The sequence below is a fragment of the Schistocerca americana genome, chromosome 6, assembly GCF_021461395.2.
Source record: "Schistocerca americana isolate TAMUIC-IGC-003095 chromosome 6, iqSchAmer2.1, whole genome shotgun sequence".
Lineage (NCBI taxonomy): Eukaryota > Metazoa > Arthropoda > Insecta > Orthoptera > Acrididae > Schistocerca > Schistocerca americana.
The window spans coordinates 220,362,716-220,434,804 of record NC_060124.1 but is presented as its reverse complement, the minus strand read 5'-3'; positions in this window follow the sequence as shown (position 1 = coordinate 220,434,804).

Genomic DNA, 72,089 nt, shown 5'->3' with positions numbered 1-72,089 from the left:
CCATTGACAGAATTGCACTCGATGATTAAAGTCATCACCATGTAATTGCTGATGTAGCGGCACATGAAACGGGTGAAAGCGGTGACGATGCAGTATGCGCATGACACTACTTTGACTCAGTCCACCGGCTATCGCAATGTCCCGTGTACTCATGTGTGGGTTCATGGCAACAGCAGCTAACACACCAACTGCACCCGCTTCTCCTGTGACGGGCCTGTTACGGACCCGTTTGCGTGCTACGACCATACCTGTTGCATACAGTTGGCGGTAGATGTTTTGCAATGTGCGGCACGTTGGATGCTCTCTGTCCGGGTACCGTTCTGCATACACCCTGCAGGCTACAGCCGCATTTCGTCGACACTCGCCATAGATGAGTATCATCTACGCCTTTTCAGAGTTCGAATACAACATAGTCACAGTTCCTACAACACTACACTATCACAAAGGTCTGGTAACACGTTGTACTACAGTTGGTCTGCGTCTGGAGACGAATGCAGAATAACAATAGCAGCAAGCGCTACATGCAGACACTGCGACAGCTAGACCAAACCACAACAGTGCATTACAGCCACACTCGTAAACACGGTCGTCATCGTAAACATGTCCCTGCAGATGCTGCTCGCCGACCGTGGCCCGTGTTTGTTGCAACACGCAACTGAACGTCGGAGGTTTCAAGCGTCAACTTTAGGTTACAATATCTCCGGATGTAATTAACATTTTACAATGCAACAAACGGCAATGATTACGTATTTGTTTATATGTTCAGATGTGCTGACAAAACTAACGTGGTTCCATTAAAAAGAGGTAAGTTTGTGTTAAAAAACATACTTCCGTGCATTTTTGTATGGTTTGTATTAAACAATTACACTAGCCCCTCTCCTCACGTTCGGTCTGTGGAATCGGTTCGTCAGTATTTGATGTGGTTTACGAAATATATCCAGCGGTAACGTTAGGTGACTCACCCTGTATAGTGTCATCACTAGGAATGAGAACAATCTAAACAAGGACCTCACATCACTTACCTCGGTTCAAAAAAGGGAACCAATATTCAGGAACACGCATTTTCAGTAAACTACAGCAACCATTAAAAACTTGGTTTAAGAAAAAGCACAGTTTAAACATAGTTTGAATGACTTTTTGGTAGCAACTCCTACTCTATACATGAATATCTCATCAGGGACTGTCAGACCATCTTAGGTAAATGTGTCTGTTACAATTCAGTTTTGACAACAGTTGGCCAAAACAGTGAATATTAGATATTTTGTGTATGATAAGTGTATTGAAAAATCGTACTTGTGATTCTTTCTGACAGCGTATTAATTCTTTAAATATTTGTATTACTGTAATGTAATGACATATCTTTACAGTCTCCTGACAAATGGTCAGCGAAGTGAGTATTACGTTGAAATGTTCTACGTGTTTTATCTTAAGCTTTCTGTCAGGTTCCACACTCACGAGAATCATCTCAGGTTTGGATCTGAGGAAGGAAAGCTGAATTTAATCAAGTCAGAAACGATGAACAAGTTAGTGTCTACAACAACATAGCATCTCTGTACGAGTATGGCGACATAAGCGTTTACGTAAATAATCGGGTGAAAAGAGATGAGAGTGGAAGGAAGTACATGATTCCAACTGAGAAAAGAAATAAAATACACCAAAATTGCATACCTGTAGGAAATCGTAGGACATGCGAGACCACTACACACGAAACTGCTTTGCTGTTCATCTGCAAACGATTGAGCAGAACCTAGAAATGCACTTTCAAAGGTAACGTTGTTTCAGATGAACAATCGAAAGTAAATAAATAAAATGCATCTTGTACGGTTTTTAACCCTGAACTGGAAAGCCGACCATGAACTTTGAATGATATTTAACAGAAATAAATCGATGTCCACAGAAGATGATACATGTTCGGGTTAATAGAATAAGCTTCGGTCGACTTATCCTACAAAACCTGGTATGAGAACAGTATTCATCTTAATTTTGACACATTTTTAATAGCCTTTCGAAGTAATTGATGAATTGGAAATAAAGCAAGAGTTCAAGAAACCCTAGTCAGATATCTAATTTTACTTAAAAGACAATATTTTTATTACTACTGACTAATTAAAACAGTGTTAAAGATACGTTTAAAGCTTTTACAAAAGTTCCTGTTTCGCAATCCTCTGATCAAACAGAATCGTTTGATACCCATCACTCAAACATTCTTGCTCCTAATTTGCCGATTTCCTAGTGATATTCATTGTCTACGTCCTTAGCCCTTTCGTCACCTTTCAATCACATGTTATAAAGTTGGTTTGCCTGAGATCAGAACAGAAATATATTATGAAGCACTTACAGTTTCCCTGGCAGGACCAAATTGCCTATATAACTGACCAACAGCATAGCTTAAAACTGCAGAAAAATATATTTGAATAGTAGGACAGGTCGTAATTTTTTCATAGGCCTCGTTTGAAACTATGGTAATGACGACACAAGCCAGTAGAATAAAAGCTGTATCCATTGTTCGAGGTGGTCACTTTTGGGCAGTTTTGGTGGCAGCCTTGATACCATATTGTCGAGTGTAGTTAAAATATGCTTTAGCAAGAGACACATGTGCGAAAGTGTTCAAGATGGCAGTATACTGTTTTTTATAGTGCGAAAATAGCGACACTGAAGCTGGGAAACACTTCCATGCATCTATCTCGTCTTCATTCTTGTACACAATATTCGAAGTTTGTGATCGTCGTTTCGAAAATAATAGTAATAATAATAAAAACCTCACTCGATATCTGAAGCAGTGACCAAAGCTCAACTAGAAGATCAGTGTATCCAAATGGGTTATGGATTTAAGAACGACGCCGTTAATGGGGTCTCGAATTAATGTAACAGCCCCTCGTGCTCTGTTAGTGGGATATTGTTTGCCCACATCAGTGGCATGGTCGGGTATCGAGCTCTGATCCTAACTTCGTGCCTGCTCATTTTGGAAATGGACCATTCCAAGATCATAAACAGTAATTCCGAATCCCTCTCTTTTCCAGCTGCAGTATGCCAGCATCGAGTCAGGGCCTGCGATATGCTGTCCACTGTTTGTCAGATGACTTCTGCTTTCGAGATTGCATCCGGCCTGATTTGCTGGATATAGTCGCTGTGAGTTTCCAACCTCTTGTACGCTTTTATGACGATGGGAGCCCTTACCACCGGCTAACTGGGGCAAAACTGATGATGCTTGACGCACTATCACAATATCACTGTACTCGGGAGGTCGCTGGCTGCCACTACGTCCTACTCGCACCTGTGAGCTAACACTGGCGACCATGGCCTTCCTCTGATGGAAAGGCCGTTCTGTAATTCTGCACCACCATCGCCATCCCACGCAGAGCTGCTAGGAGCTAACTGGGGCACCCCCAAAGAGGTCCTCGAGTGTGGTCACAAGTGTCGTCGAGTTGATGGGCGTCGACACCGCACAGAAGCAATGCCTGCTGCCAGCGGGTTCGGGCTACCCTATACGACCCAGCTCCCCTACTCACCAACAACTTCGACAACCTGCTGAGCACACACGGCAGTACTTTCCACTCTGGTGCTTCATCCACAGCCCAGTTCATTGCTAGCCCTGTGGAGACAGTTCAGTTGTAAACTGAAGCTAATAACTGTATAGTTCACTAACGTTGTCTTATTAGTGCCCATGGGTCCTGTCGGGCCCCCACCATCGTGCGACACACTTTGTAGTCCTGCATCCACAAGGGTCACTACTCACCAGTCTTTTTCTGCAATCGCAGGAAATCTCGTTCATAGATGTTCATGTCCGCCCCAATAGCTGAATGGTCGGCGTGACGGGCTGCCGTCCTAAGGGGGCTTGGTTCGGTTCTCGGCTGGGTCGGGGATTTTTTCCGCTCAGGGACTGGGTGTTGTGTTGTCTTCATCATCATTTCATCCCCATCTGGAGCACATGTCACCCAACGTGGTGTCGATTGTAACAATACCAGCACCAAGGCGGCCGGACCTGCCCCGTAAGTGGCCTCCCGGCGAATGAAGGCATACGCTCATTTCTGCATACGTTCATGATTACAATATGTGGGTCGTCATTCGACAAACCGTGAAACACAATCGGCACCACAAAATTACAACTGTCATGTGCAGCTACACGATATCTGTATGTAAAATGGCAATGATCTCTGTGTTTCACATTCATTTTCTTGGAGTGTTCGTTGTAGATGTGACAAATTTGTGTGGTCTGAAATGCCTCATCCCTTTCGACACCAATATACATCTTCTTGTTTCACAACAAATAATTTTTTATCTGCCAGTACTTAGATATACCTGTTCGGGAAACCATTCCATGCAATCTGCACCTAGATGCAGATGAAACTGGTGGCCACAAGCGTTCGACGTCTGCATAAATGACAAATGGTAACTTCATTTGTTCGTTATATCAATCTATTTATATGAACTGCTTTGAGAATGCCGGCCGCGGTGGCCGAGCGGTTCTAGGCGCTACAGTCTGGAACTGCGCGACCGCTATGGTGGCAGGTTCGAATCCTGCCTCGGGCATGGATGTGTGTGATGTCCTTAGGTTAGTTAGGATTAAGTAGATCTAATTCTAGGGGATTAATGACCTTAGAAGTTAAGTCCCATAGTGCTCAGAGCCATTAGGACCATTTGCTTTGAGAATGGGCTGTTGGGTGGTTTAAATCGCACACAGTCATCCATACATGCATCTAACTTTTCTTTGGAATGAAAAATAACGTAGCCAGATTTCATATACTTCGATCAGCAGTAGTACTACTACTTGCAAATTTCAGAAGTTTTCACGCAATAGAAATGACTACCATTCCACAGAATTATCGCACGACAGGAATAGAAGGGAGAACCGATAGAAGTACTCAATGTACCCTCCTCCACACACCGTCAGGTGGCTTGCGGAGTATGGATGTAGATGTAGATGCTTTGTGATACGTAGTCGTAGAAGCAGAAATTCATTCTTATCTTCCATGTCATCTACAGTGTTTTTTTTCAGATGTTTACATATTCCAGACCTTCAGTACTGGAAAAGCTTAATTTGTTTGCAAGTGGAACATGTTCAGAGACACGTTCTGCACGCAGATTAGCAGGACACAATGCTGCTGAAACAGACGATTTAAAACATGCATTGTCCTTGTATACTGATAAGGGTTGTTACTTTATGAGAAATGTCAGTTTCGTCAGCGACATTGGTCGCAATAACACTCTTTCTGAGTGTATGTATGAAGGACGTTCTCAGTATTCCAGAGATAATTGTTTGTTGAGTTTTCATTTTGTGTGAGAAAGGGATTCTGGTGTCACACGTGGTTGAAAGCAAAAGTGCGTATTGGCGTGGAGGTCAAATTTCGTAATGATGTTGCTGTAACTTGGAGTATGTTAAAGTAGGAAATTTGCTACATTCAGTAACTTTGCGAAAAGTGGGATGTCAAATTTAGGGAACCTTTCAAGCTTCGCTTCGTAAATTTTCGTAACTCGCTTTCTTTTACTATCGAGTAGTGTTTCTTAAACATCTCTTAAATGCACAAGAAATGTAGCACTCTTTACCGCGTTTCATATTTAAATACTTAATGTAAATCTTGTTTAAAGAACTGAAAGTTATTCCTAAGGATTAACTTTGTATATTTACTGTTTATTTACAGATTTCAAAATATTATTAATAACGAGGTTGAAACACTCCTCTTTAAACCCACCGTTATTGACTAGTGGATTATAGCCTGACAGTTTAGAACAGTTTGATAGTGTGCAACTGATAAAGGATGATTGGTTAACATCTGCACGGGAGTTGTTTTGTATCAAATTCAACAAAGCTAATTAGCACGTCAGGTAACAATAATCGGCACATACTTGTTAATGTTCTATATCTTTCGTCTAAACAGCACTAATGAGACCGTTACTACCTTCGTCTGACGAAGTAATAACGGTTAACTCATCACAGGTCGCATGTTAATGTCCTCACACGGTAATAATCTTCATGTGGCACTGAATGCACAATTCTCACTTCACTCCAAATCGTGGGTGTCCAGCACTGTTGTCCCGTAATCACAGTGCACAAATGAACACTTAAGCACATCAACAAATCACTCAATTAACGCCATTTTCTTATTAGTTGGAGGTGAGGCTCACGGCTTTGGGTGACACACACAGCCGTTAAACAACTGTATGCGCACTGCTCTCTTAGCAGCCAACTACTTACTTGCTCAGAGTCTCAACACTGACTACCTTCTGGCGCACCGGGCGCTCGACTATCGATAGTACCTACTGCGACCTGCGTGAGGCAAAGATATTTAGCGTCCATATCGTTCATGCAATCTAAAAGTTTCAAAACAGAATAATTCAGACTCGTACTGCAGCTCCCAAAATCCAACTGATAACTGTGCATTGGGCTGGAACTGAACATCGTTGCATTGCACATGGCAAGAGTTATTTAAAATATTTTGTTTCAGCCTGCAGCAGTGACACGCAGTTGCAACGCATAGTTCATTATCTGTTGTCGTACTAGTTACCCAAAGTGATTACATCCAGTGAAACAATAACTGGATTGACATACTCTCTGATATTATTTGGGCTAGAGGCTGTTTAAGTGCTTTGCACTGAAAATTTAAATAGTGGAATGACGTGCAAAGTTCACACAGCAATATTGTTATCACAATTGGGAGGTCAGATGTGTGTTGTTAATAACGACTGCATATAGTGTATGTAATAATGCCCATAGGTACTTTCAGTACAGAAGCTTCATAATCAGTACAGAGTAATGGTTAGATACAGGTAATATTGAGCATAACGTTACATCATATACACTGTCAGATTAATGTCTAAAGGGCTCACTTAGATATGAAACCATGAAACTCTTGAAAGTTTATACTTAGACATTCACACAGATAGAAAATTTAAAGTAAAAATCTTATACTTGTGTAATTTTTACTGCATGTAACACGGTTTTATTGCTAGTTTTGAATTCAGCAGCCAGATGACAGCTTGTCTTCTAATTGTATCTACAATGAAAGACTATTTACACATCTTTGCCTGTATATGTCATGTATTATTAAGAACAATTGTGTTTGCATCGTGCGTAGCATCGTAAGCAAGAAACATAATTTTATGTGCAACATAGTATAAATATTACTACCACTTCTTGACGCTTAACTGCACATGACAATACATTTTGTGGGAACTTTTTACTATTGATGGGTTATATATTCTGTGGAGAACATTACACTGAACATTTATTTTATGTGACGTTGACAGTACAGTGATATTCCATTCTTAATTGGGACGTATGACACTCTTTACGGAGAGTAATACAGTAGTAAATAGACAAAAACGTTTGAAGGTAGTTTAGTACTCATTGTAAATAGCTTAATGCAGTTTATTATGATAGAAGCACTTTTAATGTATAATTTTCTAAGGTGACATGTAGTATGTAGGATAGGGATCTGTCTTATAAACGTTTTTCTACTTCTAATGTATTAATTTTGTTATGTGATAATTCATAGTATCTAATAATCTCATAAGTTAATATTTTTACATTGTACTATCAATTTTTTCTTTTGGAAGAGGATTGTTTTTCCACGGTATACTGTTCTTGACTTGAGGTATTGTATAGTTAGCGATTTATGGTGAGTGCTTACACTAAATGTGCACTTACATGTGACTTATTGAAGTGCATGGTATTTCTCTTCTTGGTGTGCATAGAGTACATGTGCATTTTTCTTGCAGTCATACTGCTAGTAATTTTCTGAGCTTTTATTGATTCTCAGATCTGTTGTGGAGTAGTTGTGGTTTCAGTAGCTATTTGTGTACAGCGTATGTGTGCCAAAAATGTCACTGATAGTTAGTAGTCAAGAAATACTTGCTCCAAATGACGTTTTAGAGAAGAGGGGAAAGCTGCTTCTAACGAGTTATCAAATGTTCAAAAGAGGCCGTCTCAGATTATTGATTCAAGTAAGATAGATGTGATTATGACAGACAATACCAGAGCAGTCACAGATTGATACTTAAAGATGAACAAGGGAATACTATTGAATATTTTATATTTGAAAATAATTCGGTAGGAGTGAATTTTCATAACAGTCTAATTCAGTGGTTGAAGATTCAGGCAATGCATGTATGACATAAGAGCAAACTGAGGCAGTCGCTCCATCAATGTCACCACTGTGACCAATAAATCGTGATCCTTACAGGCATGGTCTGGGAAATTAATCCCCTTAGCGCCTTTTACAGCTTCGTTCCAGGTCCATAAAAACTGTATCTAGGAATATGAAGCTCGACTCATTCTCGAGAATACCGCCCCCACCTGTGTTGATACGTTTCCTAGCGCTCATGTCATATTATTGCTTACTCAAAAGTTTGCGTGTCCTATTACACTCCTGGAAATTCAAATAAGAACACCGTGAATTCATTGTCCCAGGAAGGGGAAACTTTATTGACACATTCCTGGGGTCAGATACATCACATGATCACACTGACAGAACCACAGGCACATAGACACAGGCAACAGAGCATGCACAATGTCGGCACTAGTACAGTGTATATCCACCTTTCGCAGCAATGCAGGCTGCTATTCTCCCATGGAGACGATCGTAGAGATGCTGGATGTAGTCCTGTGGAACGGCTTGCCGTGCCATTTCCACCTGGCGCCTCAGTTGGACCAGCGTTCGTGCTGGACGTGCAGACCGCGTGAGACGACGCTTCATCCAGTCCCAAACATGCTCAATGGGGGACAGATCCGGAGATCTTGCTGGCCAGGGTAGTTGACTTACACCTTCTAGAGCACGTTGGGTGGCACGGGATACATGCGGACGTGCATTGTCCTGTTGGAACAGCAAGTTCCCTTACCGGTCTAGGAATGGTAGAACGATGGGTTCGATGAGGGTTTGGATGTACCATGCACTATTCAGTGTCCCCTCGACGATCACCAGTGGTGTACGGCCAGTGTAGGAGATCGCTCCCCACACCATGATGCCAGGTGTTGGCCTTGTGTGCCTCCGTCGTATGCAGTCCTGATTGTGGCGCTCACCTGCACGGCGCCAAACACGCATACGACCATCACTGGCACCAAGGCAGAAGCGACTCTCATCGCTGATGACGACACGTCTCCATTCGTCCCTCCATTCACGCCTGTCACGACACCACTGGAGGCGGGCTCCACGATGTTGGGGCGTGAGCGGAAGACGGCCTAACTGTGTGCGGGACCGTAGCCCAGCTTCATGGAGGCGGTTGCGAATGGTCCTCGCCGATACCCCAGGAGCAACAGTGTCCCTAATTTTCTGGGAAGTGGCGGTGCGGTCCCCTACGGCACTGCGTAGGATCCTACGGTCTTGGCGTGCATCCGTGCGTCGCTGCGGTCCGGTCCCAGGTCGACGGGCACGTGCACCTTCCGCCGACCACTGGCGACAACATCGATGTACTGTGGAGACCTCACGCCCCACGTGTTGAGCAATTCGGCGGTACGTCCACCCGGCCTCCCGCATGCCCACTATACGCCCTCGCTCAAAGTCCGTCAACTGCACATACGGTTCACGTCCACGCTGTCGCGGCATGCTACCAGTGTTAAAGACTGCGATGGAGCTCCGTATGCCACGGCAAACTGGCTGACACTGACGGCGTCGGTGCACAAATGCTGCGCAGCTAGCGCCATTCGACGGCCAACACCGCGGTTCCTGGTGTGTCCGCTGTGCCGTGCGTGTGATCATTGCTTGTACAGCCCTCTCGCAGTGTCCGGAGCAAGTATGGTGGGTCTGACACACCGGTGTCAATGTGTTCTTTTTTCCATTTCCAGGAGTATATATAGCAAGGAATACCTAACTGCAAGAAACACCCGACCGTTGTGGTCTGATAAGAAGCCGAGCCATTTCACTAATGCCTTCCTCCCACGACGGAAGTCTTCTGACACGCTCTACAAGAAAAACGTTCGGTTCAATGCTTCTCCGTAATTCCTCAGAACCCACCTGCAGTTTCTTTAATATAACTGTTCATTGAGATCTACATTCTCCGATTTGTGTGCTCCAACTAGAAAACTGTAAACATCTCCTTTGACTAGTTCGGCAGGTTAAACTTCTTCAACGCGTTCTGTTTTACTGAATATGTACCAAGTCACCTACGTTGAAATTAAATTCACCATTTAATGCAATTGTATACTGTATTCAGACGCCTGTTATCATGGATATCAGTAGGTCTCTTCTTAATTGTGTGATGCTTCCACATTCGGTTTTTTATCCTCCTGTTCTACCACCCAAAAGTAGTAGCTTTCAAATGCGAGGACGCTGAATATAAGTTTATCCTGTGTCTTTTTCATTAACACTTTCAAATTCCTACTGCAAAATTCACGTCTATAGTCGGTTTGAAGGTTGTTGGGACAGCAGTTTGTACTAGTCTGCAGGAATGTCCGATAATCTCTAAAACCTCCTTCCACATATTAACCTTCACAGGTGGAGCACAAGCGAAATTTGAATATGTATGTATGCCCACTAGAGTGTACTTGAAAACTTTCATCGATCTTGAGTAGTATCACATATCTATGAGATCAATTAGATCAGCGTCCCATACATTATCCAATCCTCGTGTTACCACATGTCTCTGTGGGAATGTTGTGCATGCTGGCGTGTGAAGCATATGAGCAACCGTCTACATAATTACTCAATGATACTTCTGTCTTGAAGCTCTGATAAGATTAATGTGAATTCGTTCGTGTGACCTGTATTCAATGCAGCAGCTGATACTTTAGGTAATTGTAATTGGTCTATGATTTCACTCAGGTCAGTGTAATACATATATCCTCCCCTAGTGGTAGCTTACTCAGTCTGTCATGCTGAACTTCAGTCCTTTTACCTGCGCTGTATTCTTGTATTTGTCACTCTCTGAGGCTTTCATTCATCCTATGTGCGTTAGTGATGTGTAATATTTGACCATATACTTTTATTTCTTTTGGGGCATCCTTTTTGACGATGAAAATTTTTAGTATATTACCTCCAATAAAACTTTTTTTTTCAAATTCCTCAGACCCAACTCGTACTGCATTCTCAGTTACACGTATTGGGTGCTTACCTAATATATATAGTTTCGTCCTGATGATCCCGTATGGCGTGCCGAACTCAGCACTACCATAACAGACAATGAAGTCAGTAATAACATAAATTCCTTCATATTTTTCTTCTTCTTTTTTTCGGCGTCTACCCATTGTGCGTGACGTTCTTTTCAGATTGTCGGTTACTGGTTTAAACATTTCTAAGGGATGCTGATCTCGTTGCAGCTGCCCTAACGTAAACAATCGTAACTTCCATCGAATAGACTTAGGCTTAGTCGACGAAATGCTGCAGTGTCCTAAGCCGTTTTTGAGGTAGTATATATTGTATATACTTTGAGATTACTAGTGTTGATGGGAGTCAAGTGCCTTAGCTATCGCTTTGACACATCTACACATATCAGTCAATTTTGTGTTGACTTCATCAATGTTATCATTCACATATCGTTGACATTGCTGTATTCTACAATTTAACACCTCGTCATCTATAGCCCTCATCTCGATAAGACTTTTCAGTTCCATTAATTTGGCACTGCATGGCTCGATTTTTCTTTCAACGTACAGACACCTCTGTTTTGCATCATATGAAGCAGTGCAACTCTACCCATAGTCTGCAATATACTGATACAGTTACGTTTTAATATACCGCCTTTTGTTCTAAATCTCACGCATTTCGTCTATGTCGGCCATCATTATATTTCCTAGTTTCATCTTTAACCATAACGCCATACTTCGTGTTATTCCCGCATATGTTCACGAAGTAATTGAACGACATGTTATTTGCTACCTGTCATTGGTAAATATACTTCAGCTTTATGAAGTTTGCATTATCCCAGACTAACTGCTACTGGAGCCTCGAATCTGTCTGGATGGAATAATGTATATGGCGACCAAAGCAGATTTCATCCTTACTTTCCACTGACACTTCGTCAGATTTGAATACACTGTTCAGCTTTATTTTCTTCAGTCGGTGGAATATGACTGCTTTCACCGAATGGCTGGTATATTACTCCCTAATTACTGTGCAAAATACCATGCAATACCTGATATTTTAGCGGAAACAGGGTCTTTGAAAAAATATGTACATGCCCGAAGATGGACCCCTCGGGATGAGTTAACAGTGTTATAGCAAAAATCGTTTTCCCAAACCATGAAAGACCAATAATCAAAGCTCCTTTGTTATCGGGAGGTAGTAATTCATTTGTCTTATTCTTCCAGTTTCCATTATCATCAATGCACAACCATTCGCTTACTACAAGACTTTTGCGGGTAGGTATTACTTTGATGTCACTAAATCATGGGTTTTAAAATAGCACCGCTGTGAAGAATACCCGGTTCAGTGCCATACCGAAACAGACTCGTTTACATCCAGTGTAAAGCAACTGAACGGCGTTATGCTAACGTCAAGTGCCGTCTGCTGCAAGGACTTTCTCACGCCGGGAAGGAAAACATGCAATTTTACTTAAGCTTATTTGCCTTTTTTTCCTCTTCACTATCAGCGATAACTGCAGTACTACTTCACAGCAAGCAGTCTTGATATAAGTCTCACACCGTTACGATGTTACGTTTCTCTCAAAAGTGTGTGAACATTATCGATCGCTGTAAATATGTTTACAACGTGAAACTTCCTGGCAGATTAAAAGTGTGTGCCGGACAGAGACTCGAACTCGGGACCTATGCCTTTCATGGCCAAGTGCTCTACCAGGTTCACCGGAGAATTTCTGTGAATGCTAAAATATAAAATCTGAACGCTTTGGTCGATCTTAACGATCGACACTTCATATAGAAGTGCATCATTAAAATGACCAAGGTTGTAACTAAAAACTCTGTAGCTTAATTTGTTTAAATGACATATTAAATTTATATTATCGGTATTTACAGCTAAGCTGTGAGGACGGGGCGTCAGTTGTGCTGGGGTGATTCAGATGGTAGAGCACTCGCCCGCGAAAGGCAAAGGTCCCGAGATCGAGTCTCGGCCCGGCACACAGCATTAACCTGGCAGGGAGTTTCATATCAGCTCATACTCCGCTGCAGAGTGATAATTTCATTTTGTTTACAACCTCTTCTGCCATTATTATTATTATCTTTGGTACAGTTACCTATTCCTTTGCCCATGTGGTTAAGGGGGTAGGACGTGAAAGAGGCCGACTTGGAGCAGAAGAGGCACCACTGGACATTTTAATCTTCACTGTCTATGCTTCTACAAATAAATTCATAAAATTTTGCAAGCATGACCAGCAAGGATTCACACTCATAGCAGTGGAAGTTCAAAAACATAAGAAAACATTTTTTATTACACATGAAATTTCATTATTCCTTTCACTTACTATTGGCTGCATTTGTTGCTATAGGTGAACTTTTCTCCAAGTTAGAGATATTCTTCGATGAATTTTGCACAGCATACAAACCATACTTACAGCTGTATGAAACTCTAGAATTTTCTAATTCTATTAAAAACTTTGTAAAATATTGAGATAATTAACTATAAAATTTGCGTTTATTTAAGCATTAAGTTTAAAATGTAATAGCTCATTCATTTTTTCATATATTAAGTAAATTATAGAGTTTCATACACCTGTAAGTGTGGTTTGTGAGCTGTGCGAAAGTAATCGAAATATATCTCTTACTTATGCAGAAAAGTGTACCTATAGCAACAAATTCAGTCAATAGTATGTGAGAAAATGATGAAATTTCACATGTAAAAAAAATTACTTTATTATGTTTATGAATTTCCACTGCTATGCGTGTGAATCCTCAATCCTTCCTGGTCGTGCTAACAAAGCTTTATGAATTTATTTGTAAAAGTATAGGCAGTGGAAATTAAAATATCCTGCAGTGCCTCTCCTGCTCCAAGTTGGCCCCTTTGATGTCCTAACCCCCTCATGACATTGTATTGTAAGTAGCGTGTTGAGGTCACGGCTGGAGTGATGACGTGCTGAATATCACACAGCATGACTGATACGACCCTCAGAGTCAGAGGTGACGTGCTGTGCATCAAAAAAGTTTAAACTGAAAGTATGTCTGACATATTTATTTCCAATATTCCTTCTGATTGCTATTAGCACATGTACTTACCACGAAATTTTACATACTTATTTAAGATATAATTATTTATTGTTATATAACTGCCAACAATATCCTCATTACAATTTATATTAAACCACAACAGCAACGGGAATCAATAGGAATGTGCTTGAATCACATTGTTATCAACACTCCCATCACATTTTGCTGTGAGCAAAAAATCAGTAAATACCGTGATGAGAGAATGGCGTTCTTTCTATTCTACATCTACATCTACATCTACATTGATACTCCACAAGCCACCCAACGGTGTGTGGCAGAGGGCACTTTACGTGCCATTGTCATTACCTCCCTTTCCTGTTCCAGTCGCTTATGGTTCGCGGGAAGAACGACTGTCTGAAAGCCTCCGTGCGCGCTCTAATCTCTCTAATTTTACATTCGTGATCTCCTCGGGAGGTATAAGTAGGGGGAAGCAATATATTCGATACCTCATCCAGAAACGCACCCTCTCGAAACCCGGCGAGCAAGCTACACCGCGATGCAGAGCGCCTCTCTTGCAGAGTCTGCCACTTGAGTTTATTAAACATCTCCGTAACGCTATCACGGTTACCAAATAACCCTGTGACGAAACGCGCCGCTCTTCTTTTGATCTTCTCTATCTCCTCCGTCAACCCGATCTGGTACGGATCCCACACTGATGAGCAATACTCAAGTATAGGTCGAACGAGTGTTTTGTAGGCCACCTCCTTTGTTGATGGACTACATTTTCTAAGCACTCTCCCAATGAATCTCAACCTGCTACCCGCCTTACCAACAATTAATTTTATATGATCATTCCACTTCAAATCGTTCCGCACGCTTACTCCCAGATATTTTACAGAAGTAACTGCTACCAGTATTTGTTCCGCTATCATATAATCATACAATAAAGGATCCTTCTTTCTATGTATTCGCAATACATTACATTTGTCTATGTTAAGGGTCAGTTGCCACTCCCTGCACCAAGTGCCTATCCGCTGCAGATCTTCCTGCATTTCACCACAATTATCTAATGCTGCAACTTCTCTGTATACTACAGCATCATCCGCGAAAAGCCGCATGGAACTTCCGACACTATCTACTAAGTCATTTATATATATTGTGAAAAGCAATGGTCCCATAACACTCCCCTGTGGCACGCCAGAGGTTACTTTAACGTCTGTAGACGTCTCTCCATTGATAACAACATGCTGTGTTCTGTTTGCTAAAAACTCTTCAATCCAGCCACACAGCTGGTCTGATATTCCGTAGGCTCTTACTTTGTTTATCAGGCGACAGTGCGGAACTGTATCGAACGCCTTCCGGAAGTCAAGAAAAATAGCATCTACCTGGGAGCCTGTATCTAATATTTTCTGGGTCACATGAACAAATAAGGGGAGTTGGGTCTCACACGATCGCTGTTTCCGGAATCCATGTTGATTCCTACATAGTAGATTCTGGGTTTCCAGAAATGACATGATACGCGAGCAAAAAACATGTTCTAAAATTCTACAAGAGATCGACGTAAGAGATATAGGTCTATAGTTTTGCGCATCTGCTCGACGACCCTTCATGAAGACTAGGACTATCTGTGCTCTTTTCCAATCATTTGGAACCCTCCGTTCCTCTAGAGACTTGCGGTACACGGCAGTTAGAAGGGGGGCAAGTTCTTTCGCGTACTCTGTGTAGAATCGAATTGGTATCCCGTCAGATCCAGTGGACTTTCCTCTATTGAGTGATTCCAGTTGCTTTTCTATTCCTTGGACACTTATTTCGATGTCAGCCATTTTTTCGTTTGTGCGAGGATTTAGAGAAGGAACTGCAGTGCGGTCTTCCTCTGTGAAACAGCTTTGGAAAGAGGTGTTTAGTATTTCAGCTTTACGCGTGTCATCCTCTGTTTCAATGCCATCATCATCCCGTAGTGTCTGGATATGCTGTTTCGAGCCACTTACTGATTTAACGTAAGACCAGAACTTCCTAGGATTTTCTGTCAAATCGGTACATAGAATTTTACTTTCGAATTCAATGAACGCTTCACGCATAGCCCTCCTTACGCTAACTTTGACATCGTTTAGCTTCTGTTTGTCTGAGAGGTTTTGGCTGCGTTTAAACTTGGAGTGGAACTCTCTTTGCTTTCGCAGTAGTTTCCTAACTTTGTTGTTGTACCACGGTGGGTTTTTCCCGTCCCTCACAGTTTTACTCGGCACGTACCTGTCTAAAACGCAGTTTACGATTGCCTTGAACTTTTTCCATAAACACTCAACATTGTCAGTGTCGGAACAGAAATTTTCGTTTTGATCTGTTAGGTAGTCTGAAATCTGCCTACTATTACTCTTGCTAAACAGATAAACCTTCCTCCCTTTTTTTATATTCCTATTAACTTCCATATTCAGGGATGCTGCAACGGCCTTATGATCACTGATTCCCTGTTCAGTACATACAGAGTCGAAAAGTTCGGGTCTGTTTGTTATCAGTAGGTCAAAGATGTTATTTCCACGAGTCGGTTCTCTGTTTAATTGCTCGAGGTAATTTTCGGATAATACTTACAGCCTATATCTTCAATAATCGTCGTCATTGTCAAGATGCAAATGCATGGATATTTTAGAAACCTTCAACCCATTGCTGCTGTGAACTCCTTCACTGGCGATATATGTAATAAAGCTCTAGGTATAATGTCAGACGAAAACACAATAACAGTTATTGACGGACGATTACTTACTGCCCGCATCTCGTGGTCGTGCGGTAGCGTTCTCGCTTCCCACGCCCGGGTTCCCGGGTTCGATCCCCGGCGGGGTCAGGGATTTTCTCTGTCTCGTGATGGCTGGGTGTTGTGTGCTGTCCTTAGGTTAGTTAGGTTTAATTAGTTCTAAGTTCTAGGCGACTGATGACCTCAGCAGTTGAGTCGCATAGTGCTCAGAGCCATTTGAACCATTCGATTACTTACTGTAATTGCTTACACTTCTTGTGTGATATGTGACTGGACAGACATTTTAAATATTATACGAGTAGTAAACACTTTCAACACATGCAGCACTATGCATTTGTGGGCCCAATCACATATGAAAAATGATTTATTTCTTCATAGATATTAGTTATAATGTCGTGATTTTACCAAATTCTCCCAGGAGCATGGGCATGGGGGCGTGGGTGCTTCAGGTTTCAGTCGCTCAGCAGGCGCACATGTGGTGCACTGGATTACAGGCATCTGATGGCTTACATGCAGATGCATCAGATTAAGAATATGTGCCTTGCACCTTTGTGTTAACTACAGGACACTCTCGCACGCACAGAAAGAATGAACATAGTGATCTAGGTGGACAGTGCTACATATGTGGTGAATACGTGAATGCAGTGCTGTGCTTCATGTACGTTATTGACGGCAGAGCAGCGTGTGCCTGGATGGGCGGGTGCTTTATGCTGACAACATGCATGCGAACTGCAGCGGATGCCGCGGGCTCTCCCCTCCCCTCCTCCTCCTTCTCCTCCTTCTTCCCATCCTCCCCTCCTCGGCCATGGTATATGGTTCCCAATATGGCCTCGAAGACAAGGAAGTGCTGATGCGGCTGTCAGCGAAATACAGCATATGCAGTTATGTCAGCTGTAATGTGTCACTACACTTATAGAAAGGGTTGATCTTGAAGTAAGCACGTTCTCTCCCCGTTCTCTCCTTGCCTTACTTCTGTAGTCTACTTTTCATTTGAGGACACCTTATAGATGACTAGTGGTTCCTTGAAAGAGACAGGCATCTACTGATGTGCCCTTTCATAGACGGTATGAAATTTGTTTTATGCCTGACGATTTCCAATTCGTTTTAAATTAACTGGGAACTGACTGCAGCGACTCGACTACAAATTTTATATAGTGCGCACATCACCGTTCATGGTTGATTTCTATACTCACAGACTGAACATACCGACTAACAAGACAATTCTATTTTGTCTAAAACTGACACAGTGAGACCGTGGCTCTGTACAATTAATATAGGTTAATTCGTACAAAGAAGAAGACAGCAAATGCCCACTATGGTTGATGGTTGCTGTCTTCTTCTTTTTAAATGGTTCAAATGGCTCTGAGCACTATGGGACTTAACATCTGAGGTCATCAGTCCCCGAGAACTTAGAACTACTTAAACCTAACTAACCTAAGGACATCACACACATCCATGCCCTAGGCAGGATTCGAACCTGCGACCGTGGCAGTCGCGTGTTTCCGGACTGAAGTGCCTAGAACCGCTTTGCCACCACGGCCGGCTCCTCTTTGTAAGAATCTACCTACATCAACAAGACAATTGCAAGACGAGGTCAACGTAGTGTACTCCTGAGAATGAGTGGAGCCTTCAACACCACGTCACTAGAGGCACTTTGGTTTGTGATGGGGACCTGCCCTATAGACATAACAGTACGTTGTAGAGCAGCACTTTACTGGCTTAAGAGGTACACGCTCGATAAAGTCACCGAAATTACAGGAACCAACATTATTAAGAAAACACAAATGAAACAATGGCGGATTCAAACATGGCAGAGAGAGTGGGATGCATCCGACATGGGTTGCCGAGTACAGCATTTCTTTCCTGATGTACACGAAAGACTACAACTGAAACATGTCGACCCAAGCCGGGGGATGGTCCATTTTCTGACAGGCCACGGGCCCTCTCCGGTACATTTAAACCGTATGACACTAACTAATGATGAAGTATGCGTATGCGTATAAACTGGCACACCAGAACGTGTCGCACTGCTGTGCAACACGCCAGTACAAGTGAGACCTATACAGAACGACAGTGACATCACCAAAATAATACGTAATCCCGATGACTGGAACACAATAAATAGCGTAGCTGATATTGTATTGAACACTCTGCACGAAGAATACAAGCGCCAAAACCCATATGGAAGGAGGCGTAGACAAGCACAAACAACACAACAAACTACATGGGAGGACACAAACACGACCACAGATTTCGAAACCGAGGAAGGAACTCTAAGTGAATATGTCTCAGAAGGGATCAACATTTGAGGGACCAAAACCAACAATGCATGACACTGGATGCCACAACACAGTCAGAAACAACACAACAATCATTAAACAAATATACATCGGCCGCACATATTAAGACTGCAGCAATAAGGTAATGTCGCTTGGGAGGAGGAGGCTCGAAGAAATTTTATTCCGAGGCTCCTCCTCCCCAATGACATCCTGCATAGTGTTTAAAGTATACTGCACACAAGCAGTATGTATTGCTCGTTTTATTGTGTGCGAACAGAAGTGTATTCTCTTCTCTATTCAAAGCTACAATCAACGAATTTTATATATCAGAAATGTATTAAGTTGTTTAAGGAATAATGCATTCAAGCAGCAGTGAACTATATTGTATTTCTACTAACAAGTTACAAAGATAAGTGTATTTCTCACGTAAAGCTAAAATTCATGTATTACATGCTCAATCGGCATTTAATCTGTATAATCTGTGTAAACATACATTAGGACGAACCTATTTCAGATGAGAATACCTCGAGGTTGTACCGAGACCTTCTCAACCGAAATAGGTAGATATTGTCCATTATTAACCAACATGTTACTTAGACTGTATTACACATCCAAATACAAAATATCACTTCCCTCTACATACTAAAAATTATTTTCACCACCCTCATTGTATTGAATTTTCTTTTTTTCTTTTTCTTTGCCATTTGCATTATATAAATTAATTCTCATGAACTAGGTAATAACAAATTATATGGAACCATTTTAACAATTTTTAAGCATTCAGTTCGCTGTAACCTTCGAGAAATATTTATATATTATGTTCTTTATATTATTAAAAAGCATTAACATCTGTATACCAATATGATTGTAACAATGAGATGTCTTTGCTGATAGATTCAGAAGCATCCCACCTACCTTACATTTGAACGCGATGGGTTGCTCTGTACTTAATGAAATAAATAAATGAAATAAATAAAATAGTGCATACAACAACAAATACTAGGAATGCTGTGTGTATTTAACTGACAACAAACTGCCCCTTTAAGAGATTTCATGTACAGGAATATTCTACTGAACGTTTGCCATATTTCGAATGAATGATTAAAATTTCTGCTATCACAAAGTATTAATTATAGTTGTGGAAAGGTTGTAAAATATACTGCCAGAAATAAAAATTACTACACTTGGAAAATGACATTATTGATCCACTGATGGCGTACGCCACCTGGGGGATAGTAGACATCCTGATAACGGTATCAGCGTAGTCCGCCAAGAGATAGCGTAGTGGCGTAGCTACCAAAGCGCCATTTATGTCTACTCTTTCATAGAGATTACTCACAGCCAGAAGGCTCAGTAACGTGTGTGGCAAGCAGGCAACCATGCCATGGAGACACACTCCTGCTTCCTACAGCCAGAGAGCGTGTTTTAAAGGGGTCTGATTGGGGCCTTCTCAGTGGCGGGGTGGTCCTTTCGGAAATATGCATCACAAGTGGAACATGCTGCGTCAGTTGTGCAACGATGCTGGGTACCAATGGTCACATGAACATTCTCACACCCGGAGATGAGGTTCTGGACGTATATGCAGCACAGACGCCCTCCGGGATCGTCGTACTGTAAGGGCAGCAGTTGCTGATCGTACGGCTATCATGGTACAGATAAGGGAGCTTGCGAGTCGAGACGTGTCAACACGAACTGCTGCGAACCGTTTACTAGTATTTAGAAAACTGGCACGCACACGGAAACGACGTCCAAGGCTCGACTGGTGTCGTCAGAGGATGAAAACAGATTCTTCGTACACATAAATGACGGTCGTTTGTGCGTACGACATGGACCCGGCGAGCGCTGACTGATGGAGTGCATTCGTCCAAAACGCGTTGCACTCACCCTAGGCCTTATGGTCTGAGGTGCGGCAATCCGCAACTGTTGTTTACCTTTGGTTTTTCTGGAGGGGACGCTAAACAGCGCTTGGTACGTGCAGAATGCTGTTAGACCCGTTCATTTACAGTTCATAGAGTATAAAGGTGTTGTGTTGCTCAACAGGATAATGCTCACCCACGCACTGCCCGTGAAAACGTACTCTGCAAAAGGTTGAGCATGCGTGGTGTAATGAATTCCAGGACAGTATTTTCTGTCCGTATGATCGACTGTATTTCATAATTACCTTTTGCATGGCCGTCCATGGAGGCTACACCACATACTAATACACAACTGGCCATTAAAATTGCTACACCAAGAAGAAATGCAGATGATAAACGGGTATTCATTGGACAAATATATTATCCTAGAACTGACATGTGATTATATTTTCACGCAATTTGGGTGAATAGATCCCGAGAAATCAGTATCCAGAACAACCACCTCAGGCCGTTATGACGTTTTCAATTGGCGAGAGGTCTGGAGAATGTGCTGGCCAGGGTAGCAGTCGAACATTTTCTGTATCCAGAAAGGCCCGTACAGGACCTGCAACATGCGATCGTGCATTATCCTGCTGAAATGTAGGGTTTCGCAGGGATCGAATAAAGGGTAGAGCCGCGGGTCGTAACAAATCTGAAATGTAACGTCCACTGTTCAAAGTGCCGTCAATGCGAACAAGAGGCGACCGAGACGTGTAACCATTGGCACCTCATACCATCACGCCGGCTGATACGCCAGTATGGCGATTACGAATACACGCTTCCAAACAGCGTTCACCGCGATGTCACCAAACACCGATGCTGTAAACAGAACCTGGATTCATTCGAAGAAATGACATTTTGCCATTCGTGCACCCAGGTTCGTCGTTGAGTACACCATCGCAGGCGCTCCTGTCTGTGATGCAGCGTCAAGAGTAACCGCAGCCATGGTCTCCGAGCCGACAGTTCATGCTGCTGCAAACGTCGTCGAACTGTTCGTGCTGATGGTTGTTGTCTTGCAAACGTCTGCAACTATTGACTCACGGATCGAGACGTGGCTGCACGATCCGTTACAGCTATGCGGATAAGATGCTTGTCATCTCGACTGCTAGTGATACGAGGCCGCTGGGATCCAGCACGGCGTTCCATGTTACCCTCCTGAACCCACCGATTCCATATTCTGCTAACAGTCATTGGATCTCGACCAACGCGAGCAGCAATGTTGCGATACGATAAACCGCAATCGCGATAGGCTACAATCCGACCTTTATCAAAGTCGGAAACGTGATAGTACGCATTTCTCCTTCTCGCACGAGGCATCACAATAACGTTTCACCAGGCAACGCCGGTCAACTGCCGTTTGTGTATGAGAAATCGGTTGGAAACTTTCCTCGTGTCAGCACGTTGTAGGTGTCGCCACCGGCGCCAACCTTGTGTGAATGCTCTGAAAAGCTAATCATTTGCATATCATAGCCTCTTCTTCCTGTCGGTTAAATTTCACGTCTGTAGCACGTCATCTTCGTGGTGTAGCAATTTTAATGGCCAGTTGTGTGTGGGTGCTCCAGAATGGGTCCATACTTTGTACTACATTTGCTATTGATCTGTAAATGTAATCATTTCACGTACGCCATACACAGTGTTGCAACAAAAAACCTTGAGTGAATTGGAAATCTCTAAAAGTCTGTACTAACTTTTATCAGGCAATGTATAATAACAGGAGTTGATGTGATTGCTTCGAAGAAGTAAGGGGCCGACATTCTTAGAACGCCGATAGTGTGCTGGCGATCCCGTTCGACGTGCAAGAGCTGCTGGAAGCCGGCAGGGCTGGTCCTCCGCGGCGCGCCTAATCACCCAACTTCCCCTTCACTCGCCGGTTCCGTGTTCGAGTTCCGGCGTGACGCACTCGATTAAACTTCGCAGCGATAATGCTAATCCGATCCGACCTGCGTCTAACGAAGGATGATAACGCGAGACCGCAGCTACAAGCGATGGGATGGGTTGGCACGCTAGCATAGCGAGAGCTCGCATTCCCGTTACCTACCTGAACGGCTTTCCGCGTGCATGGTCGCCACCATTCTGGACTACACAGTTTGCATTTCTTATCACGACCTAAACAACAGGTTGAGCCCCAACGACAAAATTTCTGAGGAAGTCTCCTGATTTCTTTTTTTTTTGTGCTGAATATAAGGGACTGTAACAAAAGAAGCTTACATTTAAGTTTATAGTCTCCTATCTTTGGTCACTGTAAAATCGTGGTATTTTGTACATATTGACCGTGAAACAAAGTATTAACTGATACTATTTATACAATTCCTCCACTCCCTACTAACACCCATATGAACCCTTTACATTCCAATGGCGGTCTGGCTTGTGTGCCGTAGGTGGACCGCAAGACAGGGGTTTCTGATGAACGGCCTGAAGAGAGGCAACATCCTTTACATTAGCTGCAGCGGCAAAAGTCTGGATTACTGGCTGATCTGGCCTTGCAGCATCAAGTCCAGTAAGAATTGTGGCTAAAAACTGTTATTCCGAGCAGCATCTACATGTTTATTGCGAGACGAGAAGGTACTGTAAAATATTAACTGCTCACTGCTCACACGTCTGCAGTCCAACTGAAAAAACGTTTCTTCGGTTATTATTATAACTGTAACAGGAGAGTCGATCGTCTTCAGAAATACTTTTGTTGTTTATTTGTTAACTATGTTGTACTACGTTTTATAATAATGTGTGTTAGTGTTACATGGATGTTTATCGTTTTATATCACTCATGTCATTTTTCGAAGAATTGTTGTTAATCAAAGAGTAATTACGGGCAGTGTAAAAGATGTGTAACAATACTAATATGACGAAACACAAATGTAAATTAAATGCTTTAACATATCATCTTATGTGGAGTAATTATTTCGCGTGTCCTATGTATCTGACTGCCGATTGAGTTAGATTTCAGAGACGCTTGCGCTCGTAATTCAGACATCGCTGTGCTCATTTTCGTCTACTCCCCGAATATTAGAAAATGTAAAGGGTATAGCTGTCATTTAAGGCCTGAAGTTTATCATTGCAATGTGGCTATGCGAAACGCATTCTAAGATGACGTAAGTTTACAGTGAATAAAGTCATATGTAATTGCTGTTAACTATTTACACTCGTCAGTGAAATATTTGAGAATGGAAAAGGATTACAATATAAAAAAAGGCGATTAAATAAAAATTCTTGGTGTTACATGTAATTTTCAAGCAGACTAGTTTTTTATTTTGATACAACATGAACATGTTACACGTGTCAAATAAAACCGTTCCGTTTATTAAAATTAAAGCCTACAACAGTTATAAATCATTTCAAATATCAATTTCCGCCACATAAGAGAGGTGTTATGTACATATTCAGTACTAGTACTTGGAAACGATGCACAATTTTCCCTACTCCCGCGGTAGCCGAAATTTTATAATGCCTTCAGTTAACAGGAAAAGTGGTTGTTTAAATTTTTAAACAAAAATGTTGTGCAGTTATTCGAATGGTTACTCTGCCATAGCTCATGTTTAATGCGGTTTTTAGTACATCCATGATACCATTTGCAATAGTTTGGACACGTATTGGAACACAACTCCCCTTTAAAATTAATAGCCGGCCGCTGTGGCCGAGCGGTTCTAGGCGCTTCAGTCTGGGACCGTGTGACAACTACGGTCGCAGGTTCGAATCCTGCTTCGGGTATGGATGTGTGTGATGTCCTTAGGTTAGTTAGGTTTAACTAGTTCTAAGTTCTAGGGGACTGATGACTTCGGATGTTGAGTCCCATAGTGCTCAGAACCATTTGAACCCATTTTTTTAAAATTTAAATCATTAAAGTAATTCTTCAATCAGTAACAGTTTCATTCAAAATAAACATCAATAATATGAATGCTAAAGAGCAACTTTGCTAGATTCGTGTGCATAAGTGGCGCCTCTGTAGCAGCAGTAGGTAGTAGCAAGGTCACGAAAGTTTACTGACGGGTTACCTGTAGCAAATAACGACGGTGTGAGCATCGTATCTTATCCGACACAAACGTGGTCCATTCGCTCATGTTGTTTGTTATTGATAGCAGTAACTCCTACTTTATTCTTCGCCCTTAGACTTGCATTCAGTTCTACTCGGTTCACTCATGTGTTCATTTTACTCTACAATATTATCCTTTGAATCTCCCTCTAGTAGCACGGTAGTTATTCCGTGATGTCTTAATAGATGTCCTGTCATCCTACCCTTCTTTCTGTCATTTTTTTCCACATATTCCTTTCCTTACACAATTCTCCGAAAAACCTCCTCATTCCTTACCTTATCAGTCCACGTAGTTTTCAACATTTTTCTATAGCACCACATCTCAGATGCTTCGATTCCCTTCTTTTCCGGTTATCCCACAGTCCACGTCTTAGTACCATAGAATTATGTACCCCAAAGTACATTTTCAGAAATATCTTCCTCAAAAGAAGGCCTTACACATGAGGGTTGTTGCATTACTCTGTGTTTTGATGATACCAGGCTAGAAACATTTTTGATATTGTACAGAAACAAAGGTCAATGGTGTAACTAACCGAATAAATGATAGTATCATTATTACTCTGTAACAAACCAACAATAAGCACAATACATAGAAATGTTACGAATACAGCCTCCACTGTTATGCAGGAGGAGTTCGAGTGCAGTTTAGTAGGGCCGGTGGATTAGAGATCATTGCTTCCGCCATCTTGAATGGTTGTAGGGAGGGCATCAGTAAACTATGAACGGCACTTTCCAATCAGTGTCCAGTTGGTTGCTGGGTAAAGTTGACTCTGCTTGGATGTGCGTGTGCCTGGTTGACGTGCGGCGCTGGCGTAAGTGTCGCGCTCATTTAGTATTTGGAATCATCATCTGATTTCCTGATATTGACTAATGAGCCAAAACATTGCGATGTTGTCTTTTACGAAACAGAATGTCATTGGGTGATGTTGTGGGCACTTGACACGACTAGGAAAATATTTAAACGGAGCAAACACGAATGGAGAAACATTCTTGCGACGATAAGGGTCGCAAATGGCAAAATCTACTAACATAAGCGACTCTGACAAAAGGCAAATTATTATGGCCGTACACTTGAGAACGAGCACATCTTCGAAGTTGGTCAGCAGTTCACGTGAAACTCTCATGGCCATATGTGGAAAGTTGTTGATGGATGGTGACACCATAAGTGTATGATAAGATGTTAGATGTACATAGAGATCGGTGGCTTGCCTCCTCCGAAAAGTTAGTCGGTCATCTTTGGCAGATTTGATGACAGGCTGCAGTTCCGGTGGAAGCACATGTGTTCTGGAACACACTGATCATTTTGCATTTATGATCATGAACTTGCACAGCCGACGACCCACATTTCCACCCAACGACATCTTGAAATACGACTGCATCGGGTACGGGATCGTCGAGGTTAGACCGTGAGTCATTCGAGTGGGATCCCCTGGTCGGACGCATCACGTATCTTGTTACCGAAGGTCGTGTCCGAATACTCTGTCATCCACGCGAACTATTGCTCTAAACATGTACCGCAAGATGGATGCAGGCTGGTGGAGGCAGCACTATGCTACAAGGTACATTCGCGTGGGTTTCCATGGACTCTATAGTGATAGACGTTGGCTCCATAAGAGTAGCAGTTTACGAGAATATTACTGGCAGACCACAAGTATCCCCTGATTCCCCTGATGGTTTCCTGACAGGGATGGCTTCTTCCAGCAGGATAGCAGAATCGTGATTCTGTGGTCTGAGCAGCATGATGATGAATTGTCTTGGCCACCAAATTAAGAAACCAGCGGAACACACGTGGGGCACTACCAGGTACCAGCTCTGCTACCACTAACCACCTGCCTGTAAGTTACGGTAACTACGGGACCTGTGCTTAGACAGCTGATGCCATATACCTATAAAAATCTACCAATGACTTGTATAATCCATGTCATCCAGAGGCGCTAGTGTATTCCGTGCCAGATGTTGACCAACACGGTGTTAAGCAGGTCACCTTAGCGTTTTGAGTCACTAGTGTAGGTTTCTCGTTGTTAACCAAATCATTTCGGAATAATGTTAGTTTGGCACAAAGGTCCGGCCGGTGCTACCTCCAGTCTATCTTGAAGCAGATTTGTGCTCCGATGACCTCGATTTCTTGGAAAATAAAACTCTGTCGTTAGCTTACCTTGTCATTTAACTTGTGGCTGCTACTTACCAAGAACAACAGCTTTTTCCACTCTGAGTGAGAATAAGTACGTTAATTCCTCTGAGTATGTAGTGACAAAATATATGTGGGTGGTTACTTACGCAAGTAAGAAGTGCTCTAAATTCTGTTTAAATATCTGTTACGAATTAAATTCTGTGTCTACAAGATGAAACGTTGAGAACTTTGAAATGCCGGCCTCAGACGGAGATTGCTGTGCCACTGCTCTTAGAAATATAGTTTGAATATAGAAACGATGACGAAGCGAAGTGTAATAAGTTTTATCATTAAAAAAAATGTACCCAGCTTCAGAGCATCGCCTACTACTTTACATTTACCGAGAGTAAAGCGAACTTAATGTCAAAAGAAAATGCGATTTTGACGACAAGTATTTGATAAGGATGGCAAATATGTACGAGACGAGCAAAGGTCAGGGGGACAACGATCAAGGATGACTAACTTACATGACCGTTCGTTCTATTCATGAGAGACAGATTGGACACAGTCTTAACATCTCTGCTGGCAGCATATCTGACTACAGGAAAACTGTTAAAAAAATCCTAAATAAATCTGAAGATGGTCATTATAGACAGAAACCGGTAGTCTGGTGACAAACACTTTGTGACCGTAGACATTAAGTGAAGGAAATTTAATGCCTTTTTTTCCAGTCCTAGTCTGCTTTTGATGTCTGCCTTGTTCCGTCCGTCATAAGTCATTTAGCTACCTAGGTAGAGGAATTCCTTAACGTCATCTACTTCGTGACCATCAATCCTAATGTTCATCACAGTTCTCATTTCTACTACTTCTAATTACTTTCGTCTTTCTCCGATTTACTTCCAGTCCATACTCTGTACTCATTATGCTGTTAATTCCATTCACCAGATCGCTTAATTCTTCTTTTCTTTCACTAAGGATAGCAATGTCATCAGAGAAGCATATAAAAAAAATGGATCAAATGGTTGGTTGGTTTGAGGAAGAAGACCAGACAGCGAGGTCATCGGTCTCATCGGATTAGGGAAGGACGGGGAAGGAAGTCGGCCGTGCCCTTTGAAAGGAACCATCCCGGCATTTGCCTGGGGCGATTTAGGGAAATCACGGAAAACCTAAATCAGGATGGCCGGACGCGGGATTGAACCGTCGTCCTCCCGAATGCGAGTCCAGCGTCTAACCACTGCGCCACCTCGCTCGTTCGGTTCAAATGGCTCTACGAATTATGGGACTTAACATCAGAGGTCATCAGTCCCCTCGACTTAGAAGTACTTCAACCTAACTAGCCTAAGGACATGACACACATCCATGCCCGAGGCAGGATTCGAACCTGCGGCTGTGGCAGCAGCGCGGTTCCAGACTGAAGCGCCTAGAACCGCTCGGTCATAGCGGCCGGCGAATCATATCATCGATATTCTTTCACCTTTAATTTTAATTCCACTCCTGAAACTTTCTTTTGTTTCCATCATTGCTTCTTCGATGTACAGATTCTAGGGGTGAAAGACTACATCCCTGTCTCACAAACTTTTTAATCCCAGCATTTCGTTCTTGGTCGTCCACTCTTAATATTTCCTCTCGTCCTTTGTACGTGTAGTATATTACTCGCCTCTCCATATAGCTTACCCCTATTTTCTCAGAATTTGGAATATCTTGCGCCAATTAACACTGTCGAACGCTTTCTCCAGGTCGACAAACCTATGAATGGGTTTTGATTTTTCTTCAAACTTGCTTCCACTATCAACCGCAACGTCAGAATTGCCTCTCTGGTGCCTTTGCCTTTCTTAAAGTCGAAGTGATTGTCATAGTCATCGTATAATTACAGACTACTAAACGTGGGCACATGTGTGACAAATGGGAAGAAGAATCATGAATATCGTGGAGACGCCACACCATACCTCTCCCTTATGAGTTCAGAGCAATGGTATCTGCTACTATGTTATGGCCACAGATCTGTTAGATCCTTGGAGTTCCCTGCAAGTTGATTTCCTCGGCCACTTAGTGACTAAATGCTTCCACTTATTGTGATGTGCTATAAAGGTTGCAGAAGGCAATTCGACCATTTATACCATCGGTTGCGAATGAATTTGTCCTGTGTATCCGATGAACTGCACTGGAAGACAAACAATAACAAGTATGGATCTCATACCAAATGATTTTCGTCTCTTCTACCTGTCATCATTTATGAAAGGGCACTAATATTCAGGAGGCTGTTGTTAAGTGGCTCCTTTTCCTGGACCATGGTTTTATTTGTGCTCATTTTGGCACATTCGTTTACAATTGGAACGGTTGCTAGGACATTTGTGGCGACAATGTGGAAATGTAATATGTGCCGCTGCCTTAGTCATTCTGTTTATGTCCTTGAGTTCATGAATAAAACTTTTCTTGCAGACGACTTGTTACATTATGTTTAGAACCACGCAAGTATGTATGCAGTTATGACTACTTTTGGGAAACGCCTTTCTATTATGCAGAATGCATTCTGGTACAGAATCTATAGTTTTTTTCTTATTGACCAAACCCTGTTTTCAGCAAGTTCACACAATTCCCAGTAGAATTACATAGTTGTTCTTCTGACCTACTTTACGTCCTTGATTAGTATTGTCTCGTAAGGAGTGTAGTATGGTGTAAAACCGGAAGAGGTGGAGACAGGGTCCAAGAAATTATTTAAAACTTCTGTAAACATCTGTGTGTTGAAAGCTGTCAATCTTATTCGTAAACCAGTCCGTTCCTTGCTCATGGGACAAATGCATTCGCGGTCAACAGCTATGGAGTGAAGTCCTTGAAGGTTCGTATATACTCTCAGCAAAAGAGTCATTCTAAGTACCTAGTAAGGTAACTGTCTGTGTCTCTCCTGATTAATGAAGATGTATGTTGGTAAGTGTATGATAAAGATGTAGTATACAGAGTGATTTCGTGATGATCTCAAACTCGTTTAGGCATGATGGAGAAGGATAAATGTATCAATTTGAAGTAAGTGTGCCCAGTCCAGAAACGACCGAGTCGGAATTTGTACCACTTCTGACAGTGGAATACATCTACCGATTGCTGATACGAGTGTAGGGCAAGCCACTTTCAGCGGTGGTAGTATAGATCGAACAGTAATAAAATGTATACTAAACTTGAGTATCACTTATATCACAACACTTGCTACAAACGTAATCTCAGATTGACGTCATATGCAGTATTGACAGCCGCAGTAAATGCTATTGACTTTCGTTATCGTTCTATGTGGGCCTCTTTCGCACGAGTAACAGATCACAAAAATGTGTGTGAAACCTAAGGGACTTAACTGCTTAGGTCAACAGTCCCTAAGCCTACACACTGCTTAACCTAAATTATCCTAAAGACAAACACACACATGCCCGAGGGAGGACTCGAACCTCCGCCGGGACCAGCCGCCCGGTCCCTGATTGCAGCGTCTAGACCGCTCGGCAAATCCCGGGCGGCAACAGGTCACACATATCGTTATTGGCAGAAATATACTAACTGGAAATGCCATTGCCTTCAAATACCATACTGAAAGTTATAATGCAAAACAGCTAAATGAGCCAAAATAAATATGGTGCCTGTCGCATCGATTGTCGATATTGCGTGTGACGTCACGATTGCAAGAAGTAGTGTGAGATGAGTGTTACCCAGTAAACACGGGCTCTAAATTGTATACCGTAAGAGCTATGAACACTTGTTCATCTTCAGTACTGTGAAACATTTCTTTACAGCAATCTCTTTGGTTTCCATATTTTGGGAGGAGTTAGTATGGACCGAAACGAGGAAAAAAGTGTACAGTAAATATGAGTTCTAAAATGCACACATTAAGAGCCATGAACACTCGTTCAGAATAAAAAACTCTAGAAATCTGTCATTATAATATGACATTTTTTTGTATAATATCCACTAAGCAGAGCAAAATTACATCTGTATTCAAGAAGCAAAATTCGTGCGTGAAATTTAAGGAAGATTCTGAAAATATATCATCCATTCTATAAAAATCTACTGTCGCCTATGAAAAGAAATTCTGTAGATTCGGGTGGCGAGGAAATCAAGGGTATAACTCTAAGAAGTAACAACCTGCCATATTAAAATATTTTTGTGTGCAGGATCTTTTCTCATTAACTCCTGTACAATATAGAGTCACTAAAAGTTTCAACGAATTTCAGTTTATAAGTTCATTTTGCTCAATAAGGGTGCTATTAGGGTAGGTCGTAAGGTGAGTGTGCGTTTTGACTTCTAATAAATCCATGTGTCACCCTCTTCCACTAGGTGAAGTGCTTGTATGTTATCACTGACACCTGCAGCTGAATGAAGTTCATTCTTAGGAGGTAAATGAAATGTTGATTGATTGCTTTCACTAATACGAATATGCTCGTTGTATACCATTCTCTTCTTGTGTCCTGTTTGCCGAATGTACATTTAATTCTGTAAGCTCTGACCTGTAGCTGACAGATGTTTTATCGAAGTTGCGACTGACGCAATGCATGGTTCTCACGTAAAGGGAATTTTCACATCGGATCTTCGAGCTAGTTGGGCTATTTCCTTTGAGATAGAATCTACGAAGGGTTATCTGCAAATTTAATTTTACTACGTTTTATTCTAATATTGCGTACCATTCTTTTTACTATTATTCCTAGTTTACACTTTCTCTTTATGTATTTCGTCAACTACATTCTTAATAAAACATTCTCGGGTTTCAAGCAGCGTCAAGTGGTTTACTGCCCACGAGCTTTCGGCAGAGATCTCCTCTGCCATTGTCAAGGGGATGAGTATCGTGTAGTTGTCATTGCTGTGCTTATATAGTCGCACCGTCGTTCGTAACGTCTCTCGTGACGTCACTGGTGCTCGGTTCCGCACAATATATGGTAATGTTTTGGCCGCGCGACCGCCGGGCCCGCTACAACTCCCTCCACACAATATGGAGCGAACATTAAGTTACGGTCATCATCATCAGTTATCTGCTATGTTAGCAGGTCATTTGCCTCTCCATTTTCTGCGATCCATTGCTTCCTTCTTAAGGCTACTGTATGTTGTACCGTCCATCATGTCATCCAGTATCTGGAATCTCTTCCTTCCTCGCTTCCTTTTCCCTTCTACATAACCTGCTAAAACTGTTTTTATCAGTCCGTCATTCTTTCTTAATATATCCCCAATCCAATTTCTTTTTCTTCTCTTTATTACATCTAGTAACTGCCTTTTCTCTCCCACTCTTCTCAGTACCTCTTCATATTTTACTCTGTCCATCCAATTTATTCTTTCCATCTTCCGCCATGTCCAGATCTCAAAAGCCTCCAGCCTTTCTCTGTCTTTTTTCCTCGTAGTCCATGTTTCAGCGCCATATAGAAGAACACTCTATACAAGACATTTTATGAGTCTCTTTCTGAGTTCTCTGTCCAGACCGCTGCAGAAGATTCTCCTTTTCTTATAAAACGCCTCTTTTGCCACTGCTATCCTTGTTTTAATTTCTGTGGTGCACTTCCAGTCGGTGTCTATCCTGCTTCCAAGATACTTAAAATTTTGCACCTGTTCTAGTGTTTCTCCATTCAGCACAATTTTTATTTCCTTATTTCCTCCTATTGCCAATACTTTTGTTTTATTTGTGTTAATTTTCATTCATATTATTTTCCGTTAGTTGCAATGGTGTCCATCAAATCCTGTAATTCTTTTTCCCCTGTGGCTAGAAGGATCTTGTCATCAGCAAATCTCAAGCACCCTACTCTTCTTCCTCCAATTTCTACTCCTTTGTCATCTAATGAGCATTGGTCAATCATATTTTCCAAGTACAGGTTGAAAAGAGTAGGTGATAAACAGAATCCTTGTCTTACTCCTTTCCCTAGTCTGATCCAGTTTTTACTTTCTCCTCTCACTTTAACTGAAACTTTTTGATTAAGGTACTATGAGTTTATAAGTCTTCTGGTTTTCCAGTCCACTCTCTTTTCCCTCATAATAGTCGCCAGCTTGTCCCAAACCACATTGTCAAATGCCTTTTCTAAATCGATGAAGCACATATATAGGTCTCTTCCTTTTTCAATAAACCTTTCTCCCAAGATTCGTAGGCGCCCTATTGCATCTCTGGTGCCCGTACTCCGTCTAAAGCCAAACTGCTCCTCGCCGAGATTCTCCTCTATTACCTTTTCAAGTCTTTTATTAATTATTCTTAACATCACTTTGGCTGCATGTGAAATGAGGCTGTTTGTCCTGTGCTCGCTGCATTTCTTGGTTCCTTGTTTTTTCGGTAATGGAATCATTACTGTTGTCACAAAGTCCTCAGGCCATTCACCACTGTAATATATTTTATTACATAACCTCAATATTTCTCTTATTCCATTGTGGTTCAAGCATTTTAGTATTTCTCCCGGTATTGTATCTGTACCTACTGCTTTGCCATTTTTCAATGCAGCAATGGCAGACTTGACTTCTTCCATTATGATGGTCGGTCCTTTCTCTTCATCACTTACACTGTTGTGTGATTCAAGTTCCAGAGTTTCTGGTTTGCTATTTGTGTCATATGGCTCTTTTATATATTCTTCCCATCTCTGGAGGACATCGTCACGATCTTTGTACACTACCTCTTCGTCTTTACTCAAAATTTCCATAGTAGCACTTCCTGCTCTGTTTTGTTCCCATGTCATAGTCTTTCCTCTGTTGTATAGTAAGTCGTATCTTCCCTTCCTGTCCAGTTCTTCAATTTCATCACATTCCTCTTTTAGCCATTTTTTCCTAGCCTGCTCTGTTTCTCTTCGCAGTTCGTTATTTAACCTTCGGTATATCTTTATTGCATCTTCAGTGTTCTTGTTTTTCAATTTCCTTCTCTCCTCCATGTTGGAAATCATTTCTTGTGTGACCCATGGTTTTTTTGATCTTTTCCCTTTTACATATCCTATATTTTGCTGTCCTGCTTTAATGATTCCTTCTTTCAGCATATTCCAGTACTCGTTGGCATTATCAGGTGCTTCTTTGTCTCGTAATGTGTTTAGAAAGTCCCGAGACAGCATTTCTGTAATTTATTCTTTGTTGGACCTTATCTTCTCTAGATCCCACTTCTTCACCATTGTCGCCTTTTTCAGTTTTTTCATTCTTGTTTCTATTTCTGCCATAAGTAAGTTGTGGTCACTATTAATATCTGCACCTGGTAATGTGTGCATCTTCTTGATTCCATTCCTGTATCTTTCTTCTACCAGTATAAAATCTATTTGGTTTCTATATTTATCCCCTGGTGATTTCCAAGTGTAGAGCCTCCTCTTATGGTTCTTGAACCATGTGTTTGCCGCTATCAGCTGCCTTTCCATGCAGAAGTCAATTAACCATTCACCTCTGTCATTTCTCTTTCCAAGACCATGACTGCCTACTATGTTTCCCTCTTTCCCTTCTCCCACATTGGCGTTCCAGTCTCCCATTACTATTTTGCAGCATTTTTTATTTTCGCCCATTGTTCTCTCTATTACATTGTACGTTTCCTCTACAATTTGGTCATCATGTTCTGAAGTTGGCATATACACCTGGACAATCAGTAAATCTTTTTGTGCTCCTTTCAGGTTACACCAATAACCCGGTCATTTGCATAGTCTGCATATTCCACACATTTAGCCAATTCCTTTGTCATAATCATTCCTACTCCATTAATTCCTTTTACTTCTCCTCCTGAGTAGTAGAATACATATTCATCTGACTGCAACTCTCCATGTCCATTCCATCTTACCTCAGCAACTCCTACGAGGTCCATATGATTCTTTTCCACCTCTCTTTTAAGGTTTTCTAGTTTTCCTGCTTGTAGCAGAGTTCTGACATTCCAGTACCAATTCTCGTTTTGATTTTTTGCCTCTTTTCAAGTTGTCCCCCCCCGGAGATCCGAATGGGGGACTATTTTACCTCCGGACACTGATTTAACATGAGAGGAAGCCATTTTTTGTGCATAAAATGGAGACTGCATTATGCAGGGAAGATAATCTGCGGTGGTATTCCGTTGCCTTCCGCAGTTCTGGAGGCCGTCCCTAACATGGGATACGGACGCCTTTTGCAGCCTCCCACTCCGGGTCAGACGCTGCATGAGAAGTATAGGTTGGAAAATGAAAGACCCCTAGCCCTCGAAACCTAATAGCGTCAGTGTCGGAAAAGAACAAGAGCTGGCCGAGTGTGGCCAGATAGGAAAGATAAAAGTGAGGAGCCTGGCCTAAGTAAGTGGAAGCAATGCCAGGACTCAGCTCGGGGCCCCGTGGTCGCCAGCCACGTATCACTAGGTGTGACTCCCTGAGATAAGTTACGGTACGTGCTGTGATCAACATGACAGCAAGAAACATCGACGCAGGTGCCATCTCAGCACTTAAGAAGGGACTTAACGTTGCTCCTTCGCCACGAAGCATCTCCTTCGCTGGCGTATTGAGTGGTGTTGATCAAGCGGTTTGTAAGTTCCCCAGTGATGTGGCTGAGGAAATTCGTTGAGAAACGAACCGTATTCTTTTAAAATCCAAACCTCCAGCTTCAAAAATGACTAGGGCTGAACTCAGTGGCCTCCGTGCTCCCCGGAATGATCCTCTCACCGTCGGTCTACCAGCTGACAAGCGCAATGCTGCCGTCTTAATGGAACGAGCCGACTATGACGTAAAATCAGACGGATGTTGGGGGAAGACACATACCAAAAATTACCTAGGGGCCCAAAATCTAGAACAGTGGGGAAGACTTCAGAGCTTCTCAAATGGTCATCGCTGGAAGTGAATACTATTAAGACCCTCCTCCCCAAGGCACCAAGACCGCCCACGTTCTATGGTCTGCCGAAGATGCACAAGAAGGACACACCGTTGAGGCCGATAGTGAGTGCCATCGGATCGCCGACCTATAAACTTGCTAACTATCTTTCCAACCTCCTCTCTACGCACTTTGGACACTGTGGACACCATGTAAAGAACACGGCGGACTTCATCAATCGGATTAAAGGTATGCAACTTGCTGAAGTGGATATTATGGTGAGCTTCGATGTGGTTTCTTTATTCACGTGTGTCCCCATAAAAAACTCCATTGACTTGCTGTCCCAGCTCTTTGATGACACCATCGTGGATAAATTTAAACACACTCTGACGTCTTCATATTTCTTACAAGATGGAGAATACTTTAACCAAACTAAAGGCATGGCGATGGGAAGTCCATTAGCTCCAGTAGTAGCAAACCTCTCTATTGAGCATTTCGAAGACATCGCCTTGGAGGCGACTCCTGCAAAGCCAAGCTATTTTTATACCTACCTCGACGATACCTTCGTCATTTGGCCACATTGATAAGGAAAGTTATAAGAGTTTCTGGAGCACCTCAACGGCATTCACGACCACGTCGACTTCGCAATGGGAGTAGAGAAGGAGGGTTCTCTGCCGTTCTTGGACGTGCTTATCCGCCGTAAACCCAATAGGTCTCTAGGCCATAGCGTTTACCGCAAGCCCACCCACACGGCTCGGTATCTGCACGCCACCAGCCAGTTCTGAGGACCTTAGTACATCGAGCTGAGACCGTCTCAGACGCTGAAAACTTGCTTAGAGAATTGAGCCACTTACGCAAAGTTCTTAAGGAAAACGGTTACAACAACAAACGGATCTCACAAGCAGTGTCATCCAAGCTCCAAAGGAAAAAGACCTCTGAAGAAGACACCAAGCAGGTTGCATTCTTACCGTTTTGTGGTTCGACAACAGGGAAGATCAGTCGGCTCATGAAGAATCATAAAATAGACACAATCTTCAGGCCTCCGACAAAGATCCGGCAACTAATGAAATCTGTGAAAGACGATGTAGGCCTCAAATGGTTCAAATGGCTCTGAGCACTATGGGACTCAACTGCTGAGGTCATTAGTCCCCTAGAACTTAGAACTAGTTAAACCTAACTAACCTAAGGACATCACAAACATCCATGCCCGAGGCAGGATTCGAACCTGCGACCGTAGCGGTCTTGCGGTTCCAGACTGCAGCGCCTTTAACCGCACGGCCACTTCGGCCGGCCGATGTAGGCCTCAGAGCACCAGCAATTTACAAGATACCGTGTGGATGTGGGCAGTTCTATGTCGACCAGACTGTTTGCACTGTTGAACAGCGCCGCATAGAACATGAAAGGTGTAACCGTCTGTGCTATCCCGAAAAGTCAGCTGCAGCAGAACATGCTCTGGAAAACGGACACCGAATTGCATTCGATGAGACGTCTATTATTAAACGGACTAATGGCTTCTAGGATAGCGTGATAAACAAGGCCATTGAGATTAGAATATCTGACAATACCTTCGAGACGGTGGACTCCAGCTGAGTGCAGCGTGGGAGCCTGTGTTGAGGGAGTTGTAGCCGTCCCGACGTTCGCGCGGCCAAAACATTACCATGTATGATGCGGGACCGAGCACCAGTGGCGTCACGAGCGACGGCGCGGCTATATAAGTACGGCAATGACAACCACACTACAGTCATCCACTTGACAATGAAAGAGGAGATCTCTGCCGAAAGCTCGTGGGCAGTAAACCACTTGACGCTGCTTGAAACCCGAGAATGTTTTACTAACAAATATCGCCTCGAAAGCATGGATACGTATACAACTAGGCTGTTGTTATAACCAATATCCTGGGCTATGTATCGCAACGAATCTGGTTCGTAGATTCTATTCTCTGCCGAAATTAGAGTCCTATAGAGCCAATCAGTCATTCCGCGAAATAAAGATTTTTTATCTAAAATGGGGTGGCACGATGACACGTGGATAATGTCAGCTGCTGTAGTAACTCTCCGCTATGTGTTGAAATATGTACTCCACTGACATTGCTAATCCTACGAGCTAAGAAATTTCTCCAGGAATCATTTTTGTCTAAATCCTAAAAGTCATCTTTTATGAAACTTTGGTAAAGCCCGTTAAACACATCGTTGTTTCCACTGATAAGAATAAGTGTGACACCTACATATCCTCCACAGTTTGCCAGTGAGGCAACCTCCCTTTGTGAGCCCAATCTCTTTTACATAGATTCTATAGTGAAACTTCAAGAAAGTTGGGAATAATACAGTCTGCCATAATTCACTTAACTTAATGGTTTCATCAAATTCATTTCTATATTTTCTTGTGCCTTTCTCTCTGCGACTTAGGTCTGCTTGAAAATGATATTCTTACGAAAAGTAGTTTTCAATAAAGCATTCACTAAAAGCATCTTGTGGTGGTAACATTGTGGCGATCTTCACAGCGGCAGGGGGATGCTTCTATGGGTGTTATTAAGTCTGTTCATTTTCCAGCCTCCCGAGCGTGGACGAATAAAGATGCGAAATTTTATGGGACTTAACTCCTAAGGTCATTAGTCCCTAAGCTTACACACTACGTAACCTAAATTATCCTAAGGTCAAACACACACACCCATGCCCGAGGGAGGACTCGAACCACCGCCGGGACCAGCCGCACAATCGACGAATAAAGATTCGAAGACTTGAATCAGGTGCAGTGCCAACTATAGATGCTCAAAATAAATCCCCTGAGAATGCGCAAGGATAATTAGTTAATAAACTTCTGATAAGCTGTTTAGCTAACTACTTGGACTTCATGTATAAGTTAGTAATTCCTCACAATGGGTTGAAGTTAAATCTTGCCGGAGACCGTATCAATTCCTATAATAATTATTGCACTGCAGTAGTTATGTAATTAATCTCACTCAGAACCGAATTAACAGCTCATAGTTAAACTCAAATAATTAGCCACCATCAAATAATAACAATTAATCAAGCACCATCTATAAATCGCAAGATGGGAACTTTTGTAGCGTATGTGGGATACATTCTTGAATAAAAAGCTACAGTCTATGCGTCGTAAGATCCATGAATAACTTTGCATAAGTTATATTAAAATCAGCATTCGATATAAGCTTGGACTGGTGCACTGATGTTTTCAGTAAAAAATAAAACTCAGACCCAATGTTCTACAATCATCACTTCAAGGGCTTCATATTGCTGCATTGGTGCCCAAGACTCCATGTTAGCTGACGTATTGTAAGTGATCTGTGGCTTCTCTCTCAACTTTGGCTTAACACTCTTAATTTCCCCAGCCCCTCCTCGTGTTACAGCGTGGCGCGATATTAATAGTGTTTCTGCAACATAGTTTTCAGAGACTTTAGTAGAAATACGTTCTACGTTATACGTCTCCCAAAATGCCATCCTTAAATGAAAGAGCAGGGAAACATTTTAATTACAACTGATGCTGAGTGAGGAAAAAAATACAGTTTCTCTAGTTCTGACTCTAGCTGGACAGTGGTAATAGTGAATTCTCAATCACACCATCGGAGCAGCTTAATAGTTTGTGCCTTCACCATTCTCTAGAACGAAGACGAGTGAAAATTAGAAAACTTCAGTCACAGTTAATTAAAGTTCACATAATAATTTAGCTGCTCAGTATGATGAGATACTCAACTTTGATATCCTCGCGAGTTGTTGATTCAGTAAGTCCTGGAATCCTGCGTTGTTGTTGTACTAACTTTCAAATAAAACACAGATATAATACTTTTCTTGTCATATACTGTGACTGATTATCAAATACATCGATGGAATCTACATTGGCTGTCTGACAGCCTCCGAAAGACTATCATGCAAACAGCTTCCAAAAGACAATAGCATGACTTGGTGACTCATGCGTCACTTCTTTTAGATAAAAAAAAAATCAAGCATGTTGTTGAATGTAAGATTTATAAATACCAATTAAATGTCATGTTATAATATCAGTTACTTGGATCAAAAAATAGGCTATATATTGCCCTACATGTCCTAATATTCAATTTGGGGAAGTTTACTTAATTACATAAACGATTTCAATGAATTTACAGCACAATTAATATCAGTTTCCCCTCAAACAGAGCTTTCGTTTCAAATGATCATAGGCAATAAATACTGTAGCATTTCAGAAGTAGGGGAGAGGTAAATTTTCATGAATGTATGGTGCAACATGACTGCACAGTTTATATGACTAAATTTAAAAGTTGGATTGAACAAATGGCTTACTCCCTGTAGCTGGTAATATAAATCGGGTAGCATATTAATGTGAAATTTAATCTGAGATAATAAACTCATTTGTAGTAATTTTTAGAAGGGTGGTTTACTACTAAAACAGGGTATAGACATAACAGCATCAAGTCCAGAAGCTTCAAAATTTGAGCTAAAACGACCTCTTCAGAGAATGTTGATATGAGGCAGGAATTTCAGATAGGGATGGGAATCTAGTCCCATTACATTTTGTGCTAAGACGGAGCTACTCACCTAAACTGATGAATCAGATAGACCTCATTACATTCTGGGTTTTTGGACAGCACTAGACTATACATTTTATTTTAGCATTAAGATATTCATGTCAGCGCACTGTGGTACACTATGTGATAAAGGTAGATACTAGCTGTTTATGTTGTTACTCATAATAAAACTCCAACTGTCTCTCTGACCACTGTGTTGGAACAACAGCTCTGTAATCAGTGGTGTGTTCTTGTAATTACTCTGTTCTTGCACTTCACATTTATCACAATGTTAACATTTAACAATCTCTTCATATTCCTTCCCTTTACAAGAACTAAATTAATAGACTAGTTGCCATTATTCTACAAAATTCCCCAATACAATACTCAAATATATTACTTAAAAATAAACACCAATTCTGATACTCGTTTTTCTTCATTACTACTCTTCATATAATATTTTAACTCTTACTTTCTCATTTATGAAGCAAAGAAGGTGGCGTATTTGCCCTATGCTGGCTCTATTTCTGCGAGAATTAGTAGGATCCTCCGTAAACACAATATCAAGTGTGTTTTCTTTCCATACAGCAAGATAGGGGGACTGGTGGGAAATGTCAAGGACGACCTGAGTTTACGGAAACCAGGGATTTATAATATATCTTGCCAATGTGGCATGTCCTACATTGGCCAGCTGACAAGAGCAGTAGATATTAGGTGCAAGGAACATCAGAGGCACACCTGATTAAGACAGGCAACAAAATCAGCCACTGCTGAGCACTGCCTAGAACTAGGTCACACCATGAATTATGAAGAAACCTATTTTCTAGTACAGACGCCCAGATTTTGGGACAGTGTTACAAGGGATTCAACAGAGATAAAAGTGACCGATAATCTAATGAGCCGTGACATGGGATCCTGCTCTGGAACTGCTGAAGAAGCAATGGGGACAGCTGCAGCACTCCACAAATAAAAGAACTGAAGGAATGGACATGGAGAACGATCCCCATACAGAGTTCCAGGCGCACCAGAAGGAAGATAGAACACCCAGGGTCGAGACTGACGGACGCGGACCGCAGAGGGAACATCTAGAAACGCCGCGGGCTGAAAATGCTACCCGCAGAGGGAACATCTAGAAACGCCGCGGGCTGAAAATGGAACGGCAACGCTCCAGCAGATCACAGTGAGCGGAAGAGGACCGCAGGTGGAATGCCTGGTACCACAGACGGGATTTCAAACGCACCAGACTGAAGATGGAACACGCAGGAGCGTGTCTGGCGGGCACGGACCGCAAAGAGAACACCCAGGACTGCAGAGGACGGAAAAGGCAACGGCAATGCTCCAGAAGATCGCAGCGAGCGGGCACAGACCACAGAGGGAACTCCAGGTGGAGGGGGAAGGCCACAGGCATAAATACTGGACCAGGTTCACTCGAGGAGTAGTCTCAGGTCGCACTTGATGACGGTAACGAGGTACGCTACCGAAATATCGTGCAAGTACGACGCTGATATCCAGCAGAACACCCAACAACCCAAGAAGTCATTAGATCGCCGGGATAGCCTGAAGCATTACAATATTTAGCTACATTTCAATTAAACAATGTGCAAAGTACAACACAGTTCAGTTTATTACTAGCCCTCTTGTGTTATGACAACAGTTCATCCAACTTTTATTTAGTAATGTTCATATTGATTTACTGAATTAATAATTGTATTTTGCCTCATGTCCTTATAGGTCCATTATAGAAAGTAAACCACTGCCCATCATACAGCAGTATACACAGATTACATTATGTGTGCAACACTAGTCATCGCTTCTTAATTATCCCTCCAGGTAACGGTTTTGAGCATAATATTCCTTGTCATTGCTCCTTAATTATCTCTCCATGTAACGGCAGAGAATACAACATTCCACTCAATCTCCACCAATGAATCACATGTAAAAGTTACAGTTAGACAGCTCCACATCCTGGCATTTACCTTTAGTATTGTTTTTAATTAGCTCAATTAGTTGCCCTTAAATTGCTGTCGGCTACCCATTTACCACCCAAGTAAATGACTTACAGCATGCATGTTTTTCCCATTATCTATCAACAACGAAATAAATAACTTACATTACACCATTATTTGTAAACACTTGCGAGAACATTATTGATTGTACTTACACTGGTTAACCCACAACCGGAGATATTATTACGAAATTAAAGTTGACATCGACAACATCTCTTAATCTTATGCAATTATTCAATTATTATACTAAAATCCTTTATGTACTCAAATACCCAAATACTCAAATACTTTAAGTAATCAAAATATTTGCAACGCCAACTTCATATGCATCGCCTACAGTCTTTAGCTAAACATAAAATATGCCTTCATTTATATAATTAACATTGTATCAAATCCACGCAATATATAGTGCTTACTAGTATTAGCTCTCTACAAAATAATTATGTCAATTAACATGCAATAAGATTTAGCACTAGCAAAAAGGCAAGTAAATGGCAGACTTATACTCTCTCGTAAAACCAGCGATCATACGTAACATTTAGGCTTTCTGCCACAGCATATACAGAAACTGAATTTTAATCAGTGTTTCTGGCATAATTACTCTTAACACTATTTTTCTCCTCCACAGTATGTTGCCTTTATTAAGTATGTAAGTAAGTAAAAGTAAATAATTCAGTAAAGAATTTTAACGAACCTTATAAAATAAATAGAAGTCCTTGCTCTAATTCTGTAACTGGCAGAATGAAGCGCACCATATCTGTAATGGTTAATGATAGCCTCAGCAATTGCTATAAATGTGTTAATGTTGATTTATTGGCATATAACACTCATTAGGTTACACTTTTCACATTCTAACATTTGATCAAATACATTTTTAAAATTGTTGCCTCTACCATCTGGTACACTTAATGAGCGTACAGCTGTGCAAACATCTTACAGGAAAGCGAGCTCACCAGCGACTACTGTGCGGCTTAAACAATACAAGTGGGAGTCGCTACCTCGCTGCATTTTATTATGTCAGCCTGTGACTAACCTTACAGATTCTGACCGTTTCTTTGACCAGTACTCTTCTTAGTATTCTGCATAGATTATCTACATGCAGCAGCACGCTTGACATTCCGCAGTATACAACACTACTCCTTCTACAAACCATAAATCATTTAAAAAATTACGATAAATACATTCACAGAATAGTGCCACATATCCAGTTCAAAGACGTCCCAAAGTACATGAAAAATCACAATATGCCTTGCTATTTCCGCCACAGACACATACTTTGCTTAGAGTTTAAACCTTCATCAGCATTCTTATTACTGATGAAATGTGTTTTAAAGCTGTGTTTCCTATTATCCTGCACGTTAATGCCATCACTGAAACACATAAGTATCTCTTAAAGGCTACTTTGAAGTTATGCGAGGTATTAGCGTATTTTGGTATTTAGGACCCTATCCTTCTGCTTACTCCCTGTAAAAGAGTTAACAATAATATTAATTCTCGTAACATCGGTCCAACGTTTGGGAAATCTTTCCTCAAACGACTTTAGAAAAGGTACTGTGTTTACAGTGCCCAACATATTGCAGCTGGCTTTCGTAGTACACGGTCATCATTATTATCTGGCTACTCTGAGCAGTATGATTCACCAGAAAATTTATTGGAATCTAATTCTTTTGTACACTACGTACATGCGGCCCTTCCCTGTAGCACAGTAATTTGCAAATATAAGATATATTTTATTGCATCTTTCCTACTTACCATCATTACATAACCATTCTCCCAAACTTCAGGTTCTTACAATCTCTACAAAGTCAATCTTTAAATGCTCAGAAAACATGTCTCTCAGGTCGGTTGCCCCTGATAATGGTGATGTACCACCAACACATAAAGCTCTGTTATTGTTAAAATCACATTTTTCTTTATTCTCATTAACTTCATAGTGGAAATCTGTATTTGATTCTTTACGTTTACCCTACCATTCCTTATACACTCCTGGAAATTGAAATAAGAACACCGTGAATTCATTGTCCCAGGAAGGGAAACTTTATTGACACATTCCTGGGGTCAGATACATCACATGATCACACTGACAGAACCACAGGCACATAGACACAGGCAACATAGCATGCACAATGTCGGCACTAGTACAGTGTATATCCACCTTCCGCAGCAATGCAGGCTGCTATTCTCCCACGGAGACGATCGTAGAGATGCTGGATGTAGTCCTGTGGAACGGCTTGCCATGCCATTTCCATCTGGCGCCTCAGTTGGACCAGCGTTCGTGCTGGACGTGCAGACCGCGTGAGACGACGCTTCATCCACTCCCAAACATGCTCAATGGGGGACAGATCCGGAGATCTTCCTGGCCGGGGTAGTTGACTTACACCTTCTAGAGCACGTTGGGTGGCACGGGATACATGCGGACGTGCATTGTCCTGTTGGAACAGCAAGTTCCCTTGCCGGTCTAGGAATGGTAGAACGATGGGTTCGATGACGGTTTGGATGTACCGTGCACTATTCAGTGTCCCCTCGACGATCACCAGTGGTGTACGGCCAGTGTAGGAGATCGCTCCCCACACCATGATGCCGGGTGTTGGCCCTGTGTGCCTCGGTCGTATGCAGTCATGATTGTGGCGCTCACCTGCACGGCGCCAAACACGCATACGACCATCATTGGCACCAAGGCAGAAGCGACTCTCATCGCTGAAGACGACACGTCTCCATTCGTCCCTCCATTCACGCCTGTCGCGACACCACTGGAGGCGGGCTGCACAATGTTGGGGCGTGAGCGGAAGACGGCCTAACGGTGTGCGGGACCGTAGCCCAGCTTCATGGAGACGGTTGCGAATGGTCCTCGCCGATACCCCAGGAGCAACAGTGTCCCTAATTTGCTGGGAAGTGGCGTTGCGGTCCCCTACGGCACTGCGTAGGATCCTACGGTTTTGGCGTGCATCCGTGCGTCGCTGCGGTCCGGTCCCAGGTCGCCGGGCACGTGCACCTTCCGCCGACCGCTGGCGACAACATCGATGTACTGTGGAGACCTCACGCCCCACGTGTTGAGCAATTCGGCGGTACGTCCACCCGGACTCCCGCATGCCTACTATACGCCCTCGCTCAAAATCCGTCAACTGCACATACGGTTCACGTCCACGCTGCCGCGGCATGCTACCAGTGTTAAAGACTGCGATGGAGCTCCGTATGCGGGGGCAAACTGGCGGACACTGACGGCGGCGGTGCACAAATGCTGCGCAGCTAGCGCCATTCGACGGCCAACACCGCGGTTACTGGTGTGTCCGCTGTGCCGTGCGTGTGATCATTGCTTGTACAGCCCTCTCGCAGTGTCCGGAGCAAGTATGGTGGGTCTGACACACCGGTGTCAATGTGTTCTTTTTTCCATTTCCAGGAGTATATTCCCTACATCTAGCGTCCCTTTTCCCGTCTAATTTGGACCTGATTTCTTTCAGTCAGTTTGTTAGTATCTACATATTCCTCCATCACTTGATTTTCAGTTTCCCACTAAGTCCTAAGTTCAGTATGTAATGTATCTTCTTTTTCACTTCTTTTACCAATGTTCGATTTTAATTCATTACAACTAGCTTAATTCATAACATAGAACCTCTATTATTAAACCTTATAAAGTCTACTTTACGAGGTAATTTTGACGAAGTTTCGCCACACACCTTCTGCACAGTTTCGATCAAACTCGATGTTCCATACCTTTTGCCTTCATGTTACTGTAAATAAGCCGTACGCGGAACCCTCCCAGCCGGCCGGAGTGGCCGAGCGGTTCTAGGCGCTACAGTCTGGAACCGCGCAACCGCTACGGTCGCAGTTTCGAATCCTGCCTCGGGAATGGATGCGTGTGGTGGCCTTAGTTTAGTTAGGTTTCAGTAGTTCTAAGTTTTAGGGGACTGATGACCTCATAAGTTAAGTCCCATATTGCTCAGAGCCATTTTTTGAACCCTTCCAAAGTTATTTTGTATTTTCCCGAGATTGTACCCCCTCTGGAAGAATCGGTGGTAGTGTAGATTCTTTATGGCAGAGAATAATTTTTCCTTTGACTGTGCTCCGTTACGTGGCGCGTGCGGGTCAGAGAAAAGGTTTTGAGTTAGCATCGGTGGAGGAAGGTGGCGAGCCATGCCGATGCTAGGAACTGACCCGTGTTTGTGTCGTAATAACCTCTTTTCTGGACCTGGAGTGATAGCGCGGACCCGTGCTTGTTGAGGGCCCTTTGTTGGAAAACAGTCACATCTTCAAGTGTTCGCTGGTCACTGTACTAGTGTTAGGCTTGCTGACAGCGAACGGTGTCTACGCTTTCGGATCCTGTATCCGTTGTCCGGAAGAGATTGTCGGTCCAGGCAAAGCTGGAACGTCTCTACAGCCTTCACTGTACCGTCACTGCACCCTGTTTTCATTTATGACGATTACTTGTACACTCCATGTGAATCTGAGTAGTTCTATTGTTCAGCAGCAGGTGACCCTACTATTTTACCTGTTCGTGTCGTAAACATTGTCCTTGAGTCTGTCCTTGTAAGCGCCATTAGTGTTGTGTATATTTGTGGGACCGGTGGTAGCTGTTTTATATTTCAGGTTTTATCATGTCGTTTAAATGATGTGAGCAATATATCGCAAAGAAGTCTACACAAGACTGAAGTGTGAAATAAAATATAACTGCAAGCTTGCGCATTATAAACCAACTTAGGTAACAGTGGATTAATGCTAATGCTGCAGATCAATCTTTGAGTTAAGTAATCACCATTTATAACTGAACAATTCGCATTTCCTTATTTGTCTTTCATCTGAAGGCATTCTGCACCTAAGCTTGTTTTGAAATTGTCTTTTACATCTGTACAGTATTTAACTAAATCTTAAAGCTTGCAACGAGTGAAATTGGTGTGCGTAAAACATGTGAGTAGGGGTCCTCCTGTCATTGTTACTGTGTATTTAAGTTCTGTTCTTAAACTGATTTTGTCAAAAGATTGTTTTGGAATCTGATCTGATAGCAGATTATCATTATAGATTTTGTTTAAGGAATTATTATATGCATTTTTAGGATAGGTTTTGGGATTTAAGTTTTAATGTAGTTACATAGTTTATGCTGAAACCCTTAACTGATGTCATTCTAATTGGCTTGAGAGTAATTTGAGATTATTGTATCACCAATATTTGGCATAAGTAATAGATCAGGGCTAATACTTAATCAAGGTTATTGTTAGTTACCTTTAAAGAAAACGGATTGGATGACATGCGTTTTTTGTAAATGTTGAGTAGAAATTTCTTGTCGCTAAATTTCTTTGAAGCACATGTGTGAATTAATGTTGCCCACATAGTAACACTTCCTACAGCTCCTACCATACCAGTAAAAATAAAAAAAACCAGAACCTTTATTTAAAACTTATTCAGTGACGAGCAGTGCAGCCTGCAAGTGTATACTGGCTGCTGACTTGTTGCGTGCTGCCGAAGCATCCACGATGTGTAGACGGCTGTTGCAGCACCCCCGTGAAGCAGCCAGATGTGATAGGGAGAGAGACGCCGCCGATCAGTATCACCGATCTGCTACACGCCAGTGATGGCTCCACTCATCATCAATCTCCGACGTCCAAATCAAAAGATAGTCTCGCCCAAGGCTATGGCAGACATGGCGAGGGTTGAGCTGCACTGCGCCTCGCGCCGAGTAGACCAGCGTCCACCGTAGTACACGTAGTCTATTGGATACGCTACGCAGCCGCTGCGTCTATTTCCTCGTCCAGTCTCTCAGTTTAGTGAATAGCCAGTACGATCCCGATAGGGTCGCCAGTGCAATGGCTGACTATGGGAATGAAGATGCTATTGTCAGTGTAAGTGTTGGTGTGTAAGGTTACCTGGACCAACTGCAGAGCTAACTAAATGTATCTAAATGCTCCTGAGAGTTCGCAAAGACAGTAATTAGTTAATAAAGCCCTGATAAATTGTTCATCTAACTCACTGATTCCCCACGTTTCTGAGACCATTAGCTCTGAGTGCAATCAGATATTAGCTACTACTCCCCCCCCCCCCCTTACACCCCCCCTATCCCCAGCATCATCAACATTAGCCACTAATTAGATTTTAGAACAAAAAAGAATTTTCTCTGAGCCCTCTTTCTTTCTACAAAGACGAAAGCTGAATTATATTTTGATTTTGTAGATATTTTGTTAAACAGAAAACTGGTAAGCCAATGAGGCAATTTGTACTTCTTGTTTCTAACAACCATTTCCATGTAATGATGAATCAATTCTCAGTGCAACACATACTTCTCAGGTAAGAACTTTAACTATCCAATTTGAAGTTATACACTTGTTACAAAACATGCTTTCTCTACACCACTCCTTTCTCTAGGGGCTGTTGCTTCACCCACACCACGCGACTCCCATTTAATAGTCACCCAGATTGTGCTCTGTACCTACGCCAATTGTTCGTAAATCACGCGATTACTAGACTCTTCATTTCCTCACTGCCTGAAATTAAAGAGACTTTAGACTGCCAGTGATCTGTGTCTGACCACTCCCAGTTATAATAATACCGAGGAGAAGGAGAAGAATAGAAATAATACTGTGTAGTCCCTACAGCATTTCAATTGGTGTTAAATTATGACTGTTGTATTTTGCTGCCAATGAAGAGGCAATTTATGATCTATTTCGTAAACTGTCTGCAAACTGTAGAAGGTATATTTATGAGATATTTAAACATATTCTTCATATATGTCTCAATTTTACTGTCATCAGTGGGTGGTACAAAACATGTTAGTAATGGATGGACTATGTGAGGAAGACACTCATACAATTGTTTCATAAGCTGTAACACCCACCATTTTACGTCACGTGTTGATGGTAGTATTTGAGAAAATCACAATTTTTATATGTTATTATACAGGTAATAAGTTGTTACAAATAATTATATTTGCTGGCAGAAACACAATTTAACAAATTATTTTGACCTCTTAGAAAATTTTATTTCAATGCCAGGGAGGCATTTGTCCCAGAATGGAACCATTGATCTAACTACCTGGACTTTATACTAAATTCTGTAAGTGTTCACGCAGGAGTAAAGTAGAATTTTCGCGGAGATTCGATACATCTCTACTAATTAACCTCACCCGAAACTGAATAAGTAGCTCAAAGTTAAACAAACAAGCAAACACTGCCAAGTAATACCATTTCAACAACACCAATCTGTAAATTACAAGATGCAAACTTCTGCAACATATGTTGGATGTATTCTTCAATCAAAATCTACAGACTGTGCGCTTAGTACCTTTCCGTAAGTTCTGTTACTATCTCCTCATCTGTAACATTTAGTACAAATACATATCCCTCGCCAACAGCAAGCATGTCCACTTAGCAGCGATAATTGTTTCGATGTTCCTAGAGTTAAGATAATTTTGAGGCTAAGAGCTAATATGAACGATTGCCGTAGGCCTACTGTCACAACATGAAATTCTTGTATGTTGTAATAATGTCTGATGTTGTTAGAAATACTTCAGAACCCCGCTACAGAGAGGTCATTGGAAAGTTTCGCTTGGTAAACACAAAACGCAAAGAGAAATTACACTTTTTGCTGAAGACATGTGATGATTGAATAGAACATTACTGTAACGAAAGTTATTTTTCACCTTAACATGTGCCTAGGGGAAGAGTTACAAAAATCTGCATTATAGTCGTATTAATGTAGATGTGCTAATGGAAATGTCGTGTGGCTAGGGCCTCCCGCCGGCTAGACCGTTCGCCTGGTGCAGGTCTTCGGCGACCTGCGCGTTGATGGGGATGAAATGATGATGATTAGGACAACACAACACCCAGTCCCTGAGCGGAGAAAATCTCCGACCCAGCCGGGAATCGAACCCGGGCCCTTAGGATTGACAGTCTGTCACGCTGACCGCTCAGCTACCGGGGCGGACGATGTGCTAATGCAAGCTAAACGCGAGGAAGAGTCACGAATGGCTCAGGAAGAAATAAAATTTGTCCACCAAACTGCGTAAACATGCGATGCACACTGACAAAATTTACCCTTACATCATGCCCCATCACAACACCGTTAACGTATGGAAAACACTTCAAAATGGTTCAAATGGCTCTGAGCACTATGGGACTTAACAGCTCAGGTCATCTGTCCCCTAGAACGTAGAACTACTTAAACCTAACTAACCTAAGGACATCACACATATCCATGCCCGAGGCAGGATTCGAACCTGCGACCGTAGCGGTCGCGGGGTTCCAGACTGAAGCGCCTAGAATTGTGTTCTTTAAGCTGTGAAGTGTGGTATAGGCTTAGGAAACGCTTGGATAGTCATAAAGTGATATGCAGTGCACCTATAAGGTAGTTGTTAAAGTCTGCCACTTTAATACAAAAGACAACTTTCCTTCAATGGAGCAATCTTGGCTTCCCGTACGCAGTCGCTCTTTCTGTGTTTAATATGTCCTCTCTTACATAACTGAAAAAGTCCACGATTTCTTTGACGAACCTGCGAATAAGTGTTCCGTCTGTCGTGATCTTCAAAATCATCATCATATCTGTATACGTTCGAATCATGATGATAAGTTGCAAAAATACAGAATACCTAAGGATCCTTTGTATCCCACAGTAGGAGGCACCCTATTATTATCTGAAAACTCACCATTTCATGAAAATTATTACAAAAGGTTTACGGTCAGTACGTTAAGAGACCAAGACGATTAATCGAAATTACTGAAGATTATTGTTCAACATATAGGCCGACTGAAACGGTGGTACATACACTGGACTCATAACACTCTAAAGGAAATTAAAATCCAACTGATTAAACACCAAAATTTTCCCTCTTCTTGAATTCGACTACCGACCACGTAAAGGTATCAGATGTCTCGAAAACTACATAAGACTTTATTCATCTAAGAGCTAGAACTAAACTTTTTGGTGGTGATAGATTATACGGCCTCTACATTAAAAAAAAAAATATTGTGAATACTGAAACGCTCTCAGTGATATCCAGATTAGACCAATATTCAGTACTGGTTCATTGAGTGCAAAGTGTGAGCTGGTGTTTACAGTAAAGTAAGAATTCAGAAAATGTTTCCAACGTGATCCAAAGTGATCTTTACCACGAAGCTAATGTCACTTCTTCAGTACATATTCAAATTTCACTCATTTGGGAAATGGACGGTAGTTCCAATTATTGTTAAGATTTGGCCCGTTTAGTAGTGAAATATTCCAAATTCGAGCCTTAGTTACTTCCTTCCGTGGTTTCACGTTGTAAATATTACTCGCTCTTAACTGGTGCGAAGCCGACCTCCAGTAGCGGAAAGCCGATTTGGTTCAACAGAATAATCACTATTCTTTGATTATCGATTAATTAAAGGCAATGGAATGAGGAACAAAGTTTCGTGATAATTGATTAAATGCAGCTTCCACAATGACTGAGTTTGCGCGCTATTTGAGACTTGTTCATTAGCTCAAACACAAGAGTTCGACACTGTCCCGTGCTAACTGGCCACGTAATATATTAGAGAGAAGTCTATGCGATGTCGAACACAGTGCCAGAAAGCAGATACACGACCGATGAAAAATCATTAATTCAATCAGATGCTGCGCACAGACGTTTGTGTCCGAAAATAAATGAAACACAGATCCATTGTTAGTAAGAAAACACCCTATACCGCAGCGATGATGTAATATGGCACTTTTTGGACGTAACTTTGTGTTGGACGTTGATTTATTGACTACGTAGATCGCGAGGAGCAAATAAGACTAGGCCGTACTGCCCTTAACTACACTCCTGGAAATGGAAAAAAGAACACATTGACACCGGTGTGTCAGACCCACCATACTTGCTCCGGACACTGCGAGAGGGCTGTACAAGCAATGATCACACGCACGGCACAGCGGACACACCAGGAACCGCGGTGTTGGCCGTCGAATGGCGCTAGCTGCGCAGCATTTGTGCACCGCCGCCGTCAGTGTCAGCCAGTTTGCCGTGACATACGGAGCTCCATCGCAGTCTTTAACACTGGTAGCATGCCGCGACAGCGTGGACGTGAACCGTATGTGCAGTTGACGGACTTTGAGCGAGGGCGTATAGTGGGCATGCGGGAGGCCGGGTGGGCGTACCGCCGAATTGCTCAACACGTGGGGCGTGAGGTCTCCACAGTACATCGATGTTGTCGCCAGTGGTCGGCGGAAGGTGCACGTGCCCGTCGACCTGGGACCGGACCGCAGCGACGCACGGATGCACGCCAAAACCGTAGGATCCTACGCAGTGCCGTAGGGGACCGCAACGCCACTTCCCAGCCAATTAGGGACACTGTTGCTCCTGGGGTATCGGCGAGGACCATTCGCAACCGTCTCCATGAAGCTTGGCTACGGTCTCGCACACCGTTAGGCCGTCTTCCGCTCACGCCCCAACATCGTGCAGCCCGCCTCCAGTGGTGTCGCGACAGGCGTGAATGGAGGGACGAATGGAGACGTGTCGTCTTCAGCGATGAGAGTCACTTCTGCCTTGGTGTCAATGATGGTCGTATGCGTGTTTGGCGCCGTGCAAGTGAGCGCCACAATCAGGACCGCATACGACCGAGGCACACAGGGCCAACACCCGGCGTCATGGTGTGGGGAGCGATCTCCTACACTGGCCGTACACCACTGGTGATCGTCGAGGGGACACTGAATAGTGCACGGTACATCCAAACCGTCATCGAACCCATCGTTCTACCATTCCTAGACCGGCAAGGGAACTTGCTGTTCCAACAGGACAATGCACGTCCGCATGTATCCCGTGCCACCCAACGTGCTCTAGAAGGTGTAAGTCAACTACCCTGGCCAGCAAGATCTCCGGATCTGTCCCCCATTGAGCATGTTTGGGACTGGATGAAGCGTCGTCTCACGCGGTCTGCACGTCCAGCACGAACGCTGGTCCAACTGAGGCGCCAGGTGGAAATGGCATGGCAAGCCGTTCCACAGGACTACATCCAGCATCTCTACGATCGTCTCCATGGGAGAATAGCAGCCTGCATTGCTGCGAAAGGTGGATATACACTGTACTAGTGCCGACATTGTGCATGCTCTGTTGCCTGCGTCTATGTGCCCGTGGTTCTGTCAGTGTGATCATGTGTTGTATCTGACCCCAGGAATGTGTCAATAAAGTTTCCCCTTCTTGGGACAATGAATTCACGGTGTTCTTATTTCAATTTCCAGGAGTGTACCTTCTTGCTAAAGTTACCTTAAAATGATATTTGGCTTTGTCACCCCCAAACAGCATTTGTGTCCGCATTCCAAGTTTCTAACAGTCATTTCCTCTTCTGGATTACGAGAAAGGAACTTCACAGGAAAAACAAAATTCACTGAAGTACCAAATACAATAATGCTGTCTCAGTAGGTTCTATTTAGGTTGACGCCGCCACTCGGAAATAAACCTCAACAGGCTACAATAACTTGGAGAAATTTCTGAAGACTGAGGTTGTCAAAACACATTCCTGGTCGTTACCGCAACTTCAGAGGAGATGTTCTTCATTTCGACGTAATTCCCCAAATGTACTGAATAATTTAGCCACAGAAGGAACTAATAATTCGGCCTGTGGGAGGCCGTCTTGTGCTGAGAGCTCTTTGAAGCTGTCTTCCCACGTCGTTGCCGTCTGTAAACCTTAAGTCCCCTTTAAGCCGATGTACCGCCGTTGCCAGTTCCTGGAACCTTCTTTTCTTCTTCCTCCCGAAACACCGCGGCGTGTAATTAAACTTCGCGCACACTGGGCTGCTAAGTAATGTAGAAGAACCAACAGCGAGGCATTATGTGCGCTGAGGCCCGTTCTGCCCGAGAGGCGCTACCTGCTTGAAACAGCGCTGCCGAAACCCACGAGTTCCTCTCTCTCCCGTTCCCCACTGCTGCCGCCTTCATTAGACGTGTCACCTTGGGTGTAAGCGGCGGAGGAGTCGTCATCCAATTTGGGTGACATTGTTCTCCCGTCCTTTGTGACGACATCTTTTCTTCCGGACTCGAGAGCGTAATTGCCCGCCATTAGACTGGGGCATCCTCGCGCTCTTTAACGTCTTTTCCTTTCAGGCGTCATCACCGGTGAAAGATGAATCGGCCCGTCACAGGTCAGTGCCCTGTGTGTTCCCTATTCTCCTGCCCTGTATTCTTTATTTGGGTTTGTTTCTTTATCAGCTTCCACGGGAAAAAAGTTACTTGATCATCGAACAAGTCAAACCGCTGTTTACAAAGAGGTGTTTGGAAAATTCAGAAACAAAATAAACCAAAATATCAAAGAACCATGGATAAAAATGTGAGAGAGTGTTGTATTCACCAATAGCACTTGACCTCAAACCACTGGAAGTAGTTGCTGATATTAGGTGGCTTGTAAACTGCTAAGGTCATCCGTTCCTAGGCTAACACACTACTTAATCTAACTTACGATGACTTACGCTAAGACAACACACACACCCATACCTGGGGAGGATTCGAACCTCCGACAGGGGCAGCGGCGCGAACCGTGGCCAGGCGTTACAGACAGTGCGGCTGCTCCGCGCGGCAACCTCTGGTAACAGCTATGGCAAAAAACAGATGGAAACACAGATTGGCGATAATTTACAACGATTTATTGAAAGATATTTTACTATAATTAATAAGTGTAGAATGAACTTTGTGCGTGGCAATATAGACCAATTTCCACTTGCTCTGGTCTACCTTGAAACTCTGGTACAGAGACCTAGATAAGCTCTTAGGATTCACAGACCTATGAAAAGCCTTCGACAGTGTAAAATGGAGCAATATGTTCAAAATTCTGATATGTACAAAACCAAGACCGAACAGTTCAGACTGGAAGACCAATAACGAGGCCTTGGAAGACCCAACGGTATCGGCCGGTCGCAGTGTCGCCCTCAACCCACAGACGTGACTGGATGCGGATTGGAGGGACATGTGGTCAGCACACCGCTCTCCCAGCCTTATGTCAGTTTACGAGACTGGAAATACCACTTCTCAGTCACGTAGCTCCTTAGTTTGCCTCAAAAGGGGATGAGTGCAGCCCGCTTGCCAACAGCGCTCGGCCGACCGGATGGTCACCCATCCAAGTGCTAGCCCAGCCCATAGAGCTTAACTTCGGTGATCTGACGGGAACCGGTGTTACCACTGTGACAAGGTCCTTGGCTCAAGACCGAAGTGCTCGGATTCACAAGGGCGTAAGATAAGGATGTAGTGTTTCGCCTTCACTGTTCAGTCTATTCACAGAAGAGACAATTTCGAAAATAACAGATAGATTCAAGAGTGGAACTAAAATTCAGAGAGAAAGGATATCAATGATAAAATTCGCTAATGACATTGCTGCCCTCAGAGCAAGTGAAGAAGAATTACATGAGCTGTTGAATGGAATGATCAGTATAATGAGTAAATAACATGGACTGAGAGTAAAGCGAAAGAAGCTAATGTGATGTAGAACAAACGAGAATAACGAGAAACTGAAGGTGCTTATGAAGTAAAGGAAGTTGAGGAAGTCTACCTCGAAAACAAATTAATCCATTATGGACGAAGTAAGATGGACATAAAACCTAGACTATCATAGGTAAAAAAAATACGTTCTTGGTCAAGAAACATCAACTGGTATCAAACGCAGGACTTAATTTGGGCAAGAAGTTTCTGGGAACGTAAATTTTGAGCAGAGCGCTGTATGGTAGTGACTCCTGGGCATTGTGAAAACCGCAAGAGAAGAGAATGGAAACGTTTGAGATATGGTGCCACAAAATAATGTTGGATGTTAGGTGGACTGATAAGGAATGAGGAGGTTCTCCGCAGAATCGGAGAATAAATGATCTTGTGGAAAACAGTGTCAAGATTACAGGACAGGATGAAAGCACATGTCTTACCGCAACAGAGCGTACACTCCATGGTACGAGAGGGAACTGTAGAGGATAGAAAAGTAGCTGAAGACACATATTAGAATAAAGGTTGGTTGTAATTAACTTTGTTACTTGAGAGGGCTCCCATGAGGAACTAGTCGTCGTAGAACAAGGCAACTTTGTGGAAATATCTGTAGTGGCATGATCATTTACATTACATCCAACATATAGGAAAGCGTTGGCTATGAAACAGCTTATTACGCTGACGCTTACGGACTCTGTTTTAATGTCACGTCTTTGATATATCGATGCCCATGTACTACTCTCCCATTAGAGACCATTTGCTTCAGATTATCGGGTTAATGGTAATGACCCATGCTAATACATACGGCAGCGACACTTCCTAACTTTTTTCTCTACACTGCGACAGCAGCGCCCCAGTCAGACATAAAGCTACACCCTATAGTGCAATGTATGGGATGAGTTCAATTGTTCAAATGTGTGTGAATTCCTAAGGGACCAAAGAGCTGAGGTCATCGGTCCCTAGTGTTACACATTACATAAACTAGCTTAAACTAACTTATGCTGGGAACAACACACACACCCATACCCGAGGGAGGCCTCGAAACTCCGGCGGGAGGGGGCGCGCAATCAGTGACATGGCGCCTCTACCCGCGCGGCCACTCCGCGAGGCTTATGGGATGAGTGCAAATTGTATCGTTTACACTCATTTGTAACCTTTTTTCTACAGGGAGCGTATGTAGTGGAGTAAAAATCGACAATGACTATAAAGTGACAAGACATTTCTCTTTCTTGCTTCCCTGATAACGTTGGGAGATATGAAACGTTGCGGCACAGGACAGAACACTTACGATTTGCTTTAAGAACCAAAGGATGGCTAGTAAACAGCAGAAGACCTGACATTTCGGAGAAATACGTCGCATATTTACTCAAAAAAGGTGAAGTTTTCTGTACTACATTTCCAGTAAAATCAGTGAAAGTCGAACGTAGGAAACTTGTATGAAATGGAACACTAACGTTATTTAACGTAGCGAGTAAGCCACGACAACTGTAATAGATGGGAAAAAAACACAAGCGTGATAATAAATCGTAAAAAACAACAAAACGGTTTCCCAACACAGAAGAAACCAATTGCACAATTGTTGATACATCCGACGCACAAACGGCAAGAATCTTCAACACATTCGCTTTCGAAGCAAAAGTTATTAGATTTACAAAAATATTCGTCTATGACAAAGTCGTTTGAGGTGTAAGAATGCACGAATCATCAAACTCCGTACATAATTGTTAGGTGTCAAGGAAACTACGTATCATAACAATAACAGAACTATATGCTAATCATGCATGAAAAATTGGTCGATATTATCTTGCTTTCAGCGAAGTAAGATGCAATGATACACGTATTCGAAAGTATTCCTTCCTGAATGAGTTGTAAGTTGTGTTACTCAATCAGTGAGAATCAGTTGGTCTTACATCTATTTCACAAGAATTCATGTATTTTGATAATTAACTAATGCTTGGAGCGCCAAAATATAATAACGGTTTCTTAAATCAACTACAAATACAATTAAAAACAAACGTTAATCTTACAGCTCGATTTCTCTCCACTAGGGGCGATAGTGGCGTTCCAACTGTCAGACAATACCAATTTTCACAACAGTGAGTGTCGCCCCTGTACTTGTTTGACTGTGATAATGAGTAACCTGATTGAAAACTGGCATGATGGTAGACCTTTCGAGATAAATGGGCGAGGGGCCACTTTGACCTGGAACCCTGAGGCGAATGCCCTTTTCGACTGCGTTGCCCATGCATTACAGGCCACCTACCTCATATCTCCGCCCCCAGAAGTGAGGTGGGTGAAACTAATTTCCCTACAAAGCGGCACAATATCTAAGCTGATCGTACTTTTCGTTACAGTTTTATCTGTGCTGACTTTAGTATGAGTGACAAGGAACGAGGTATCAGAAACGGAATGACCACATCCACACCATCGAGCATGAGATCCGAAAACATCGGTCATGTGACATCGAATTCACGCTTGTCTCGTATAACGCCGTCAAAGCCATGTATCAATATATTTAGGAAGATCCAGAATTTCATGAGTTCCGGAAAGTATTAGACTTGGTACCACAAGTACACGTATTGGCGAAAGTACGACCATATGCCATATCAAACGATATTATTGACTGAACTGAGGAATATTAGTAGAGATATCGCAACCTTTATCTTGGAGAGAGAATCATCGACTTACATTGAAGTAACTTCCGGTTTCTCCAGTGGCAGTATGTTGGGACTCTTAATGCTCACATTCACGGCAGTAGAAGAGGAGGACCCTCCAATTGAATTCGCTTACTGTTAATTGACGATGAATTTGAGTGTTACTCAGAGGTGCGCCTTTGCCCCTTACACTGGTTACACCAATGGGAATAAAAGTCATTAGTCATAAAGGATCAGCTCTTCTTAGCTGCATTTTACCCCATACCGTAATTAGTAACATGCGCAGGGCTCACTGTTCTCAAGGGCTCCGGGACGGCGAGTACTTGAACAAAAAACTTTTGAGCAGTGAGAAATTATGAAGAGAAAGAGGCTGTTTGAAGGAAACATGGATAACTAAAGCAGTAGTTTCAGATGATGTAAGACTAGAACTACTCCTGCTTTCGAAGTTCATTGCTTCCCTAAGTTTTCCCTATTGCTTTGTCTCTACATGACGAACATACTCTAAGTCCGTGTGTTAAAATCTTGTCAAGCAATTCCTTTAGTGAGGCTGAAATGTCTATTAGTCTCATTCGTTCGATCGAGATCGCGATCGGGGTTATTCTGCTCCCGAAGCCGTTGACTAACAGCAATGAGTGTAGATAACTCAAATTTACCATTCATCTGGTGACGATCATAAAAATTCTACTAATCACTTGTGTTTAGTACTTGCATTTACCAGCCCAACTTTCTCTTCACATACATATGAGTTCGTCGGATTTTGTCTTATTTATTCGAGTAATCCTGCTACAGCGCTTACTGTGTGACAGGAATCGAGAAGTCTCGCCATGAGTTTCGGAAGGTGTGTTATTATTATTATTATTTACATTTTATGGCCTTCATTGGACCACTCTAGCTAACGTTATACAAAGAATTTTTAAGTTTCTGTCAGCGAAACACTTTTTCATTCTCTCGGATCGTAGCCTTCTTTCTTCATCGGAAATCACCCTTCCCATTGTCTGTTTGCTGATTCTCGTTTGCAGCCTGGTTTGTTTGTCTGGGAGTTTCCTGATTTTCTGTTTTGTTTCTTAGGTCTTCCAATGTAATCTGTAGCTCATTCATATCTTCCTTGATTTCTGTAATCCACTTAATGTTATATTTACTATTCCACAATTTTTCTATTATTCTCCTGACGATCCTCTTCTCTGGTGTTCTGATTAGATGTCCGAAAAATGAAATGCGTTTCTTCCTGATTGTACTCATTACCGGTTCTATTTCCGATCAGGTGGATCTTGAGAGCGGTCTTGCGACTAGGGCCTCCCGTCGGGTAGACCGCTCGCCGGGTGCAAGTCTTTCGATTTGACGCCACGGCGGCGACTTGCGCGTCAGTGGGGATGAAATGATGATGATTAGGACAACACAGCACCCAGTCCCTGAGTGGAGAAAATCTCCGACCCAGCCGGGACTCGAACCCAGGCCCTTAGGATTGACATTCTGTCGCGCTGACCACCTAGCCACCGGGGGCGGACATCTTGATGGGTGTGTCTGTATTAATTGCTAAAAGTTCCTGGGGTTCTTCACAATTCAAAAGTTTACTAAATGCTTGTGCCATGAGCATTTTCCAGGTCATTATGTGCCATTTTTCCTTTTCAGCATTAACGTGGGAGGGGCAAATTTTTGTAATTTTCTTCCAAACATTTTGTAAAAGTCTCTGGAATTGGTTTTATGGTAATTTTCTTCTAATGAGTTGTTTACATCGTTGTGTGCTTCTCTCTTGGTTTGCCTGATAATTTGTGTGAACTCTTTCTGGGTATTATTGAAGTTGGATGCATTTTCTTCTGTTTTGTGTGTTTCAAATTTTAACGGTGCATGATGTCTTTCTTCATGAATTTTGTCACATTCTGAGTTCCACCAGACATGTCTTTTACGTGAGTTCCATGGGGCTAGATTTCGTGCTAGTTGCCTGAGAATTTGAACCAGTTCTTCTAAATTATCTGTCAGTTTTATGTCTTGTGTGACTTTTCTATATTTATCATTTCTGATTAATTTGTGAGGATGGAAGTTCCTCTTTCGTTTATTGCATTTTGATTTCTTTTTTTAGTGGTGTGAACTTAATTTTGATTTTGACAATGTAATGATCTGATCCTCTATCTACCCCACTTAATACTTTAACATTGTAGATTCCTCCATGGAAGAATTTGTTCATAAATACATGAACCAGCTGCCATTCTCCTTTTATGCAGTCAGGATGTTTCCAAGTTTTAAGTTCGTTTGGCCTTCTTTTGAAGTATGTGGACTTTGAGATCAGTTTGTGTTCCCTACAGAGTTCAAAGAGTCTTTGACCATTCTTATTTGTTTGTTTATGTGGAGCCCATTTCCCAATGATATCGCAGTATTTCTTTTCTCTTCCGAGTTGGCCACTGAAGTCTCCTAACAGGATCTTAACATTGTTAATATTTACTTAGTTTATTGTTTGGTCAGGGAGATCCCAAAACTTTTCATTCTCTTTCCTAGTCATCGTTAGAAAATTCTTTTCAGTAGTAGGGGCGTGGGCATTAATGATGGTATAAATTTTGTTGGATGCTTTTAAACTCATAGTTGCAATTCTAGGGAATATGGCTTGAAAATCGATAGTCGAATCTATTATTTTCATTTTGACTACTAACCCAGTTCCAAATTGGGGAAATTCTTTCATAACCCCTATTCCAGGTTTCCCATTGTAAGTTCTGTATCCTTGTGATGCGAATGGTTCTTCTGTAGTATTTCTCATTTGCTCGAGTCCTGCTACAAAAGTTTTCTGTTTATCTAATTGATGTGTTAAATTCTTTAGTTTTCCTGCTTTAAGTAGAGAATTAATATTATCAGTTGCAATGTAGTTTATCTGATCTTGTTTGATCGTATTCGTATGAACTGGCATAAGAATGGGTGACTGCCAGTGCTCCGACTCATTGATGCCTTCTAGGTGGCAACCCACCAAATCCGAAATAGCCTTCTCCTGCGTTCTTGGACATGATGACGCAAATTTTTCCCAAAAGACCTTTCCATGGTTGACTTTCGAAGATAGTTAACCTTGGGTGGAGCAATCTCCGGTTTACAACTACGGTTGTCAATCGCAGATGCACGACCCTAGATGTCAAGGGTTTTGGGTTGGCATTTCCTCCAAACCCACTAAAGTATGGTTTTCCCACCAGTACTCAGGTGGCTGACTGCAGTAGTTTCTCACTGAGTGATATGGTCTCCATGTCCGTACGCCATGACAGCAAATAGGAAGGTGCCTTATATAGAAGACTTTTCCGTTTTACTAAGAAGTATCAATCAATTGAAGCCAGTTCATGTGAAGGAACCAGAATGGAACAGAATTTCTTCTTCTTTCCCACATTACAGGAAGCATCTGATGAGGGTTTTCTTGAGCAATATATATATAAAGTGAGAATGAGATCAGTCACGCTGGAACAACCCATGGTCATCAAAATCAAACCTAAAATCTTCCAATAAGTTGGGCAGTATAAATCTTAGATACACAGTCTACATTCGTCCAGTCAAGCAGGAAGCACGTCTGTTAACATCTGTTAACCAATCAGTGAAAGCCACACTCTGAAGTGTGATACTCATTAAGGGTAAGTTTCTTTCTGTTTTTCTGACTGGTTTAATGCTGTCCTCACCTGCACAAATACATTCCTCTCACAGTAGAACATGCATCCTATGTCCTCATTTATTTGCTGTTAATGTTCCTCCACGTTTTTGCCCTCTATAGCTCCTTCTAGCACCATGAAAATTAATCAATGATGTCTTAACACATATCCTGTCATCTTGTCCTATCTTCTTCTTAGTGTTTTCCTTAGTTCCTATCTTCGCCGATTCTGCTGAGAACCTCTTCACTCCTTGTCTTATTAGTCCTCCTGAGCGTCAGTATTCCTGTATAGGACCATATCTCCCCAATCCCGTCTTTCCCACAGTCCATGACACAATGCTGTGCTCTGAATGTACATTCTTGGAAATTTCCTCCCTTTCTTTCTATTGCCCACAAACGGCCCTCTACCCTGTGCTTGTCTACTTTCTACATCCTCCTTCCTTTGTGTCTGTCATGGCGTATTTTGTTTCCAAAGTATCATAATTTCTGAGCTTTGATTACCAACATTAATGTTATGTTTTTAAACTCTCATTTCTCTTACTTATCATTACTACTATCTTTCTTTGGTTTATTCCTAATCTATATTCTGTACTCTTTAGACTTCATTTCGTTTGACAGATCCCATAATTCTTCTTCGCCTTTTCTGAGGATAACAACATCATTGGCGAATCTCATCAATGATAGCCCTTCACCATGTTTTTAAATCTCTCTCTTGAATCTCTCGTTTATGTCTGTCACTGCTTCTTTGACACATACATGGCCCAGAATTAGTATGACCACCTCCTACATTCGATATCAATGTGCAATAACCACTCACAGATGGAAAGTGGCAAGAATAACAGTGGAGGTTAGATAAATCCTGTCGAATGGATGCAGAAAACTGTGCAGTCATTGTCGTGATGACGAAACAGAGTGATTAATCTGATGTCCAGACGTTTGTGTTAGTAGTAGGGCAAAGAGAGTGTCACCCCACTCTGCATGGTTGCCAAATTTATTCAAGATGGAGTCGATAGGTACGGCAATGTCGCAATGATGTCATGGTGGGAAGTTCAAATTTTGGTGGGAAATTAGGTCAATTTGGCTACCTCCACTAACCTAAGTCATTCAACCACCACCTCTTCCTTGGAATTGGCAGTCTTCACGCAATCAATTTGAGGTAGTAACTCCACCCAGTGTGTTCACCATGAGGTCCACAGTCCAACTGGCCTAATATACAGTACCACCACCAGAGGGTGCTGTTGTCCCTTGTGTGACATAATTCAAGATGGCAGTCTGTGGGAAAAATAGTGAGAAAAGGACTCAGACTGTGCTCGGCTGCTGGAGACATGAAGGGGTGTACTTCATTAATTACACATGGTTTGCCAGAATACCATACCATTTACGCAATACTTCTCGATATCTAGCACAAAGCAATATAACTTGCATAGCAGTATCGCTGGAACTCTATAATTCTGAAAATATAGACTGGAAATTAATTCTATAGAAATGCAAATCTGTACTGAGGTGGAGCACACTGCAAACCACTGAGTAAATATAAACTTATCCCGTCTGCAGAGACCTTTACATGAAAACTCGACAAAAGGAGGGGACACTGATATTTTCACTGGTGAATACTGATGTCACTGATCCACTCGTAGGAAAAACTTATGAGACATGTCCACCCGTCGCTGATCTTCAGTCAGTGTTATCTCGTATCGTCAGCAATCAGTTATTGGCGAAGTAGGGGATGTGTGATAGGTTTGCCTTGAGCATCAGACTTACAAAGTATGTGTGTGCGTGTTTCGACATGTTCAACGGAAATGACTACGTCCAGTGGTAAGGAAGGTATGGATTTGACGTGAAATACTGTGATAGCAAAGATAAAGTATGTCAAGTCATATGAATGCTACAGATATTTCTATTTTATGGGCCATAGCCGTCAGCAGGGTGTATTTCCAATACTTTTCTCATTGTCAAATAACGTCCAATTGAGATCGCGATCATAATATTTAACTGTAAATATAGTGATCAAATATGTATGTGGCTGGTGATACAGGACGATTCTATGCAGGGGTGCATGACACATGGTGGTGGCGGTGGCCCGTGGGCAGAATGATTCATGTTTCCCACTAAATGCAGGAGGCTCCGAATGGAAAACCCTTTTGGGATGTAGGAATGTAACGGACTTAATAGTGTCGTCCTTTAGACGACCAAATTGCGAACTAATATTTAGTCTGTGTTCGACTTCCTCCGTGATCGCATGGAAATTTGAGAAGATTCAATAAGGACGTGTGTCTGTGCTGGACCATTATGGCCTCCCATGTAAATTGTCCAGTTGACTGCTTCTGTACATTGCATGTCTTTATTTAGTTGAGAGAAAAACGAATGTGGTGCTTGCATCTAGCAGGTGAAAGACAGGTGGAAGACACATTTGCTGGTTCTCTAGACATGAGAAACTCCTTAGTTGACTCTGTAAATTGTAGGGATGATTTGGAATCTGTTACCTCACCGACATCAGTACTTGTGAGGGAAAATAAGTTTCCACTATTTTTTTCGAGTTTTCACGTAGAGGTCTTCGCAGACAGCATAAGTTTCTAAATACGCAGTGGTTCAAAATGGTTCAAATGGCTCTGAGCACTATGCGACTCAACTTCCGAGGTCATCAGTCGCCTAGAACTTAGAACTAATTAAACCTAACTAACCTAAGGACATCAAACACATCCATACCCGATGCAGGATTCGAACCTGCTACCGTAGCGGTCACGTGGTTCCAGACTGAAGTGCCTAGAACCGCTCGGCCACTCCAGCTGGCTTACTCAGTGGTCGACCACATGCTCCACCTTGATAAAGTTTCGGGTTTCTAGAGAAATAATTTTCGGTCCATATCTTCAGAATTATACTGTGCAAGCGATACTACTATGCATGTTATATTGCTATGTGCTTGATATCGAGAAGTATTGCGTAAATGGTGTGATATTCTGGCAAACCACGTTTAATTACGAATGTTCATGTAATCCCAGTGTCTAGAGATGGATGTAGGAAGCAAACAAAGAAGCAGGTTGGGGCCAGAAACAGTAACACCTTTGTGCCGAGGGCAACTGAACCCAACTTTGTACAAGAGTTTGGAGATATACTTCGGTCTGCTTAGGGCGCTCTGGTCATGTGTTGGGGGTGAATGGCTTTGTTCACTATGATGGAGGATTCAGGAAACTCATGGGAAATATCTAGTGCTGGGAGGAGTATATACAGTGCATCTGCTTATGCAATCTGTCTTTGCGGTGTATGTACGCATGTCTGGCGCTCGATAGCTATGTGCATGATAGAAAAGGGCCGATATGGTATGGCGCAGGACACGAATTGTATGTTTACTAAATCGATATGGTATGGAGAGATCGGTTTCATGCTTAAATATTCAAGCTTCTGTCCTCATTGGCAGTGCAGTGTAATTGAGCAAGAGGCTTTCTGTATGCCACTTTTGCAGGGTTTAACTGGCAGTGCAATATGGCGATCTGTACAAAATAAGTTTGCTACTGGATGTCTCACGTGCAAAAAGGAAAAGGTTGACAGTGCTTCCACACCGGCAGTATGAGTGACTTGGTGGTGGTGATGGACAGGGTGCTAAGTTAGGACCATCAGGAGGAATCCATTAGGGGTTAATCTGCGCTGTTTTCGTAAACAGATCCTGTTAGGACAAGAACTGCAATGCGGACAAGTTGAGACATCACGAAAGTGCCTACAAAAGCAAGCGTTAACTATTCCCGTGGCACTTCACAATTTCCATGAGGGGCTGATATATGATGGATCGGCTCTGCCATTAGGAACATCAGAATGAATGCATTCGGAGTTATTCTGGACTATTTTCGTTAACAGTTTCTGAAAGCTTTGCAGAAGATTTGTGTAGCACATCCAGGGAGGGGGGGGGGGGGGAGGACTTGTCTGTTATTTACATAGACATGAGAAATCAGTACAACACTGATAGCCTCTTAGCTGCACCTGCATGGGTGAGTCGCTACACAGACCTCTCTCAGTTGGAAATTAGGCCTCCACTGGACCGGCAGGTACGCATGGTGGCTAGGTAAACAAGTCCGCAGCTGGAAGCATCTTACATGCCCTGTTTGTATTGCTAGGCAAAATGCAGTCTGTGCTATTCTGGGAAGCATTGCAACAGATTTCTATTGTGTGTTCAGAGGGGAGACTTGGCTGTTATTTACGTACAATTGTGATGTCACCATAATACTGACAACCATTTATTTGCGTCTACAATGGTGAGCCCCTTGGCAATTAGATCTTTGCTGGATGCAGGTAGCAAACCATCGCGCCAGAAATGGAATACATGAACGCGGCCAGAGGGCGACTTGGCTCTTATTCACATAGACATGTGATGTCAGTATAAAAACGAAGTGTGTTAACTGCACACCTGAAAATAGATGTGAAGACCTCGCTGATACTTTGTGGTCGATGATATTTCGAAAGCGTTTTCTATGTGCACTGAGTGTTTGTGCACTGCATTATTTTGTGCTGTTTAAGCATTGTGAGCGAGCTTTCAGAGCCTTGTACATGTATTATTTTGACAATTTACGAGTCAAATGGTTCAAATGGCTCTAAGCACTAAGGAACTCAGCATCTGAGGGCATCAGTTCCCTTGACTTAGAATTACTTAAACCTAACTAACGTAAGGACATCACACACATCCACGATTGAGGCAGGATTCGAACCTGCGACGGTAGCAGCAGCGCTGTTCCAGACTGAAGCCCCTAAAACCGCTCGGCCACAGTGGCCGGCATTTACGAGTTGTTTGTACATCAGTGTACTTCATTATTTCGGTAATTTACGAGTTGTTTACTTGTCTGTACATCAGTGTACTGTATTATTTCGATAATTTACAAGTAGTTTACAGGCTGTGTGATGTGACCCCAAACATGACAGAGCAAGTGTTTTGTATTGTTGTAATAAATAAACTACATGAAATTCATCCCTAATAACGTGTTCAAAAGTAACTAAAGGACACACTCCTCCCTCTTCCCATCAGCCCAGAACAGGTTGAGTCGTTTTCGCGCTATTTTCCCCACAGACCGCCATCTTGGATTATGTCACAGATGGGATGACAGTGCCCTCTGGTGGCAGTACTGTTACTAGGTCAGTTGGACTCTGGACCTGATGGTAAACACTCTGGATAGAGCTACCGCCTCAAATTGTTTAAATGAAGACTGCCCGCAAAATAAAGACTACATCCATTCTATCCAGCAGGCCAGCACAGTCTCAGTCATTTTCCAGCCAATTCTAGGGAAGTGGTGGCAGTCCGATGACTTAGGTTAGTAGAGGTAGCCGAGATGACCTTTTTTCCTGCCAAAATTTGAACTTCCCGCCATGACATCGTGATGTTGCCATATCTATTGCCTCCATCTTGGATGCGCCATCTTGAATAAATTTGGCAACCATGCAGATTGGGGTGATGCTCTCTTTGCCCTGCTACTTATGATAACTGGCTTCAGATCCAAGAGTGGAATCTTGGCCGAAATAATGCACTTTCTAAGTTTACAAATAGTCTTCACACTGTGTTCGTAAAATAATCAACCGATTATGTATGTAATCCTGGGGACGTTTGGAAGAAATGCCATAACTCACTTTTCGTCTTCCGATGTGTCACTTCGCCGACTGTTAGGTTTCTTGACACTTCTTGTGCAACTGGTGGAGCTCCTGAGAGTGCAATGCAGTGCTGTGGTTCACATATTCCCCTTGCTCGCGTTACAAGCTTATTAACCATTCCTTTTCTCTGTCCCTGATGATGATTTGAATCTTTGTGCAGGTTTCTGTACGAGAACGTCTGTTTTGGATAGATGTTGTCGCTCAGAGTCGTGCCATTCCTAATAAAATGCAAAAGAGTAACTGCTGATCCTGCGCCCACATAGTAAGTTTAATGTTGGTGGGGAAGCTGTTCAGATGTCTTACGAAATCACCAATATGTTCTTCATCATGGCTCCATATGTCGAAGGTGTCGTGAGTACATCTGTACCAGACCTCAGGTTTCAAAGTGCCAAGTTCAGCGTCTGTCGAGCAAAATGCACCATGAAAAAACGGGCAATCATCTGACTAGATGGAGTATCCGCGGCGATCCTTTACAGCTGTTCGAAGATTTTATCGATATTTGGTCACACATACAGCCGATCCATTAAGAACGTTTAGAAGCATTTCTTAACTTATGAACTCGGGAGATTTCACTGAGAAGATGAAAGAACTATAACTTGGACCAAACAACATGCTAGGATATTTAAGTGGCTTTGTTATTCTCTGCTTATGTTAAAGCCACCCTCCAAATATTTGGGCCCCCTATAGCTGATGTTGGTGGCTCCTCGGTTTTTCATGTGATACCGTGATAGTATACTGTCAATCGATGTACGATCAGACGTTGTAGATGCATGGTTGACGATATACGGAAATTTGCTTACGACCGTGTCTTGTACACGGGAAGCGGGAAATCCGGATTCGAGTTCTTTTCCGGTACAAATTTCATTGTCGGCATTGCATTGTATAGTTGATGGTTGCCCATATTCGGATTTGCGAATATATTTAAAGTAAACTGTGATGTCACCGCCAGACACCACACTTGCTAGGTGGTAGCCTTTAAATCGGCCGCGGTAGTATACGTCGGACCAGCGTGTCGCCACTATCAGTAATTCCAGACCGAGCGCCGCTATACGGCAGGTCTAGAGAGACTTCCTAGCACTCGCCCCAGTTGTACAACCGACTTTGCTAGCGGTGGTTTACTGACAAAATACGCTCTCATTTGCCGAGACGATAGTTAGCGTAGCCTTCAGCTACGTCATTTGCTACGACCTAGCAAGGCGACTATTGATACTGTAATCATGTACCGTCAAGAGCGACGCTCATCATTAATGGATTAAAGTTAATTATTCCACCAGCTACGTCCGTTTTTCTAAATTCTAATTTCCTTGTCCTGTTCCAGACCTCACGCCAGCCTGCGTGAGCTAAAACGCGTGCCTTTCGGCTTCCTCTAGTAAAACGGTGTTGGCTCTCCTGCCAACCCACAACAGAAACAACATCCAGGTCAGCTTTGATGTTGTTTATTTATTTACCATAACGCCACTCAAAGGCTTTCGAGAACATATAATTTTCATCTTCCCGTGTCTTATGACCAAGCTGTTTCATTCACGTATTACTCCAAGTTTCTTTGTGTTAAATGGTGATCTCTACGAACAGCTGGAGCAGTTATACTTCCATGCCTCTGGATGTGTCCTATCAATCGATCCCCTTTCTCCCCGGTTTGATTAACAACTGCTTCATTATTTGAAGATTCATTTCTTCTTAAAAATTCTTACGTCGCACCTAATGTTGAAAATATTCTTCTCTTATGACTACTGTGTGTCGTCCACGTTTAACTTCCTTTCAAGGCCTCATATCGCACAAATTCCTTCAGGAAATACTTCGTACCGTATGAATTTATATCAGATGTTGAATTTTATCTTTTTCAAAAACCCTCTCTTGCCTTTTTTACATGGCAACATGTTCGGTAGTTACTGCATTCCTTATTATAGTTTACACAAGCGAAATTTTGAATTTTAAAGCATTTTCAAATATTTAGCCCGCACTTCTCCAAAATAATAATCAAACTGTTGAACCATCGTGACTGTCTGGACGCTTTAATCTTCTAAAAGACTTGACGAATTTTCATTGTGTTTTCAGAGGTGACTTGAGCGGAGCTTTGGGAAATGTGTAGGCTTTATTTCATGAACATTGGAACACTGGAGGAAGATAAAGTAATTTACAATTTTATCTAAAATTGTCAGCTCAGAACAGGATGTGGCACTCGCATTCGGGAGGACGACGGTTCAAACACGAGTCCGGCCACCTTGAGTTGGGTTTCCTGTGATTTTCCTAAATTACTTAAGGCAAATGTCAGGATGGTTCCTTCTAAAGGGCACGGTCACTATCCGTCTCCGTTATTTCCTAATTAGACATTGTGCTCCATCTCTAATGACCTCGTTGTCGACGGGACGTTTAACAATAAACTCCTCCTCCTCCTTACTAGGTCGCACGTTTAATCACCACGGCGTAGTTCACCAAAGAATTAACAGGGAGTACTGCCCATTTACAACCAATAGATGGCCCTGTTGGTTTCGTAAACTCAGTGACAGACGCATTTTCGGGCGTTTGCATCAATGAAGTTTTTAAAATCCGCAATCTTATCTTTACGGTTACAAACGAATAGCGGATTTTCTAGCCTAGCGTGAATAGATGTAGGTGACTTCGCTTTGCGCTTTAAAAACTTAACGATATAGCTATCCATCTTTAGATAGATTTTATTTACCAGTAACACATGTACGTTCTGAAGCTTGCGTCACTGACGTATTTAAGCACCATAATCTTATCTTTATGCACGGACTCGCACACGTCAAGTGAACACTCGCGCGCCGGAGATCATCGCCATCGCTTCTTTGTGTGTGCCGTCGTGTTAGTGCTTTAGTCATTTCACCGCCCACACTCCATCGTTCACGTGTGTCGTTTGAGTCCTCAGTGTCCGTTTACAAGTGCTGAACGTTATTTTTATTATGCTTCACATGTGAACGGCTCCATGTTTTTTTAACTCAAGTGTTTTTTGTCCAACACTACGTTTTGTTTTTCTGTGTCTTCCATGTGTCTATTTGTTCTATCTGTGGCCGAAGAGTGGCCTAATATTGCCGCTGCCGGCCCTCTTTTTGTGTAAGGTGTTAAAAGAACAATAAATAGAAAAAACCTTTATGCATTCAAATTAACAGTGAATTTATTTGGGTAGGATATATGGATTCACTTTGTGTAGTAAAAACTTAAGCACCTTAATTTATTTATTTACATACGTTTTATTTATATTACCTGCTAGTAAAAACGGACTTATTACGTTTGCTTTGTGATTTTAATGCCTCATCATAACATTTTGAGTTCTTCTTGTTCAGGAATAAAACATGCCTTGAAAACGGTCAAGCCTTTTCCAGTACACCAGACGGCTAAAAACCTGAAGACTATGTGGTCTCGCGAATCCAATGAAGATTTTGAGGATACACTAGCTGCAGTCCGAGAACATCAACTCGCTCTTTGGGAATTCCTTCCGAAAGTGAGGCTGTAGCGCCGAAAATACATATAAAATACCTTCTGCATCATCCAGAATTTTTCCCCGTTTAATATCCGTGAAACGCCCTGCTAAGCCCGCAGGACAGAACAAGTAGTAGGAATTATGGAAGGGGGCCAGAATGAGCGGCTGTCAGTTACAGTCCGAACATAACACCTTATTTAGTCGTCCAAACATTACAGCGCAAGTTCTAGGTTTGACTCTCGACAGAAAACGTCTTAAATTCTAAAATGGCTGATCACCCATGAATTAAATGCAATGGCTCAACAACTTAACTAGTACCGCATTCCAACTCCATGACTGGCAGGTCCGAACTGCCCTCCTGGCATGTTCCAGCTGACTCCCAAGACACACGACAACCGATAAGTAACAGCAGTGCAGCAAAGATAACACGTGAGGGCTATATCGATAGGCGCTGCTGCTGCTGTTCACGAGCAGACAAGGCAGCAACTCAGTGACAACACAAATTGAAACTAACATAAACAGGTGCGAGCATGCAAAAAAACAGGATGTAAAATAAGATATAGCACGAGCGCGAGCCACACACGGCTCAATCTGTTGATAACCCGTTCTGTACTTCTGATTCTGCTTTTGTAACCTTATTAAAGAGACTATATGTAATATGCAGTGGGTGTAATAGTGTATTCCTTCTGAATGTATATAGCTGATGGTTATTATTTTGTAAACATCGTAAATTGCTGGGTAGTTGTTGTTGTTGTTGTTGTTGTTGTCTTCAGTCCTGAGACTGGTTTGATGCAGCTCTCCATGCTTGTCTGTCCTGTGCAAGCTTTTTCATCTTCCAGTACTTACTGCAACCTACATCCTTCTGAATCTGCTTCGTGTATTCATCTCTTGGTCTCCCTCTACGATTTTTACCCTCCACGCTGCCCTCCAATGCTAAATTTGTGATCTTTTGATGCCTAAAAACATGTCCTACCAACCAGTCCCTTCTTCTTGTCAAGTTGTGCCACAAACTCCTCTTCTCCCCAATTCTATTCAATACCTC